We start from the raw sequence: 72,089 nt of genomic DNA, 5'->3' as shown, positions 1-72,089 counted from the left end.
AATTTCATAAACTTTTTTTTCCTGATTGGTACGGTCAATACCTATCTAATAAATCAAAATCTATCTAAATCCGTTCAAATTTGACTAACCTACAAGCAAAAACGGATTGCCGCCCTGTACCTAGTTCACACCAAGGGGTCTAACTCACGAGTCGGTCATCTAATTTCCATAAACTTTTTTTTTGTGGATAGGTATTGTAAATACCTTTCATTTGATGTATCACTTACAAGTGTAGCCTTTAAATGGCCAGAGAAATCTTTGGAAAACGTTAAAGCACTTATGGGGCCCCAGCTCTGGAGGGGTCGACCCAAAATCGCCCATCTTCGAACTTAGCCTCACTATTTCAACTACCTTTCAGGGGAAAAAAAAATTTTTGAAATCGGATTTGATTTACTCAAGATATCGACGTGACAGACGGACAGACGGACAGACGGACAGACGGACAGACGGACAGACGGACAGACGGACAGAAGGACAGACGGACAGACGGACAGACAAAATTTTTATTGCGGATTCGTTATCTATGAACATAGGCAAACACTTTGCCCTTACCGTCTGCTTCGAATTCCATCAATTACACACGGCATCGTAATCCTATAAGCCCCTTCGTACTTCGTACGGGGCTAAAAATGTTATAAGTGCGTCTCAGGTACCTCTGAAACCTGCAAATTTTACCAAATATGACGGAAAAACTTTGAGCTACTGTCGGCCTTTATGTAGTTGGTCTCCAAAAATATTTTTTTGGTCATTGGTAGAGGAAATGTTGCTCTACTGCTAGAACTATTTATTAGCTTCATCCCTCATGTATCCACGCCTCTATGACTGTTTGAAAATCACGTTTTTTCAACTTCAGCATGTCTCTGTCGGCTTCACTTGCACTTAGGGTACCACATTTTTGTACAAATGTTATTAGAATTTCAGGCACTATCGATTGAAACCACAACCAGTTTTCCTCCACTCTCTCTGTAGACAGGATGGACGATGCACCACTGTCACCGAAAATACGGATGAAAATCAAAAATTTTTGTGGAACCTTGTTCAGGGCTCCGAGCTGACTAATAATATCGAAAAATATCAAAAGTGCATCGAAATGCTCAGTTAAAATTAATTCAACCGCACCGTGACTAGGGAAAAGCCTTTTCCTCGCTCGCAAAGTAAAACTCCGTACTATTCTCGTGAAATAATTTGATATCGCGTATCCAGATAAGTAAAAGTACATCGGGCTAAAGTCTTCGGATTCTTTTACTGATCTGGATACGAGATATCGAATTCATTCACTGGTATGAGTACTATTTTTTTTTGTATTCATATTTGATAGGTTCTACCTATTATTTCCCTAAACACAAACGAGCACCACAGCATCAATCATTTCGTGCCATGCTTCCAAAGTAACAATGTGTGACGTGGTTCGATATCAGTTTTGTAAAAAAATAAAGCTTTTATTTTATCAAAGTAAATTGTGATCATTTTACATGTGTTGGTTCAAATATTTATAACTTAAAAATTTCGTCAAACTTATTGCTTGTTGGGTGGGTACCTAAAATGCTGGCTGCGTTGCCTTGTTGAATAGCCAAAGATAAACGGTTGTATAAGAATTGTTTTGCTCAAATGTCACCCGTTTCTTCAATTAACATTTTGCCAATTGAATCTACGAATAATTTTGTTTCCTTGCACCACGGACCTAATGTTTCGAATGCTAAACGAGCCAACAGAAAACCTGACGCTTTGAGTTTCGTATAATGACTGTGCTTCGAGGGGTAACCGACTGGCCAAAATGGTGGCAAATCAATTTCTAATTCCTTTCAATTCCGTTTAATTACCTCAATTACCGGACCAACTCGTCTAATTGCCGGATTCGCTCTATTTCCTTTCAATTCCTTTCAATTCCGTTCAATTCCATTCAATTCCCTTTCAATTCCCTTTCAATTTCCTTTCGATACCCTTTCAATTTCTAAAGGTACTTTCTGTCAATTCCTTTTAATTGCTCTTAATTCCTTTTATTTCTTTAATCGATCCTCCGCACAAAAGTCCATCGACTTTATACACAAAACGTTCCTCCGCGCAAAAGTCCATGCTTCATACGCAAAAAAAAACAATTCGTTCCTCCGCACAAAAGTCCATCGACTTTATACACAAAACGTTCCTCCGCGCAAAAGTCCATCCTTCATACGCAAAAAAAAAAAAACAATTCGTTCCTCCGCACAAAAGTCCATCGACTTTATACACAAAACGTTCCTCCGCACAAAAGTCCATGCTTCAAGCTTCATACACACAAAAAAGTAACATTCTCCGCACAAAAGTCCATGCTTCATACACAAAATGTTGCAAAAGCCCATCGTCCATAAAATGTTACACGCAATTATTGTGCGTTGTGTTCTTCCGTGCATATATTATGGTCGATGGAAATTTATGGTCGATGGGCTTTTGCAACATTTTGTGTATGAAGCATGGACTTTTGCGAGGAGAATGTTACTTTTTTGTGTGTATGAAGCTTGAAGCATGGACTTTTGTGCGGAGGAACGTTTTGTGTATAAAGTCGATGGACTTTTGTGCGGAGGAACGAATTGTTTTTTTTTGCGTATGAAGGATGGACTTTTGCGCGGAGGATACAATTGTGTGTGAGAAAAGTCTATATAAGCCGGTTGCAATATGAAAATGAAACATACTTCATTTGACAGTTTCGAAAATTTCGTCATGAAAAATGGGACCAAAACACGTTTTCAATGTCTCGTTTATTTTGAGCATTAGGCTTTTGAAAAGTTGATGGAATAGATGATATTGTCGGTGATGCATTTTTTTGTAAATTTGGTTTGAAACTGGAGCATTTCGCATCGGCAATGCCCCAGCCTAACATTCCCCCGACGAATATTCACTTGTTTGTTGCGGCTCAAACTCTTCCGTATCTGACTCACAAGAATCCTCTGAAGAAGAATCCTTCAGTGTGCATATTTTGAACATAAAAGGACGTTGGACCTGTTCTAAAATGGAACTGATCAACACTGTACACTGTTATTTATTGTGCGGGGGCTTTTAAAATTAAAACAAAAAGGAAATAAAGTGGTTTTGCATTCGCTGGTCCTTCTTTCCGATAATCACACTTATCAGCATTTACTCTCATTTACTTTCAATTCCACATATTTCCAGTCAATTCCTATCAATTCCGATCAATTCCTGCCAATTCAGATCAATTCCGGTCAGTTCCATCAATTCCAATTATTTACCGGATACTCCGGCAATTCCTTTGAGGGTGTGTAGTCAATTTCCCGAGTCGGTTACCCCTCGCTGTGCTTCTGTTGGCAGTTGTTGTTCAGTTTTTGGTCGTAAATGATACATAAAATGGAAATTTAATTTTTTTCGTGGTTTTTGCTTCGTATCTTCATCCATAAAAGAAAAGTTTGACCAAGAAATAGCAAACTGAATATTGTCCTCCGATTTATTTTTAAATCCACCGCGTTTTTTTTAACAAAACCGTCCGCTATAATCGCTACAATCTTTGGTTTGTCACTATACTTGCGAAACGTCAAAAATAAAATTTGTCAAAAGGAAAAACAAAAATATTTTGTGTTAATGTCATTTTATCATTTTATTTTTAATCTTTTACAATAAAAACGTATTTGTAAGAAGCGAAAAATTGGGTGTTGCAAATTATTGGCATAGGAAGTGATGAACAATAGCAACAGAATGTCAGAACCAGCAACGCCAGCATTACAGCCAAGTTATATGAAAATTTTCGTGCAAAGAGATTACAGTGATGGAACATCAGTTAAATTCCAGACCAGATTTCCATCGGAATTGGAAGGACGTGTAAGTCGCAAACTCACATTCAATTCAGTTCAATTACTTCGGGTCGCTCACTCTAATTGATTCGATCAATTTCATTACCGTAGATTGAACGACACATTTTCGAATCAACAATAAATCGATTAAACGAATACTTTGCTGAGGCTGAAAAGGGGTCATGCAGTACATACTGCGAGGGTTGTTTGGCCTGCATTACCGCTTATTTGGTGTATATGTGTTCCGAAACACATTACGAAAAGGTAGGCTGAATTAAATAGCAAAATTATTTGGTAGAATCCGAGAGTTCCGGATTCGAGCAGCACGTTCAATTATGAACTGATTTGTTGATTTGTTTGCTTTCAGTGTCTTCGTAAAATATCTAAATACATTGCTTCCCAAAATGAACGCATTTACAATCCTAAAGGACTTCAATTAACAGATCCAACATATCGAGGGCTTCGCGTCATAGAAATATCTATTTTAGACCGGCCAATGCGTACTTGACTGTCGCTATCCCATTCGACAGAAGAGTTTTTTATGTAATAATCCCGTGTATTGATAGTGTCTCAACAACAACAACAACAAAAAACTGTTACATTGAATATGGAAATTATTTTTTATCATTTAGCTTAAGTTATACTTTACTACAAACAAGAAACAGTTTCATTTTTTTCAACAGTAATTATAAACATAATGGCTATAAACGTTAAAAATGGCAAATTTTATTTACTCACAAGACACTTTGTCGTCTGATGATTCAGCCAGTAAGACTACTGAGGAATTAAGACTCTTGAAACCCTGAGTTGTCGATCACGGATCATCTACATAAGGTATCGCAGCACAAAATTGAATTTCGGCTTATACCAACAAAAAAGGCCATCATGGCAGAGCCACCGCAAAGTGACTGGACGAATTGCGGTGGCACAAAGTATGGTGCTAATACAGAAAACGTGAAAATTTTCAGAATAAATATCTGGCCGCTTTAAAGTGAATGTATTGCCATCCGCTTATAATTTTAGAATTTTTTACATTTTGGTTAACACTCGGAATAGATCGACTGAAATTTCATATCCGATCAGGTACCTGTATTTTTGGAATCTCTCAGTTCTAGAGTGAAAAACATCACTTCGAAAGTATGATGATTTTATACTAAAATGGGTGAACTTTGGAGCTCTGCTAAAACAACTTTCGATAAAAAAAAGTCTGCTGATACTGTACTCTGTGAGTGCTTGCCAATGCATGAGTAATGGTAACAGATGACAGATAATAAGATTGACAATCCACATAGCCTAGGCTGGCCTGTAACTACATGACCTCAGCTATCCAATGATACCATGGTCGGCCATGGTCACCTGTGCGAGAAAAATCGGTAAGAAATTGAACTTTTTAGATTTTGGTCTGACGACACAGGGGCCGGATTTTTTTTTTTAAATGGCTTTGGATTATAGGGTTCAATTCGTATCTATGCGCCTAGATTCCACGAAAAGATTGATCCGATTTCGGTAGGCTGTTTTCCCTCTTAACACTTTTCTGGTGTAAATGCCAGTACAAAGATTTTCTAAATAGATAGACTTGACATATTAGGTGAGCCCTTTTCCCCTTTTCAGGAAGAGTCCACTGGAATATTTTTGGTTCGAAATCGCATTTAGGAAAAGGCTCGTGAAAGTGCTTCTAAGTCGGAAGGCAAATTGAAAACGGCTCAACGCATAGTTGTTAAATGGCTTCAGGCCGACATCAGGCTATTCTGTCAACCATTGTTCTGTCTTAATATTCATATCATGAAATTCTGGAAACTAGATTACGTTTGTGAAACAAATTTCAAATCAAAACCCTTTAGGAAGTAGGGTTTCGTGTGAGTATAATACGCACTGACGAGTTTCACGGAATAAAATCGCGTCTTGCATAGGCACAAGTATCATTGTAAACTTTAAAGTGGATGTAACTAAGAAATCACTGAAATGTTTTAAATTTGATACGGAATTTAACGGATCCAACATTCTCTCTGCTTCACATGCTACGCACATAAAAAATTTACACACTCGGCTTATGTTACATTCTTCCGAAATTGATATACCAATTTTATGTTGTCAATTTCGTACTTTGCAACTTTGTTTCTCTGTACCGTCTATAATACCAATACCCACAATGTATGGGTTGTTTAAACGTTTTATTTGATTTCTACTGTTCAACAACAGAAAACTTTCGGCCTCACTTTCAACGATTGGAATCAGATTTCGTATGATAGGCTTATTTGCATAAATGTTTTTGTTTAGGTGGTTTTGTAGTTTGGCAAATTTTGCAGCGAGTTGTCCAATTTTTCTTATCTTAAATTACTATGTTATCGCAAGCGTAAATAGTTAACAAATTTTTAGTGACGTTGGTATAAAGGTGAGTCGAAAAAAATAATAGATTTTTGATAAAAAATTAGCTGAACCTAGGGTTTGTGCACAATCCTCCGATGATCATTTGTGTAAATAGTGAACACGTCTCTAAGAGTGCGCTTTTCAAAATTGTTTAGGACTGATTCGGATGTACTAAAGTCTTATAAGGTAGTGCCTAAACGTGAAGATTTCTAAAACTATTCAAAAGATTTTTGTCACAATTCTTCTTTTTTTGATCCATCCTAAGTAAACCTTTTCATACTTTTCATAAAGATAACGATGACCAAAATAACCATGATAATAAATACAGTGACAAACGTTTTATACAAATAAAAGGTAAACATAATATGAGTAAAAATGGTATCTAGCACGATTCGTGACGCAAATCTTTCAATATATTCGAGATGTCCATGTTTAACAGATGACACCACTTTCTATGTTGACAAAATCTGAATATCGCACATAAGTATGTTCGATTTATTCCCGGTACGCGTCGCACCCTTCGTTGCAAGTCGCCCATAGTATTTTAAATTGAAGAGTTCGAAAAACCCAAAGTATATAAACACTGAAGGTAATGCAGGCCTTCAGCGGATCAGAGAAATTACGGATCCAAACTTTCAGGTGAATTCATTTTCGTATGTTATCTAACTTAGACTTGTGCAACATTACGGCCCTAAATCCTTCCAATTCACCACTAAATACAACTTGACGCAAACGAATTTTATATGTGTGCAACATAACGTCGCTAAATCGTTCCAAATTCACCACTAGATGCAACTTGACGCAAACGAATTCAATACGTGTGCAACATAACGTCGCTAAAATTCACCTGAAAGTTTGGATCCGTGTGTAACTGTGGATTTGCATTACCTTCAGTGTTTATATACACCTTGGAAAAACCCAAGGGACATTTTCAAACTACAAGAATTTTTGCTCGTGGCAAAATGTTGCGCCTATTAAAGAATGCATTCACTACGTAAACAGAAATAAAAATTTGCGCGTCAAATAACGCATGAAAGTTTAAAAATCGCTATGCCAAGTTTCGAGACTCTCGGACTTTTCATCTGGACTCCTGTAGAGAGACAAACTATCGAACCAACGAACAAACGCTAAATGTTATATGGTATTGGTATACGAAGGTAAACAATTTAAGGTCTCATCACTGCAGACGTTTTTGAGCCTTAATGAGATAAACCTACTGCAATAGTGCCCAATGACGTATGCTAAGATTTGCGTTGGTGTATGTATACATACCACACAAATGTACTTTTTCTAATGTAGATTACGTCCAGCGAATTTTTTGTTGTTTTAAATATGCAATCTACCACGAATGAGGGCTAACATTATTTTGCGATGTTACGGTGCAATGATATGTTCCAATAGTAGTACACCGACGACGGTTCACATAATATGTGCTATAATATCACATATTAATTACAGATATTAGTCGATACTGAATATAATGGCCCTTTCATGCGTTACCGACTTACCAGAAAATATGATGACTACGAGACATTGAATGATATATCTGTTGAATACAATAAATTAATGAGTTAATAGTACATTTTCTACCTTGGTGTATATTTCGAGAATAACTTCGTATGTACAATTGTATATAACGAGCGCCAGCGAGTGTATATACAATTGTACATAAGAAGTGATTCGAGAAATATACACCAAGGTAGAACAATGTTTTATCTCCTGCAAGCTGATATTTCATACATTAGCGAAATAACCACAAAAATTTGGATTTAAAATTAATTAATTAAGCATGTTGTTTTAAAACGCATTCACAACAAAAAAAACATCATACAGAGAATCCTTTATTTACTTACTCACACACATATACTATCCACCTCAACATTTCGTTCAAATCACATCATTCCGACTACTCTGATTATTTGATCGATGTAGAAGTGACTAACGAACCACTACCGACACCAATTGCATCGCGTTATGTGATTTGTTGGCGTAGTGGTCAGCATGTTTGGTTGATATGCTGCTGGTCCCGTGTTCGCTTCCGCCGTTCGGCGATTTTTTTTTTTTTTCAAATATGTAGATGGAAAGTAAATTTACCCTAGGTGGGTTATGTGTGAATTATCCAATCGTATAGGCTGTGGTTATGTATGTGTTTGTGTTTATATGCAGAAACGCGTAATGTATGAAATATCAGCTTGCAGGAGATAAATAAATTTAAATTTAATAAACCTCATGCGTAAATACACGGAAAAAATAATATCATCCGTAGTGAATTATAATGGGATGAATAATTATACTTTGTTACGTTAATGCAAAAGATCATTTATAGCCATTACTTTAATATACAGACATGTAGTATTCACAGTCAAAATTAACATTATTGATTGGCAATAATTTCGTCTACTACCGAGAGTAGTGGTGCTACTTGTACTGTTTTGTACTACATGTAATACGCATTCACTGAAAATATTGCAATCTTTATCTGAGAAAAGTCTTCATGTTTGCTGTGAGGGACATGTACATCATTTGTCACAAATGATTTACTTAATTGAGAAAACCACTATCACATTAAGAACAGGAGTAGTCTATTGTAAAATTGTAATTTAAGTAAGCTATGAAATTCGGTTTGTATGTATAACAAGGCATTTTATGTGCTAGATCTTTCTTTTCACAAATTACTGCCGGTGAACAATCACGTAAATCTAATTTTAAAAAAATTGTGAAAATTTTCGATTTTTCTTGGTTAATTTGTGCTCTGTAATTGTGCGAACAATGGATTTTACATCAGTTTTTGGAAACTTTCTGCAGTATTTTCCAGGTAAGCTAAAAAAATGATTTTTTTTTCTCTATAAAAAAATATCGCAACAAAACCTTGTGTTAGGGTTTCATTTTTTCGATTTTTTTTCCCAACTGCCGAAATGCGGTAAAAAGCAAATAATTGTTATCGGTTTGGTAGCATCATATTTGTTTTATTAAAAAAAAAAAAAGGAAATCGCTAATTATATATCAGCCTAATCCTTCTTTGGGTCTACCCAGCATTGAACTGGGGACCTCCTAGTCATCGACGTTAAACGTTTGTACTGGCCCACCGAGGTGACTTATCAGTGTTGCTTATTAAATGATTTCTAGATATGTTCATTTGTTGGTTTTGTATATACCGATCACATTGCTTCAGAGAAATGATAAGTTGGTATGCCTGTGGCGAGATGGAAGGAATCTGAGGTTAAAAATTGTGTACGGTATGGGAGAGAATTACATACGAATTCTCTCAAGAGAGGTGCAAATTTTTTCGACATGCTCCTTCATGTTGTTTCTATCTCGCCACAGGCGTACCAACTTAACATTTCTCTGATTGCGTCGTATTGGTCGTATTGTCATTTTTTCAGAAAAGAGAGCAAAGAGAAAACGAAAACAGTCGAAACGTTTTTGACATAAGCATGTATAGATAAATTGTTTTTGTTTACAACTGAACAACATCGCAAAGATCTTTTTGTTTTCTTTGCCTATGATCAATTTAATGTTGCGTTTTTAGGTATTGAATACGCAGACTTCATCACACTAAAACCAGCTCACATAAAAGAGGCGATTCCGGAATTGGTTCCGCGCATTAAATTTGAAAATTTGTACAACAATTTTTTGGAATCTGTTCGTGAAAAAGGCCATGTTCTCGAAGCTAATGACATCTCTAAAATCGTTGAACATGTTTGCGCGGACTTGAACGAACAGAAATCAATGTTAAACTATGAAAGTGGCATAGTTAACATTTTTGATGACGAGTCTTTTCATGTTGGCAAACAGTCTGAGTCCGTTGACAATTTTAAAATGATATCGTGCTCTGATATTGCCATTGATACCACGAAAAATGTTCAGTCTACAATCAAGACGGTGCAGGTAGAACCTTGTCAGCATCCATTATTATGCAATTTAAAATTATCACTCAAATCACTTTTAGGATATCGTTGATATTCCCAACATCAAGCTGAAAATTATAATAACAAAACACATAAACCACAACAAGCCGCTTGACGACTTTGAGCGAACCGTTATAAGTAAGGCTGTGATACATCATTTGCTTGTTAAAGAGTTTTATCGCGTGTAAGGATTTCTTTATTTTTTTACTTTTTTGAAATTGAAATAGATATATATTAGAAGAGATTTAGATTAGAATCATATTCATAGAGCTTAGTATAGTTATCCGGACAGGCTGAAAAAGAAGAAGTATAGTTATCTGCAAGTTAAATAGTTTTGAATGGTTGACATGTAGCGCTGCCGCGCTTCTAGGACAAAATTGTGTTGGAATGAATTAAATGCGCTAAAAAACTAAATTCAAGAAGTATCGCATCGCTCGCATGCTCCTTAAATTCTCTAAAAATAATTTATTTTTCCTTGCTCTGACAAGCGTTCTCGTAATCTTATTTTTTAGTATAAAGAAAGACGAATTCATCTATCTCGCCAAACTCATTGTGCAGTTGTTTGCCAGCGAATTACCAGGAACGTACTACATACCTGCTGTAAAAAGTCAACCTGCGCAAGGAAAGCTATTTAGTGCATACCAGAATTACAAGGCGGAGCTCCGAGAAGCCGCACTAATTACGAAGCGATCAAAAGCGTTGACCCAACCCGGTAAATTTAAAGAAATGATTGTCTTAAGGAACGCTTTAACACGAAAATTATGTTTAGACGAAAAGCCCAATCAATTGACCGAGAAATCCGAGGCGTTCAAAGTGCTTTTGGAGGAAACCGAAGATTTCGAAGTGATCGTTCAATCATGGAAGATTTGCTATGAAGAGAGGCAACAATTGCTAGCTGAACTATCGGTATTCGAGTACATCAGAAAATTTCCGGCGTTCCGGTTGGACCAGGGTTATGAACTGGTTAGTATTTGTTTTTAGAATGACAATCCAAGCCTTCGCATTTTTGGAAAGTTGCACTGAGGTTTTTAAATTTCAAATTTGGGAAGCTTGGGGTTATTGAAAGTGCCTATTTATAAGTAAACCCGAAATGCAATGATACAAAACGTATAAGTCTAACTCAAACGTTTTGTTTGTTTACGCAATATTCTTAAAAAGCACTGAATGAAAAAATCTAGGCGTTACTGCACAGCACTTTATAATTATGAAAACAGTGAATCCATTCAAGATACTTCGCTTCACAAACACTGCATCAATTCCATCAATAAAAAGGCGAAATTTAGTCTTTAGTTTTTCAGCAAAGCGAAATTATAAAATTAAAAAAACATAAAGAAGGCTCAGGTTGATATATATCAACCGAATCCTCCTTTGGGTCTACCTAGTATTGAACTGGGGACCTCCTTGCCGTCGATCTTCGACGTTTGTACTGGGCCACCGAGGCGGCTTGTCAGTGTAACCTTTTAAATGATGAAGTTAAAATAAAAACTGCGTACCGAAGATTAGCCTATCCTTATGTTCTGTGAGGTTGGGAGTAGTTGATGGTCTAATAATATTGGACATTCGGATCTCTAATAATTTCTAATTTTAGTATTTATCCCACAATCTGATTTGCGTATCACAAATAATACAAATGAAAGAAAAACGTAAACACAAACAACAAAAACACCTGATTAAAAGACTGCCACAGCTGTACACTGTACATACAGAGTACAGTCTACTTTACGGAGTATTTTAAATTTTATGCATCACTGTTTGACCGACTATTCCCTTTTACAATTTAAAACTATCGTGACCAACTCCTCTCCAGACTATTCTTTACCGTAATATAAAATTTGCAATTTGAGAGAAATGAATTAAAATAGCTTTTATAACGTCAGATTCAAATTTATTGAATCACTGAATTTGCTAGTGCAATTTTTTGAATTTTCATTTTACTTTCTTAGTTTCTGATTGCTATAAATTCTTGTGTATTTAATTTTTCTTTAAGCTTATTATTGACGCCGATAAAGTACTCAATACTAAAACATCCCAACTAGCTGGTATTGCCGCAAAGCTAATATTGTATGCTTCACGTAAGAAGAGAAACTGCTCCGAAATTAAAGATTGTCTTGCTGCATACAATGAAATATCGTCAGCAAATTCGAATATATCAAATAGTAAGTAAAGCATGTCTCATACACAGGACTTTTCGTAACTTATTTACGTTTTTAGCGATTCAGCAAGTAACAGCGCTAAGATTACTGCCACTTCTCATGCCACTTGGAAAAAAAAAGTTGAATCGGGTAACAGTGGGCCAACTATTTTGTCCTTTTTTCAAGGTATACACCATCCGCACCACCTTTAACTTTTAGTTACACGCATACAATTTCAGACTGAATCTGCTGCGGATAAATACAACGTCGAGTTTAAGGAGTGCCATAAGGAAAGCACCCTCGTTCTCAAACCTCGATTATATATTTTTGGTGAATTGTCGAGTCCGAGCGCCCATATTTATTTGGCTGAACAAAAATATTACATCAAAGATTGTTTGCTTGGGTTCGACATTCTTTTCAAGTGCTTCCTAGCTTTGAATTGTTCGTATCCAGACGAAACGTTGCACGTTTGGCAATTTATCCACAGTGAAGTTTACGGTATTGAGGCGATAAATAATAAGCAGACGGCAACCGTTCTGACCTTCATACAAGATATAAGAAATATTGTAACCGATGAGCCTAGTTTGTAATTTTTAATTTAATTTTTTCACTACATTCCTATTTTCTATATTTTCCACTTCGCTGGCATCAAAAATAAAAATGTTATTTTGTAAATCTTGTAAGAAAAAGGTCAGTTCCATAGACTCATTTTTCTTACATTTTCAATATTCACATCCACAAACCGAAAAAATATGGTGTCCATATGAAAAATGCATTTGCGTTCATACTAGCAAATCATCATTGAAGAAGCATTTAAAATCTCATTCTGTCCAAGACTCAGTCGGATCGGTTTGTGCTGACGAATTTGAATTGCCTAAAGGTACCACCAACGTTGTTGCTCAAAATGTTGCACAAAGTCAATGCAACGAAGCAGTCAGTCGTACGATATTAAATTTGAAAAATGACATGCTTAAACAAGCCTTGGAATTGCTATCAGATGAGCAAATTGCGAATAAAAAATGTTTCGAAATATCGCGAAAAAGTTTTGAGTGTTATTCTAAGGCTTTCCTAAGCCTCAAACATTTGGAGACACAATTAGGCGTTGAAGCCACAATATTGAGTGAATTTTATGATTTTTTTCGAACCCATCGTCTGTGCAATCTGAATTCAAATTAAAAAATGCTTTAATCAACGCTGGCGTATATATTTCCTCGACAGACTATACTGTATCATCAACTAACGTACTAACATTCGTAAACGGTAATCCTAAGCTTCGAGAGGAAAAAAGAATCGTGAAAATTTTTAACATTCCTCGTATTTTGCAAAAATTTTTCAATTTGCCTAATGTTATGTCTGATATTTATAATTTTGTTACTGGCCTGCAATCTTGTACAGATGGATCAATTTCGAACATAGTGCAATCGCCTTTATGGCGAAAACTCTTATCGTTAGAAAAAAATGTCGATCAATCAGTTTTGTATTTACCTATAAATATTTTTTTTGACGATTTTGAACCGTTGAACGTAGTTGGATCCCATTCTGGAGCATACAAAATTGGTGGAACTTACATGGGTCTACCATTTCTACCTGATCATATAGTATCTAAACTAGAATATATATTTCCGGTTGCTCTATTCTTCTCAGAAGACCGAACTCTTTATGGAAATGAAAATATATTTGATCCTATTGTAAACTTGCTAAATGATCTTTATTATAACGGCATAAAGGTTAATTGCGGAAAAATCCAAACTGTTAAATTTATTGTCGCTCTGGTTTTGGGGGACAACTTGGGCCTTAACGGCATTTTATCTTTCTCTGATAGTTTCAACCATAATTATTATTGTAGATTTTGTAAGTTAAGAAAAGACTTGTGTCAACACGCTTTGACTGAAGACACGGCATCACTTCGAAACTATCGTAACTACTGTTCAGATTTACTTAAAGATTTCTCTCTAACCGGTATCAAAACGAATTCTGTGTTTAATAACATTTGCCGTTTCCATGTGACAAGAAATTTTTCTGTCGATGTCCTGCATGATTTTCTAGAAGGTGTTTGCCACTATGACTTATGTAACATAATTATGAATTTTTTGACAAAGAGCTTCTTCACCTTAGATGAGTTAAATGCAAATATTCGATTTCACAACTACGGTCCACTGGTAAAAAATAAAAAAGTCGATCCGATAACCTTCGAAATGTTGAAAAATAAAAAACTAAGAACTACTGGTGAAGAAATGTACGTACTCGTTGTAAATTTCGCGTTTATAATCGGCCATCGCGTTAATAAACACAGTCCCGAGTGGAAGTTATATTTGGTTTTACGACAGATTCTCTCAATTGTAACTGCAAAAACTGTTCACGTACTAACATATCAGTTATTGTCAAGTTTGGTTTCTGAACATCATTCCTTATATCTAAAATGCTTTCCAGAAGATAATTTGAAGCCAAAGCACCACTTCATGGTCCATTATCCTCGAATAATGCAAGCTATAGGTCCTCTTAGCTCCGTTTCATGCATGAGATATGAATCGTTTCACAAAAAATTTAAAAATATTTCAAAAGTTGTGAGCTGTCGAATAAATTTATTGACGACTTTTGCTAAGAAGATTGAATTTCAGTTATCTCACTTCTTCTTGTATTTTACTGGAACTGTTAAAGAAGTCAAACTTGGAAATGTTGGCAATGAGGACAATATATCGCTACGTCATAAATACAGACTTAAAACAGATTCAACAAAAATTGGATTAGCTACTTTTATTGATATTGGTGGTATTTTAGTCAAACGTAATTCTGTGATACAGACTGGAATGGAAATTGATGATACACCGATTTTTGGATTAGTTACTGATGTGATTATTGAAAATGAGAATCTTATTTTTTTCGGCTGTCAAAAACTTACTAACTTGGGATTTCATGAACATTTTCATGCTTATGCTGTTCTTATAGAAAACGATTTTTTTGTACATAAGCTTTCAAAAGACTTCATTCGAAAAGTCTCTTATATTTTTGATGCTGGCGAAAATAAATATATTTCATTTTAAGATTTATTTTAAGATCTTGTAAATTAATTGCAACTCAAATGTTATGAATTTCTATGTTGATTGTTCAGTATTATTAAAATTTTGGTTTAAAAAATATAATAAAACAGTGGTTTTTGAATGAGATTACAAAAATTGTGGCAAAGTCTTGGAATATATAGCAGAATCGGATGAATCGAAAGTAGTTCTGCGCAATTTGGTTGTGATTTTCTTGCAATAGAGTAAATCATTCGTTGTGAATGATGTTATGAAATATCTTATTTCTAGCAAATGTTTTACGAAAATGATAACTTGTGGTAATACGTTGCAATATTTTTGACGAATGTATATTATATGTAGTATAAAACAGTACCTGTAGCACTATTACTCTTCGTGGTAAATGAAATTATTGTCAATTGATAATCTTATTGTTGACCTTGAGTACTACATGTCTGTATATTAAAGTATAGGCAATAAATGATCTTTTGTATTAAAGGAACAAAGTATAATTATTCATCCCATTATAATTCACTACGGATGATATTATTTTTTCCGTGTATTATACACATCTTGAAAAGTATAGGTATACCTTTCAATTGGGAGGAAACGTTCCAGAACAATTGAAATCGCTTATAGGTAGAATATAAGAAACAAAAATTTCTTGTGATGCATAGTATCTGAGCTACTTATCATTCAGTGTTCCGCTACTTTCAGCTCCGAGTTTCCTTTTCGTAGAGTTTCAGGTAAAAGTGAAATGAATTTGCTTGTTTATTAAGTGAATGAACCTAGGACATTTTTTTTGAAAGGCTTATTGTAACTGGATATTACAGAAATAGCTTTACCGTTTTTAGTTAGTTGCATTGACCATTATTTTTTTCGAAATTCATATCAAATGTAGAGGGTTGGAGTCGGAGAAGTAGCAATGTAGAAGAGTGTTCGGTTTTTTACATTCTCAAGCGTTAGGGACAGCAATTTGGAAGTAATTAATTGATTTCTTTAACCTGTTACATACGGCAAACATATGACCAGCATTATTATCGGGTCTATTAATTCCATCGATCAAAGTATTTTTAATCGGTTGATTTCAAATCTTGTACTTCAATTTTTTTTAACATGCATTTTACTATATAAAGGACCAAATTACACAGAGCCTGTCATTATTTTTGTCGTCCATATCGGTAACAGATGAATATGTGACAGGTTAAATTTGAATTACTAAAACTTGTTAATTAATAAAATGTTTTCGGTGAGCCTTTTTAAATAAAGATCTGTGGAGCCGATCGGCTGCGCTGGTTCGAAACGGCTGAACGTGTTTCTTAAATTTTATACTGAGAAATGAAGTATATAAAGTAGAGTCCGCTAGGCGCTAGGTGCAGATTTTGAAATCGAAATTCTTCGACAACATCCGATTAGCAATTTAGATTTCCAGTCTAGGAAGGTGTAGTGCTAGAAAATACCGGAAATTTCACTGTTGACCGAATAAAGTGTGTTAAACTTGTAATGAAAGTTGTTCAGATTAATAATCTGAGCAAAAAATTGTTCTTTATTATACATCGAAAATGCGCAAAAGCAACAGCAGCAACAAAACCATCCCAAAAACCAAACTGTATGAAAAGAACTTGGTGCAAACAAACAACAAATATTTTACACATATGCTTAATATCGATCTATAAATCTATAAAATTTCGCGAGAGTGAACAATTGAAAACAACTGAATAATTCAATCGTTAATACGACAAAATTGGTGAATTTTTAAGAGTTTCATCTCGGCGAAAATATACACGATGTCTTGCAAACGTATCAGCAGTTGAAATATAACGCATTACCTCTTACGCTCCCATAGAAATCAAATTAATTTACGTGTTACGGCATGTTTCATTTTCATTTACATTGTCTAATCACGTAAAGCATTGTACTTACGAGGTTCCAAGTTGTTATTTGACACCCCACTTATCAAATACACAACTTGGAACCTCGGAAATAATATACTATTACAGCTCTGCATCCCACTTACGTGCATATCATTAATTCAAATACCCAGCAGATCCCCCGGAAGATTGTTTACCTGTTTGTGTGTGTTGGAATGTAAATTCTAAAATGATTTGCAAACAAATTTAGGAGACTTTAATCGGCTATGTAAATAAATATTTTGAATAAATTATAATTTCCAATTTTCTATTTTTTAACAATAAATCTAAATATTTATTGTGCTTGAAATGTGTACTATAGAAGAATGACTTGACTCTTCCGGTTTCTTTTATATAAGATTACCGTATTATACTACAATCATCATTATCATCAGAAATGTTTTTAATATTCCAAGTTTAAATGTTATTAAATGGGAGAATTCTTACCCAAGACGAAATGCATTCGAAATGTAAGTCAGAAAGGAGAGTAAAAAAAAACGAAGAGAAGAAACGAACCCGCCAAGCTAAATCAACGTATAAAATGTAACAAAACCAAAATCATTGAAAGTTTCCATTGTTTAGAATTTCAAATGAAAGTGTTTCGAGTTATTGAAGAAAAATTAATTATATCCGCCGATGATAATTGTCGCCTTTTATCCAAACAGCTCTCTGCTGAGATAGACGTGTGTATAATACAAAAACTGAATCATAACAGAAGAGGAAGAGACATCAATGACCTGATAACCTGAATAAAAATATCTTGATCGTAATTGCATATATGTATGGTTGGGTATGTACGATATTAATGTTTATACATTTAATTTGTTCTATAGGTATCCATACATTCATTTTATACCCGTCCAAAACGCAACGTGTATTAATACATGGAGAGCTATTCAATTTTGTTTTAGCTTTTTTTGTATTCTTCACATTTTTTCACTTTATTATTTTCAAATCTTCGACGGAATGGATACCTCAACATTTTCTCTTCTTCTTCTTCTGGTGTACGCTTAACAAGATACTACAGATATTTTTTTTTAAATAATAAACATATACACGACGACGACGAGAAAAGAAGAACTATCAATGGTATACATTGGATTTGTGAGTGTTGTTTTGTTTATATTACCATTTTTTGTTGTTGTGTATACGAGAGCCCATTAATACCATACGATTATCAACGGCCATAGTTGACATGAAGCTTTGTATCGTACCCGCGTTCAGTTGAAATTAATTTTAATAATTCATCCACGTTAAAGAATACTTGCAGCAAGCAGTTGTTACTCGGTGAATATTTTTCATTTTGGATATTTTGTGCATTTGAACGACATTTTTGATCAGTTAATTTGGATTTGGTTCAGTGGTAGTATCGTTGAGAATTGAAGAGAAGAGAAATAACAATTAAAAAGAACCACCTCATCCATACCAACCATATACACACAACTTCTGAGTGAAAGAATTCGTTTAAATATTTGAACTTGGTGGAAAATTCAATTCGTTCTGGTAAATTTATTGTGTGTTGTTTATTCACCAGTTGTAAAAAAGAACCGAGTGTGTCGCACGTAAAAGATAAAATGTGATAAAACTAGTTTATAGAATTGGTTTTGTTTTTTTTTTAGAAAAATAATTTCGTTTTTATTCTTGTTTCTTTATAAAACTGGCTACTAAAGAAGAGTGCATTTTAGTAAAAGGAAACTTATTTACTAGTGCGATGGTGGTGCTTCCGAGCAAGGTTTTATAATTATTTATTTTGCTAATTATAATTTCGTTTTAATTGCTAATTATATTGGTGACAATTCTATGACTACTAAAAGGATGAAGTTCCATGATTTTTTTTTCCTCAACCTTACCTTTGAGTCATTGTCCGTTAATGCGATCATCCATTAAATTTCCAACCGCAATTCATCACATTCCGATTCGATCCGGAATGTTGACTCACATTATTTATTCATATGACGATCTGAAAAGCGGAGAATGTGCTAAAAAATTTTGTAAATTGAATGGCTGTGGTTCCGCAAGAGAGAAATATGAAAGTGAAGTTCTTTGAATCAATAAAATAAATATTTGACTTTCTCAGCTCAACTTATACTTTTACCGCAATGCTCTTTATTTATACAAATTGGTTTCAATTTTGTTTTTTTTTTGGCCATTCCATGCTGGTTTGTTTAAAAAAAATTATAATTACAATTAATTGCAACAACCTCGAAATGTCCGCAGAATACATTCCAGTTTTGCTGGAACGGCAATATCAATAAATTATTCGATTGTTAAATGACATAAAAATAATGTACTACTTTTACCTCGTAAAATCATCAGTTTATCATGGATTAAGCAAAAGAAAAAAGAAAAAGAAAAAAAAACAAGCAGAGCCATACGTTAGATTAATAAAGTGTGTTAATGTGGGACGACATTTAATTGAATTTATGTAAAATTGATTATTTGATTCAATTTTCTTTTCAAGGTTACAACTTGACATTCTTTCACGTGCCACAGGCGGTTTTATTATGAAAGCCAGCCTTGACTTGTGGAAATTATAGTTGAACGATCTTAGGTGTGTGTTCGATTTATGATCAGCAGGTTGACCGACTGATTTAAATATTTCAAATTGGGTCTTTTATTAGCTGTATGTTATTCTATTCTGTTTGGTTGCTTTAAGTTCTTCTTACAGTTTGTTCATTTCATTTTTACACAGTTTCTGAAGATATGTCGATATGTCAGAGTTTTTAATGTACCCAGTCAATTAAGTTCTTCCCAAATTGCGCAATATTTGAATTCGCGATAGAAATTTTAAATTTTGCGCCAAAAATTCATAATTTGGGAAGAACTTAATTGACTGGGTACATTTAAAACTCTGACATATCTAAAACTGTGTAAAAATGACATGAACAAACTGTACTTAAGAACCCGATCGAGAGGCTTCTATTTGCGTCAAGCTAATATGAGCTGCGCGATATCATTTCTTTTAATGATTTTATAATTGCAATTCATTCAAAACACTTCCAACGACGAGATTTGTCGCCGACGAGAAGCCCTAGAAGTTGTAGAACAGACCCGCTCGTCTAACATTCAAAAAAGGCGTTTCTGCGATCCAATTAACATTTTATTTAAGATAATTGAATAGAACCCTATCACTCGACACTTTAAGTATCTCATAAGGTCGCGGGCGGTTTGTCTTACGACTTAAAAAATGAAGTTTTAAAACAGATTTTGTATTGGCTGTTGTGTCAGACAACTTACATTTTCAGATTTTTGTCTTGTTCCTTTAATTCAAAATCTGTTTCCTGATTTAATTTTTCATTTGACACCACTTTTTTCACTTTGAAATCAAACTGGATTTTCTACATTGTGTGACGACCACTAAGCCACTAGGCCAACCCTCCTCGTTAGGGCCTTTCTGGGGCTCAGAAGTTAAAGTCGTAGAACAAATGTTTTTCCTGAAGAGTAATGTAATAGCAACAATATTGCTTAGATTTTAAGGCCTCCTTACTAAAAGTACCGTGTGACACCGGTCTTCATGTTATTATGTTGAGTTGATACTTACAGTACGGAAGTCATCCAGACGTACCTAAATATGACTACGGCTTGTCATTCACAAAATTTTATAATTTTAATTATGGTTATACAAGGTTTCAAAACTCCTTAATCATAATTTTCTTTCTTTTTATCCCAGTATTGTCGACATAAAAATGTAGAATCTATTACTTCACAATTTTATCATGTGTTTTGCTAAAGACATCGATCAGAGTTCGTTCTTTTCTTTGTCATTACCACAACGTAGGACTTTACGCATCTGTGAAAAAATTTACGCGGGGAACGTTGCATCCCGCTAGAAACGCACTTCGTTTAGTAAAACAGCATTGTTCGAAACCTGATAGTTTCATGTTTCACTTACCTATTCCCAGTACTACTATTCAAACAAAAACTCGTTTTAAAGTCGGTTGATTTGTCACCAAAAACGTTGCAGCTGAGAAAACTTGTGGTACAGAATCTTTTCGGCCAAAATTATGTAATTTAACTGACACTGACCCCGTCTCGTCGACAAGCGTTGCGCACTCTTACAACCATTAATTAATTTCTACTGACCGAATTACACATTTCTGCATTTGTTAATTAATATGTCTTCGCCTCTTGTAAATTGTGATCTTACAACTGCACAGTGTAAATGATTAAATTCAGGCGTTGCTGTTAACTAATTAACATTTAATTCAGCTGTCATTTGAAAGATATAATTGAATACGAGAAACAATGGCCAGCAAACTGATAGCCATTTCGAGACAAAAGAGGATGGAAGAAAAATCTCTGCGAAGCGGTTATAGTGCCATTAATATCACGCATCAGCTTTATCGAAAGTAAAGAATTATCATAATAAACGTTTGGTCGTAAATACCTCTCGGTGTTAGTAGGACCGACAAATTAAATTAAAAACATTTTTTGGTGAAATTTTCGTAAATTTATGGTGTGATAAAAATTGTAAATTATTTAGATTAGCCGCTGAAAGAGCACATCTAACAAATGTTAGTCATCGATTGTTCCACTTTCGAGTAGAAAATCTGAGCGAATAATTTACATACAAACAATGTGGATAGTTTTGTAGTCTAGGTAGATCGACACTCAGCGTTTCAATATAATTAACATACGCCAAACATTTACACTCACTTTCATATTGCATTAGGATGAGGATGTTCTGAGATTAAATTTGTTTACTATGCTGGTGCATGTAACAAGGCTATTACATGTATAGGCAATAACCTTTACATCACTCGCATAGTAAAACGTCGTACTACACACGGAAAATAAAGTGATATCTCGTATCACGATGAGTAAAAGTACCTCGGGCTGCCGCCCTCGGATACTTTTTCTCATCTGGATACGAGATATCACTTTACTTCCCTTTCATAGTAATGTACTATTTTTCAATCAATTGAAATAGTGACGCGAAATTGAATCAACACGAGATAAATTTACCAGTCACTGAAACTACAGAAAACAGCCAATATTCAAATAGATCAAAATCCCTCACGCAACATGAATAAATTAACATGACTCCATTCGAATCTCCATTCAATAAAACCTGTGAACTACTTTCGAACAATAAACAAGAAAATATCGAAAAATTTGAGTTGAACTACAAAGTACTGCGTTGAGTTTTCCGCGTTTAAGTTTTTAAGTGAAATTACAAATGTGTCGAAGAAAACTATTCGGGCTAAAATGAAACTTACAGTCAACAAATTCCACTCCACGTGCAAGAATTCTAATAATTCTACCAAAATGACCGGTTACTTCGAATTCGGCTATTTGGCAATTTTTTTTTTTCGTTTTGAACAGTCATTGCGGCCCTACAAACTCATAAATCCAATGTTTGTTGTTGTTGTTGTTGTTTGCTGCAATTAATGATTTCGTTCCATTTAACCATTCTGTTAATTTAATTCGCTTGAAAAAAATTCTTTTAAACCTTTTTTTTGTGATCGAGCATTAATGACAATCATGTCATCACATCTTGATATTATAACAGTGGTATACATATGATGAGCATATGAATACAATACAATTCATTTGGTGGATTAACATGAAACATAATAATTGTGTATCTTACTTGTTGGTATGTCTTACCACAAGCAAGGTGTGTCAGCGCAGATCAATTAACTATTTTATGATCAATCAACAAAAAAAAGTTTTAACCTTTCGTGTCAGAAAGAAGTTGGTCAGAATATGGACATTCGTATATGGCATGTTCTTTTGTAACATTTTCGTGCATGGTGTTTTTTCAATACAAAATAAAGATATTGCAAACATTGGAAATGATTTGAAAACTGTTTCTTAATGATAAATGAGGATGAATCTTCATATTAAGACAAAAAAAATCTAAATTTTTATGCAAAATCTGCCAAGTACAACAAAATCAATCGTCGTTCCGAACGTTTCTAAAGTGAGAAAAATTGTATGCAGTCATCGACGGCAAAGGTGTTTTCTTATAGTTTCATAATTAAATTTGAACCATTACTTAATTTAAAAATAAGAAGAAGGGCAAAACTTCATTTTAATCACAGATTAAGTTAAATTTGATTGAAAAATTAATGTAAAATAATTAAAAATATCACCGTTCCGAACGTTTCCTTAGTAAAAAAATCCAAAACATCATACCGATAGGCAAACATTTTTCGAACAAACCGCTACTAAAGTGCATTAAATTGGTATACAAATAGCGCTTTGCGCGCTATTTTACATTGAAAACAAAAGATTAATGACGCCAAATACCGGTAGCAACCAAAAATCCGCTACAAATTTCTGTAAAATACCGGTAAATGTATATTTTTAACAGTAGTACGACAGTCCCTGTGTGTTAGTACAAATTGTGAATTCTCACTGAGCGTGGAAACTGCCATATATATGGACGTTCTGAAATAAAAACATTTTTCATTTTTGATGTCAGTTCTTTTTTGATTATATTGCCAAATTTTATAAATTTAATATTTTTGCTGACCTAATAGCCCGAAGATTTCTGTCTGTCCGATTCCAATGATGTGATAGGTGGGCGATGAATTCACACACAAGATGTAGAAGATAGAAGATGTATCTTACTGAGATTAGTATAGTCGTCGGGATAAACCCGAACGGATGGTATGTAAAATTCATGTTAAAACACGGCATAACATTAAATTACATTGCAAATTATTCAACAACATGATTTAGTGAGTTCGATTTGTTTTACCGTTAGTGAAATAATATATGTAATGTAATCCATACTTCCATCAAGAGTATGTTTTATTGTCTCGGTTGGATACATTACAAGATCTTAGAATTTATTTACCATCAATTGCAATTTGTTGTATTTATATGGCCACACCCCCTTCGACTTGGTAGCTAGAAAATTATACATTCTCGCTTGCAATTACCTTTCTTAATTGAAACAATTTCATTTCCAACAAAAAGTTTTTTTTGTTTTGTTTTTAACCAATTTTATATTTTCAGTTGACTGGCACGAAACGCTGAACAAAATGCTAAACGATTTCACGAAAAAATCAGCTTCATATTGAGGAAAGGCACCGCAATCATACAATTAAATGATGTTAATCATCATATAGGTTCTCGCAATAACAAAACGACACCAACAACAAAAAATAAGTAGAGAAAAAAGAGCATCAAAATGTTTCAGAGAAAACGCAAATCTGGTGTCTATTTGCATAATTGCGCCAGATTTAAGACAATTACGAAAATAATTTTCATTTTGATAATTTCGTCGGTAATTGCGGCAGACAGTAAATGCAAGCTTACATCAAAGGAAACAAACAGCTGTGATCAGCCTAGATTAGCGGACGACGATGGCGATAATACAAAGAAATTACCTCACAAAAGTAGTAGTAGCAGTCATCATGAACATGATCATGACCATCATCACGGTCATCATCATCACAGTTTACTGCAACTGAACGATATGAAAAATAGCATTTACAAATACGTAAACGACATGATAAACACACGAACGAGTGCCATTTTGGCGAATTCACTGAACCAAATGCAAGCGCAAGAAGACAATCGGCCCGTTTCCGAGACGGATGTGAAAGAGGATATGGTGAGGATTGAAAAGTTTCTGGAATATTTAGACACGCCGTCAGATGGTAATGGAACAAGTGGAAGGCAACTTGATACGTCCGAAGGTCGACTATTCTTCTTTAAAGGTAACATTTGGGTGCCATGCCGGTAAATAATAATTACTCCAATCCTCCATACTCTAACGATCCTATAGATCTTCTTTAAAATTCCGAAATTGACACCCAGCCCCTAAAGAACCCCACATTTTTTATTAATTACGTTGTATTCGTTCATTGAATAATTTGCTTGCATAATAATGGTAAATTGGTTGTTAAAAACTAAGTGACGGAAAATTTCTTCTTTGTTGATCCACCCACACCTTATTCGCTTTTAATTGAAAAGGTGTCTGTGTGAAGGCTTACTTTATAAAATATCAGAAACTACGAGACACCCTCGAAGGTATACAGATCAGCTACTCATAATTCACTGAACGAACCAGATAATAAAAATCTTGATCAGAATTAACGTAAATCCACCAAGGAAGGTTTCACATAACTTATTCTTCTTTTTACGTTGGTGTGCTACTCGAAAACTTTAAAACATCAAATTTTGTAATTTTCATCAATTTTGGGTGTTTTGCCCCTGGGATCTACCTAAAAGGCTTTCGATTTTGTCGGTCCAATGGATAACATTTCAGTCTGGAGTGTCAGAATTTCTAACAAACTAAACTCAATTTTTTTGTCAAAACAAGAACTGAAATACAACCATAAATAACATGGTTATACCTAGTGCATGAAATGATGGAATCTTGAGGTCCTGTTAAAGGATCACGAAAAAGTTGTAATTTGCAGTTGTCTTAATTTGAGTCCTGGCCCGCGTGGTGTTTCATGGCTAAATACCCCTCATTGGAGGCCTTCATCCAGTAGTGGATAATAAAAGCTACAAATATATTAATTTGAGTCAATTACACTGAGTGTAAGCAATCTTTTTACATCAAAGTGGTGGTAGCTAGGTACGTTAATTCCAACTTTCAGTTAGGAACCATATTTTATGTACAGGAAAGTGATTGTAATTTTTACGCACTTAGTGCGTAAATATGTATCACCAACGCACTTCAAGCAAAGTGCTTCGAGTGACAGCTGTCAAATGGAGTACTGTTTTTTTGTAAATTTTTTCATATGTTTTTACAGTGCTAAAATTTGTCTGATACACTGTCCAGTTTCTGTATTCTATTCAGAAATTCTTTTGTTGCCTGCCCCCTGCGAAAATTGAACCGTACATGTCAATCTGCCTCCTGCGAAAATTTTTCAGTACATGGTGGGAGATTTGGGCATATTTTTTTCGTTTGTGTCCCCTGCGAAAGTTTTATTTTACATTAATGGCCAATGGTGTTTCAACTTCTTGTTGCACATGGAAATGCAAATTATTTTTGTTGATTTATTGTTGATGACCATAAATTGTACAAAGATTATAGCTTGAATTTAATGTATAATAACATGAGCAAATGCATTCAAAGTTTAAGAAAACTAATTTTAAAACACAAAACTGAAAGTGTCGGCCATTTTATTATTTTCGATATTTTTGATGAGCACTTCAAGTCAAACAATTTTATAAAACACTAGATGATTTTGCTTACATTAAAAGTATTCACTTCATATCACGGCAAAATTTATGGCCAAAACAAAAAAAAAACAATTTTGTTGCATCCAAATTTACGAAAAACAATTCAATGTCAACACGACACCAACACAATAGCAATTATTGTGGTCGACGTGTGAGCAGATTTAAGTGTCCATTCCACTCAACAAAAAATACTCCGTGAGAGAGCAAGCTGTCAAATAAACAAAGGAAAAATTGAAAAAATTAAATTTTGTCTCTCACACTAAGCATTAGGCGGTATGCCAGATCGTTTTTCAATGTTTTATCGCGACAACAAATTCATTAAATTTTTGTTTGCGTGAAACGGGTTATGAATTTTAGCAGGGGGCATGCAACAAAGCAGTTATACATTGGGTCCTGATTAGTAATTCATTAACCCGGGATCAATTTCTGAACTCACGGGTAGTTGCATACCTCGCCTTCGGCTCGGATATACAAACTCTACCCTTGTCAAAATAATAGTTTTCGAACATAGGAGCTTAAACACACACTTGTGAGTTCTGCTCGTATCACAAATTGATCCCTGTAATGAATGACTTTCGCAGGGCCCAATGTAATCTACTATTGTTCTATCCTAAAATTTTGTAGAATTTAGTGAAATCCTGAGAATGTAATGAATGTTACGCTGGAATGAGCCCTATAAGAAAATCCATTTACTTCTTTGATCGCACTGCTATAAATTAATTAAGTACTGAAAACTAGATGGGCCGCAGGCCGAGTGTGACAATGCACATAGTGTGCCGAAAAAGTAACTTATAACCGAGTTGCATACAATATTTTTCTCAATAATGGCAACATTACAATCACTTTTATCGTAAAATTATTATTTTTAGGTTTCAAAAAGCTTATGTGGCCTGTTATCATTGGCGTTCAAGTAGTGAAAACCGTTCTACTCGCTATGTTCCTGCCAAGTATTCTCGGTTCACTTGGTAAAATTGTGGGGAAAGGTTAGATAGATTTAAGCAATTAAAATTCAATCAAAAGTCGATGATAAAAATTTCATTCCAGGATTGTCGACAGTATCAGGATTTACACACCAAGCTGAAACTGTGGATGATTTGGAATTCAAAGACAATACGTATACATCCGACAAGGAACAGTTTAACGGATACACCTATCCACAAACTGGTTGGTTAATTTTACACAATTCATACGACAAGCAAATTTAACCGATTTCCCACCGACAGATACGTCAGCGAAAAATAATTTCGCTTCACAAATGTACGATGCTGCCACCGCTAATAACAATGCAATATCCCGGTTCGGAATGAACGAACAGCAAATGTATATGCATCCCGATCCGAGCCCGACCACTGTGAATAAACCTGATGAGACAATGATGGCTAGCAGCAAGAAAGATGACTTCAAAACATTCCACGATATTCCATTGTCATCGATGTTGCTAACGAACTACGATCCATTCTATAGTCCACTGTTATCTCGGCTAGATGCTGTGTTTCAGCAACTCGGACTGTCCATGGGTAATGAACAGTGTAGGGAGAAGCTTGTTTGCTTAATGTACTCAAGTCCAGCAAAATTTGCACCATATAGTAATTTAGTGTCAGCGCAGCTGAGCAGGTATTTTTTTCGATCAATGTAATTTTACCCAAAAGTTTGTGTTAAACGAAAATTATTTTTTCCATTTCTAATGGTCACGTAGAGAACTGAACGAACTCAGAAAACCAACATCTGATAATCCAGATATTTTAAGATTTTTCAAATACATGCGAGCCGCCAAACTGGGTCAAGATCAAGCCAATTGTGATGAAAATTTCAAATTATGTGTCGATCTCAACGAAAATAATCCAGCAATGGTAACAACGTACAACGATATCAACAAACTAGTCCAAGCCAGAAAATTGTAAACATTTTGGAATTCATCGGAAAGCACACAATGTTGTTTCCATCCGAAGTTCCAGTCCATAATTTTTTATTATTAACATTTAGTTGCAGTCCATAGTTTCACATTACACAGTTCCAGTCCATAGTGTTGTTGCAGCAATAGCTGTTTTGATTGATCGAGTGGTTGTTGTTGTTATTTCAAAATTTTGGTAGCATTTATACATTTTAAGATATTACTACACATACGGGGGAGAAAATCATAATTATTTTTTTGAAGTTTCATTGCACAATTTCAGTCAATTTCAACCCTGTTTGTTTATGTAACTAAAAACTAGCGTGGTCGGTCAGCTTATTAATAGGAAGGCACTTGCCATTTTTCTGTCTTTAGTCAATGCATTGGTTGCAGTATGTTAATGAAAAACGAAAGCCACTAAAGTTCAGGCTTCATAACTTTTGAGAATATCTTGTTCCGCATTGATTCCAGCCAAAAATGGAACAGATAGTGGAATGTACGTGGAAGTGAGAAAAACGGCAGAAGTGGCGTCCATTTTATAAGTAGACTATACGATTAGATTACATGGTGTGCCTGTGTGTACTTAATTTATTTGTTATTTATTTTCATTTATTTATTTAATTTATTTTTAAACTTAAGAAAAGTATAATTGTAAGGCTTGTAAAATTGATCAATAATACACGTTTTGGGTTTTAGAATGAAGCAACAGTTATTTGAGTTAGGAAAAAGCGACGAAATGACTATTTGTCGCCGGGTGCAAATATCCTCTAGATATCATTTGCCGACGGATGGCTATTTGCACCCTTGTAACAATTAGACATAAGTTCATTTTTCCTTATTCAAATTGGCATGGTAATTAGAGGGAAACTGATTTTTTCTTCTACAAATTAGGTGTTTCATCAATAAATTCTACAAATTGGCCTTACAGTCAAGTGCCTCATCAGATTCAAGTTTGCTTGCATAGTGTATTGGAGATTACTTCCACTATAATATCTATAAAGGCTAAGGAGCGAAAGACATGTCTCATGTTGTTACTTATGATTCAAGTCATTGTGTCGGAAAAAAATGGTACCTTCCGCTATAAGTTCTTTAAGATTTTTCTTTGTTCTATGTTGTTTGCCCGGAAAATGGAAAATTCATTTTTCAGCCAGAAAAGTCATTTAAACCTTTAAAGAAAATCTCTGAAACTACCATATCTCTTTGAAAATTTCTTCTGATTTAAAAATTACCGATATTTGATGGTTTTTTGGTGTCCCTGAGAAAACTCATCAATTTTTAAGACATTTTCCCTGGTCCTTTCCAATCCAATTTTTATAAATAAGGTTCCATTCTAAAGCTATATTTAAGTACTTCTGCGATTTGCGATACCACTTCTAGTGTTTCTTGCACAGAAGTCATCACCACTTTTCATCTCCGTCGTTTCTGTACAAGGATTATGTAGCGCGCTATAGCGTTCCAATTTTGGGAAGTTATTAACGATTTTCGCTTTTTCGTGTGACAAGAAGTTCTGGTCCTGTTCCGAGATGATTTTTTTTTGTGACTGTTTTAAGGGTAACTCATTTAAGGCAAGTACTAACATCATCATTAGAGTGTAGTGATTTTTCGAAAATGTTAATCTGAGCTTCGAGACTTCACCGGTCTTTAGTAAGCTCTTGAGAATTTGAAGCAAACAAAAATTATTGCCAAGATTTTTTTATTATTTCGAGTAGCCGGAGGTGGCCTCGATCTGACAGTTCTCCTGACTTTACAAATAATCGCTTTATTCGGACGATTTTATAGTAGATTATAGTAGATTACAGCAGATCGCCTAATGTAATAGTATGTTACGTCACTGTTTGTAAATATTTGTTTAGGCAAGTGTGAGGTTTGCGGAACGAGCCGAAGGCGAGTGGTTTAATCATACGTGCCTAAACAAGCATTTACAAGCAGTGACGTAACACATTTTACATGTTTGTGGACGGTAAGTGCATTTGACCTGTCACAAACAGTGTTGTAAAGTGAATTTTACCGTGCATAAGCATGTACTTACTTACTTAACATCGGATAAGGCCTTAATAATGTTCATATATTTTCAGTAATACCAATTTTAGATGGAATCTGCTAAGCTCCGGAGTAGATCGATTTAGGAGTTGATATAATTTGACCATTCAGATCTCATGACAAAACAAAAATTTCAAGTACTCGAAGCGAACACTTTTAAGTCGATAGAGGAGCCATTTGAAAATTTTCCCTTTCTTCGTGATTAACTCATAGGAGTTATAATCCTTTTAGAACGTATTATCATTGGTAGTGGACAAAGTGCCAATAGCCACACTATGATGAAGAGACTATTGGCACTGAGTGCCAATAGTCTTAACCTATTACTTTATGAGCTGGACATTTTCAGGTTGACTTACCATCGTAGAACATTGCAAAATACACTTACCTCAAAAAAGTTAGCAAGAAATTCGTATGATCTTTGGTTGTTTTTAGCTTATAAGATTAATATGCCGTTTGTAACATGTTGAATTGTAAGCAGACGGTAAGGGCAAAGCAATTGCCTATGTTCATTGAGGTGATTCGTATACGTTCGATATCGATAATGTTCCAGTCCGTATAACCGATGTTACAAAATAAACAGCGACATCAATCAATTGGATACCCTTCGATACGATTAAGCTGTACATTGAATTATAACTAATTTATTGACGAATAATCGTTTTTCAATTGTTTAATCAAAATGATATCAACAACAACGAAAAATTGTGTTCATCTCAATCCATGTAAGGTCCCTGACCGTGATGTGCGGATGCGAAAACCTGATCGTGATTTGCTTATGCAAATTTACATGTAAAATAAAATATACCGCAAATCATGGTTGGATCTTGATTTGCGGTATAATTTGTATGACGCTTTAGATACCTCCAAATATCGGTCTCTATTGAATTTCATATAAAATACCACAAATCACGGACACCATAACGCAAATCTCGATCCAATTAAAAAATTAAACTTAGTTAAAGAATTTCTCAAATGTTCAATCTTCATAATAAAGTTTACCATTACTCCTGGATGTCAAAGGATTTCAAGAAAACGACGTACAAAGTTAAAAATTGGCACAATACCACAAATCACGGTCAGGGACCTTATATTTGTTTAATCCTACGGATATGTTATTTTATTAAATTTCGCTACCCGAGAAACACAGTACTGTGATGTGATGAAACGTAATTGTACAGCCACATTTGTGGAAACAATGCACACCGATAGTGCGCTTTCCAATTCATTGCGAATAACGCATAGGAAGTGGAAGAAGGAAAACTTCGCGGAACTGTCAACTTGTGGGACAATTGGATTTGTACAAGAAAGTTCAACGAGATGAAAATGTAGAAAAGACGGACTTTTCGTAAAAAATTATCAAGTGTCCAGAAGTTTACAGTATCGTGACGTGATATCAGCTTTATAATTATTGTCAATTGTCGGTCAAAAATATTTAAATTTTAGTGAATACACTGCGTCAGTACATTGTTAACTTAGAGATTAAACATACATTCCAATATTTCACGGCAAAGTAGAATAACAGACAGATTGCAGAAACGTAGAAATCAAATCTATTTTTCTAACTGTCAAGCAAAAGCAAAAGTGCTTCGAGTGACAGCTGCCAAATGTAGTAGTATTTTGTTTGAAAATTTTTTCCAGATTTTTTCACATTGCTAAATTTTGTTTGATACATAGTCCCGTTTCATAACTCTATTAAGAGTACTACTCATGCTTGAAGTGCGTTGCGTCTAACTGTTTAAATCGTTTCGGTTTTCAACAGTAGGTCTATATCAAGTGATACGACTACGACAACAATGTTCTTGAGTTCGGTTCAATTTTATCAATCTGTTACATCCTTTCCAGAGAAATGATAAGTGGCACATACGAGCCGCCGCCGCTTATTTTTTCTCTGATCCATTCACACCATAATTGAATTGAACGAGTTGTTACAATTTCCATCCCTTGCCGATACTTTTTATTCGGTAAACAATTGATGGTGCCTTGTTTTCCGTGCCTTTTTCAATTAAAAATTATGAAACATCTACGATGGCCAATCTAAACGAGTGTACCAATATAATATATAATCATAAATGCATTGTTTGGAGTGCCAATATTGACGTTGAAGCCGTCAAATTTCGTAGTCGAGTGGACAGAGCTCGGTGAAGTGGATTATGAGTTTCCAGGGATTGATATCAATAGTAGATTACATTGGATGCTGTTTTATTGCCTATCCACCCGGTATTCTTGTTACGAGTACATTTTCCCACCCAAGGACCTGACAGTTCAAAACCAAAAGTGTTCCAGAAGACAACTTTGAAATTCTTGAATATCAAAAGATTATTCTAAATTAATGTATAATTTCACAACATTTCTGTCGCCTTATTTCATTCACTGTTAGATTAATAATAACCATAAAAAATACTGATACAACAAAACCAACAAAAATATCTGTTGTTGCATTATAGTGAGCCGAAGGCGAGGTCGTCGAGGTCTGGAATATAATACGCTAAAAAAGACTTTTAGTACGTGGTACGAATAGTAGATATTTTTCATATTGGACGGATAAAAAGTGCGACGAAGTATGAAAATAGCTATTTTGTTAACTAGTTAGTAAATGGGCTTGTTTTGCCCACTAGATGTGAGTTTACCGATACGAGCGGAGCGAGTTCGGCAACACATCGTGTGCGCAAAACCCCATTTACTAACGTGTTAGCAACAAGATTTTATCTACTGTTTGTTGAAATGTTCATAATTTTCAAGCAAAACACATCAACACAAAATCCTGCTACACATGATCGTTGTAGGATTCTGTCAATTGCGTGCGCATAAGTTGCTATATTGGTTATATGCATAAAGCATATAACTAAATATATAAACTGATGCGCACGGAAATTTTAGTGCGCAAATTGACTGTCTTTGCTAACTAGATTCATGCTGAAAATTATGAATTTTTTCAACTTACAGTAGATAAAACATTTTATCTCCTGTAATGTCATAATATTCACAATTTGAGTGTCACTTTTAGGATCAAAATGGGCTAGATTTAAAGACGTCATTCACAGAACGTACCTTTATTAACTGAAAATTTTGATAAATGGTCATTTGCGCACGGCTAACTTCGATAATTTCACATTTATTCACGGAAAACTTCGATAATTTCTCATTTATTCACTGAATATTGACAAATTCTTGACAGTATACTAGATGTGTGTTTTATTTGTGGGGAATATGAATGAGTGACGGCGTCATGGCGTGTTTATGTTTCAGTTTGATTTTTGAAATTTGTTTTTTATGGTGATTATGACATTACAGGAGATAAAACCTTGTTCCTAACACGGTAGTAAATGGGGGTTTTGCGCACACGATGTGTTGCCGAACTTGCTTCGCTCGTATCGGCAATCTCACATCTAGTGCGCAAAACTATCCCATTTACTACCTTATTATGAAAATAGCTACACTCACGGAATTTTGAAAACCGACACATTGGCTGTTATGTGGTTTACTGTTTTTTTTTGTGAATTTTGAATGTATTTTTATACGGAGAAATCAAAACCTCAAGCAAAACACAGAAACAGAAAACGTGTCGGTTTTCAAAATTCCGTGCGTGTATATAAACGAGTCTAGTCTGCTGATGAAATCGGCTCACACTGGCAACACTACTGCTTTGGTGACATGTTGACAAACTTCTTCGACTGTTTTATTTTTGTGAAGTGCTAGATTCATATTTTGCGTAATATTTGTCGATTTTTGTGGTGTTTCAATAAATTTTGCTCTGAAGTGAAGTGAGTACAAAGTACATGATAATAATAATATAGACAAAATGGCCGTCACTTTTAATTTTGTGTTTTCAAGTCACAAAGTTTGTGGTATCAAAACTGAAACAACATCGTGAGTCATTGTTTCGATTTTAGTGCTATAAATACCTAACGAATAGTAAATTTAAATAGTAGATAAATTTTTGCTGATGAGTAATGAAAATTTCCTGGTAAGTAATGAATTTTCATATGAATATTCCTTCACTTGTGATGTAATTAAAAAAGTTCCCACATGTAACGACCACTTTCCTTAGGTGGGAAATGTACGTGTAACAACAATATTCCGGTTGGATAGGCAATAAAATTAGTATTTGCTGTCCTGGTATGTTTGACTTTTCCGAGTAAATGATTGTTCGGAAATGGGGGAAAGAACGGGATGTAATGTTTATGTTTTATAATGCATGAATTGCGTTCGGATGTACTTGGGTCATTTATTCATTTAGCGATTTTATAAGCGCCCAATAGTAGGACTAATTGCACAAAATAAATATTTTTTTTAAATTATTGGTATAATTTTTCGGAGCATTCGGTCAAATGAAATTTTATAATAGTGTTGTTACCCCAGCACAAAAATCGTTGTTCATTTTAGTGTGTAACATAACTGAAAGAGAGTTTAATTTTCGTTTTGGTACTGACAAGATACATTCCAATGAATACAACAACAAAAATCCAACCATTTTCGTGGCAAAATAAACTTTGGACTTCTACCTTTCATTTGGTATTCTACGTGCCATACAGCCGGAGAAACAACTCGACAAAGACACCTCTGCACTTGAACTTTGAAGAGGCGAGGCGGAGCCGAGAGCGGCCGAAAACTTTGTCTCTTCTTCTAGAACCTATTTTTTCGATGCCCCCAACAATCTCCAATCATTCGATTTGCACAACCGGCTCGGTAAACGTTCTGACCTTATCGACTACACTCGCTTGACGTAATCGAAAATAAACTACGACTGTCGAGAAAAATATACGAATTTTCAAATGTTATGTGCTCGAGCTTATTTTGAAGCCTGGAGATTTTGTTCAAATCCCGTGGAGGCGAAAGGAAAATCAAATATTTTGTTAAGTTCAAAGGATTTAGTAGTGGTGTAGTTAGTAGGGTCGATCTCATGAGACCACGAAATACGTATTCTCAACTGTCTAATTCCAGTCTCAAAGCTGGAATTCTCAATTCGGTCTCAAAATATATTTCTTTTTGCTAAAACAATTTCGGATGAACAAATGAGAATACCGTAGGACGGACGAGTAGGCTGTTTTCGAATATTATTTCGCTAGACTGTGCGAGACTGGATGAGTCGTCTCGTTGCAGTAATATACTCAGATCGCTTGAGACGAAACAAGTAGTCTCTTTGCTAACATTTATTGGTGAACTGTGCGAGACTGGATGAGTGGTCTCGTTGCAGTTATATGTCCAGATCGCTTGAGACGAAACAAGTAGTCTCTTTGCTAACATTTATTGGTGAACTGTGCGAGACTGGATGAGTGGTCTCGTTGCAGTTATATGTCCAGATCGCTTGAGACGAAACAAGTAGTCTCTTTGCTAACATTTATTGGTGAACTGTGCGAAACTGGATGAGTGGTCTCGTTTGAAGAAAATATTTTCTTCGATATCTGAGATCGGTTGAGTGGTCTCGTTTGAAGAAAATATTTTCTTCGATATCTGAGACCGGTTGAGTGGTCTCATTTGAAGAAATTAGTTTTTCGATTTCTGAGACCGGTTGAGTAAGATTGTTGTCATGCTTTTCTGTTGCTTTGAAGAAAAAAATATCTTTTTATAAAAACCTGAACTGCACCGGAGCTATACTCACTTTGATTTGTTACAAGTTACAAATTAACTTCCCTAGACCAAATTAGACCATCTTAAAATCATAATGGGGTAAGAAACTTCACTCACGCTGTAAAAACGAGTGTAGACCGAATCGTCGACAATCTAGTGGGTAGTCACTAAGGGAGAATAGCAGGGTGGGTAATTTACAATTGACTTCCCGATAAAAAAAAGAATAACTCATGTGGAACTCGACTTTGCGTCTAGTTGCTTCGCCCTCGGGTAAATACGGACCAAAACATCTAACGAGTACATTCTCTTTCAAATACAGAATAGCCGAAAAATATTAGCACAAGTCACGCTAATCAAAAACATGCCTCGAAAACGTTTTATGAACTATTAATTGGATATTCATTTCAGCTATGAAAACAGAAACCACTTGGCAATGACTTTAATTACCCTTTCATGTCTTAGTTTAATAACAGAGGGAAATATATTACGATTTTGTCGTTGATCATATATACTGTTATTGCAGAAGACCAAATCAAAATCAAAAATTTCGTTTGCCGTGGTTCTGGATGAATAGATTAGGGTAACTCTTGTTAAGAATAGAAGCCACTCCATGGGTGGAATTTGTTTCATATTCTGATACAAATTTAGGTTTATAAAAATGAATAAAAAGTTTGCCGAATTAAGATTTTCTTAAATAAACATCACCTTGGATTTTATATTATCCGCCAACATTTCACTGATAGACGAGACATTGCTATTATTTTTCTATTAACGAAAATTTAGTTCTTCTTATGACTCTGACGAAATGTTAATGCTGAATCGAATGAACTGGATCTACTCAAAAACTGCCACCCGATGATTATAATGTCAATCGATTTTTTTTCTTGTTATTTCCGATTCCGTTGAGATCAATTTCAAACAGTTCATGGAAGAAATTGAAAGCGAAGAAATTGTTATGAAATGTTATGATACCAGCAAAGTGTACATAAAACGGAAAATCCAATATGAAATCATTATTTCCATCTGAAATATGATGAAAACAGTGAAACATTTTCTCACTTTGACCACGTGACCACGTTTTTGGACCACCCTATGTGATTCAAAAAATTCGAAGAAACATTTTTTTGCTGTAGGAAATAACGATATCTTCAACACTCTCCCTAGTAAACAAACTCTCATCTCTCTGTGTCAAATTCACACCTTACTTCTTTGATGCTACAAACACTATTCTACATTTTGACTGACTATACTCTGTAATTTACATGTAAGAAACTCTGACCACCTAAATAAAAGTAGTTTGTTTGCTAGAGAGAGTATATATCATCAATTAAAAGTTTTTATTTAAAGTGATCGAATGCTTTTTAACCGGTTCACCATTCGGTATGACTTTAGAATCAGATGATCTTTCATTCCAACCGTTGCCTTTGAATAGAAATATGAATTGAGTGTTGTTCATTTTCTGCTCAGGAGGTCCTTCATGGCTAGCGGCTGCAAAGGAAAATAATTTTGGATACTGAAACCGAACGAAGAAGTAAGATCAGTCGAGATGTGTAATATAGATCAAATCAACTGCAAACGTACCGTTAGCAATAATTGTATGCCGAATGCGAATCTAGTCAGTAGTGCGAACAGTCCTGCTGTTATGAATAACACTAGAACTTCCAAAAAAGATCTGAAGAAAAAAATATAAAAAATTCGAAATCAAACTTTCGATCAAACCAAATGCAGTACACGTACTTTACGGTGAAGTAGTTTCGTATTTGAACTGGAGCCTTTTTTTTCCTCTTCGAACATCAATCGCTGAGACCTCATCACGACTGACCTGTCCGCACCGGAAAATGGTAAGCAATATGTATTCTTACCACCAACCGGATAACTGGTGTAGGGTGATCGATAAATGATAAATTCAAGCTCCTTTTTCCGGACCGATGTATTTAAACCACATAAATGATTCGATGGCATTGGTGACTTGTCCATCAAATGTTTTTTCGAAGAACACCGTTCCTAGGTCCGCCGGAATGGAATCGAAACCACAAGCTGATACAATGTACACTTCAATTTCGCGAGCCAATTCATTGTACTCGAGTTGCATTCGTTTCACAAGCTCTCCGCAAACTTTCATTCTTGGTGAAATTTTTTTCTTTCTCCACCTGGTTAACAAATAACTTTTTCTACACTCAGAAGTCCATGAGAAAATGACGTCTTTTTTGATGACAGTTTATGGAAGAAAACGCTTATCCCTCTTGTTTCGAAAAATTGTGTAGCAAAGAAACGTTTTTGTTTTGGAGAAAAACAGTTAATCACACCACGCATTTATGAAAAACGTTGTGTTCACCTCTGGAATTATCTATTTCCCTCCCTCGATAAACAAATAATTCAACGTTTTTCCTAACTAGTAATAAGGTATCGCGACTTCGTCGCGTATTTCTCTCGTCGTTTAGGAAAAACATTGTTCCCAACTTAAGCTGAAAGACTTTTTAGCGAATTTGATTCCAGAACTCGCCTCCGGCTCGTGCTTTCATTCACTAAAAAAGCCTTTCAACCTGCTTTAGGAAAATAACTAATCTCAATAAATTGGCAACGTAACAGTTACTTTTCGTCACTGAGTTAAAGAAACTCTATTTCTTTTCTCACTGTCATATTGAATTATTTGTTCTTCACCACCCGGACAGACTATCGACATAAAACGCATGTTATGCTCTAATAAAATTAGTTTATTTTTAGTATGAAGTGAAGAAAAAAGTATTATTAATTGTTATAGGGGCCAATGAAAATTTTTAGAAATTTTCCGCACGAAAAGTTCGAAATTTTGTGATGAAAGAAAAACTTTTATTTTGTTTATTTTTCCACTATTCGAACTTTAATTCTCTCATAGACCGACATGAAATTCCGACTACGCGTTTCCTTATTATAAAACAGTACATGCCGCGTTCGGAAATCGCTTTTCCCAAGATTTTCAAATACTTCTTTATCACCGATTATTCTTTCGTACTGCTGTTTGTGTAAGATTCTTAGCAGTGAACATGGAAAAATTGATCGACACATTTTAGCGTAATAGTGCTGAAAAGCAGCCCAAAATAGAACAACATTTACAGATGGATTTACACAAAATTTCACCCGAAAAAGAACTTTCCACACAAAAATATTTCTCCACTGTTTCGATCGACGACGAGTGCTACAGTTTTCTTTTGTTCAGACAAAAAAAGAGTAATTTCTTCAATGAAACTCCACTCAACAATATTTTCATCACACTGCCATTAATAATAATTGCATATGATAAATTATGAAGTCTTTCAGCTCTTGGTTGATTGAGTTTTTCTAGTACAAATTTTCCAGTTTATCGCAAGACCAATAAAAGTAATAATCCAATTTTGAAATTATTGCATAGAATGCATATAGAAGCCGGATTCATTAAAAGTTTTCTTTTGATCTGTTATTTATTGCGCGTAGAGGTGCTTTCTGATCAACGGATTAAAAAAAACCACGACAAACAAACAAGCTTTTCAATGAATTTGAAATCACCTGTCTTTGGGCGAGTTTTTGAAGTCTAATATCACTGCACATAAAAGTAACGTAAACAAATTCTTTGAACGGCTATTGAAATCATTTTTTTCAGAAATTTTCTTTTAAAAAGTAAGACTTGATACCACCAGCAGAGCCTGTAGCAAATTCCGATAAATGCACGTATGTTCCGTTCATAGAATAGCAATTGAAATGAAAACTCGTTTTTGAGCGCTAAAATAATTGGACAACAACAAGAAAGTAGTTGATGTCGTTTTGAAAGACAAGTCTATATACCCTTTTTCAAGTGTAACCGAATGCGCGTAAGAAAATCAACTCGTCACCATTTAAACCGACAAAAAAGTTGAAACAAAACCAGGGGATCTTACTTTATTCAATCTATTCAATACATACTGGTCTATCGAGTCGTGGTTTGAGTAAACCATATTATCACTGTGAGAGCAATACTTTAACCTATATTTAATGCAGAAACGAAGAAAATGCAATTGAGTGTAAAAAAAGCGACAACAAAATTGCATATATAACCTTAATCAATTAATGCAGCATACATTAGTCTGTCCATTACCAACATGGCATCATCATAGACCACAGTATTGCTGAGCGACATAGAAGTGCGTGTTGTGAATTTTATTTTTATTGTCTGTTGGAAAAGTGCTTAAAGAACATCGCGATATGAGACCTCTTGTAGTTATAAGTTGTGTTTTGGTTTTTATAACCTTTGCCAACGGAACATTGGAACAAAATGACAATACGGTAAGACCAAAAGGATTTTATTTATTTGTTTATTTGTTCTATGATCATTTGTGTGATTTTTTTTTAAGTTTTGAATTTTTTATTGGTCGATAATGGTGCGTTCTTGTGGATGTTTAGTTTAATTTAAAAATTTAAAAAAATGAAAAGAACTTCAGAGAAATGGTGACTGCGATTGCAGCACTGAGTTTGATTTTTTTTTTGGAAGAATTGCAATTTTTTTTTAGTTTGAAAATGAGAATGCAATTTGACTTGATCCCAATGTGATAAGTTCGATAAAAATAAATTTTTAGTTGCACACCGCATTCAGGGTCTGCTTTTGGTAGATTTCCTTTAAAAAAATCACCTCCTAAATTGAAAAATGTTTAAAAAGAACTTCTTACGCTTCATAATTTATTAAAATTGGAAAACGTGTACCAGCAGAAACGGGTAGGAAACTTAAAAAATATAAACAGCGACGCTTCTAACAAATTTAATAGATTTCATAAATTTTCTTTATTTGAATGCAACACTATACCAATATTTGAAAGATTAGAACGACTAAATCTAGAATTTGTTCGACGATCTGAATGATCTGAACATTATGCTAAATTTAGTACTTCACATTGGATGTATTCAACGCATTTCAAACATGAGTGATCATAGTGGTCAGCTGCAGAAAGTACTCTATTTAACGTGAAAATGTTTTTACAGGATTTTACGTTTGTATAATACACTGTCCAGTTTCAGTACTCTATTTAGAAAGAACAGAAAAAACATGGAACTGTGTGCCTATTCTTATTACTTTAAAGTTTAATAAGGAGTGTATAGGATGTGCTAGTCAATAAAAATGAATCAATTTGTGCGGATAATAAGACTCGAATGTCTCATTTCAGTGATTTGTTTATGGAGACGTAGACTAGCGATAATGTTAATAAATAAAGAAGAGCTACTCAAGGGCCGAACCGATGACACTGAATTCCATTGACATTATTATTTTGTGTTAGCTTAAACGTTTATGTTCAGAATGATACGAGTAAGACTTTGAAGAAATTTCGACTATTTTCAACCTGTGCATAGAACAAAATATAGATTATCAAAGCGTGACTTGATCATAATTTTCACAGTTCTCATTTGGTTGATTTCTTTTTCGTCGTTATTAGCCTTTCATAACCAAAATTTTTCAACACCTGAGAATTATGCAAATCGAATGTAATTTTTGTAAATACCTTAGGTTTTTCAAACAAACACTGACTGAAAATGTAGATGATTGAAAGGATTGATGAAACCTGCTTTTGAAAATAGCTTAGATCGTTCATAATTTTTGTCCTTGAAATTTAATTGAAACTGTTCTCATAAAATTACAAAAAAAAAACATTTTGCGGAATTTTTAGTTTGTTGTACATATTTGACAACACTAGATACTTACTGATAAATCAAGAGCTGTAGGGTCTTTGAAATGATAGTTGCATGTGAAGAAGGAAATACGAATAGGCAATTGACTTTTGTAGGCAATTGTTGTTTTGCTTTCTGGACCAAATCATTGCTTTCTATTTTCTTCAGGTTCAGGCAAATTGTAGCGAGCGGTTCATATAATATGGACAGATTCAAAGCATAATTATTTAGGAAATTCTCTCAACTTTTTCCAGGAAAGGAGCTTTGATTACTTGCTGAATGGAAGGGAAAAAAATGCAAACAAAATCTATCGAGACTGAGAACCTTTATCTTGATTATTTAATAAATACATCATAGCGAGTATTCAAAACATTCGTCTAACTTTATGAGTTGTACCAAATGGTTCAAATGCAAGCTATGAATATCTGTTTTGGTTTTCTGAAAATCAATCTGCAATAACTTTATAATCATGCTTTTAATCTTTAGATTATCTTTATTTAGATTTAATATCTAGATTATCTTTTCCAAATATTCAAGAAAAGCGTTTTTTTCGGAAAATGTTTTCCCAAATTTTCCAGAATTTTTCCATATTTTCCCAGGTTTCCCTAATTTTCACGAAAAAATATTTTTGGTATTTATGTGAAGTCTTGCATCTTTGGTAAAATTCGAAAAAATGTGGGAAAATTTGTGAAATTTTAGGAAATATGAATTCAGGTCATAGAAAATTAGCTCAATCCTCTTCTGTAAACGATATTCGTCAACTGCAAACTTTAAAAAATTCACAAGAAGAGGCACAAAAAGGAAATGAAAACTTAACAATACACAGAAAAGTTCTTGGAATGAAATGAATTTAATAAAAAAAATCTTCACGTTGTATGCATGTTTATTCAATAAAAACACAAACTGATGTGCCGGTCGAGGCCTTTAAAATTTTGTAATGAGCAATTTTGGACTGCTATGAAAACGTTTCTTATATTTTATTTTCCGAAAACACCCGTCACTATCCCATCACACATCCGATATTAAAATTTGCAGTAATTTTCTGGCATGTTACAAAAGGAATCGTTTTGGTGCGTGCTTTGCCAGAAATATTTCCAATTTTCCCATTCTGTTTTTGTGTCATTCTTCACATTTTATGTTAAGTTTCTCTAAGATTTCTCGGAAAAGTGGGTGTCCTACAGACTCATCCCACAACTGAATTTCAAAAGTAGACATTTAATGTACTCGAATACATTATATTAATAACAGTTTCACTAAGCTATATTCACGAAAGAAATTATGGCAACGTTTAAGTATGTGACGGATAAATTTGTAGTTCATCGAACATACCATTCAATATCGATGCACATCAATCATTACCAATAATTTCTATTCTAAAATAAAATGTGTGTATGTAGCACACACATGCGACAAGGTAATCCAAATAATTGCTCCATTTGCTCCACACTGCCTGTCAATTATTTTTTTACTCTATTGAACATAAATCACACCCACAAAGAAGACAATATTTTCCAATTGGAAATCGCAATTATCAACTTCATAATCATTTACCATAAAAAACCGTATCATCAGCTTATTAGTTATTGTGATGATCTTTATAATTTTATTGGCGAATATGTAGGAATTATGCTGACAGTGTAGAGGTATCAGGTATAATTAAGTCATCAATGTACGCACAGCTAACGGCTGTAGAGATGTAATTATATTGAGATTTCTGTTCAGCATTCAGAATAAAACCAGAGAAAAAACATTCGAATTCTATTTCATTCTGCAACTTTCTAATTAAAATTATATTACGCGGAGTGTGCCACCAAATGATATACTTAAAAAATAATAATCAGATGCACACACAGCACTCGGAGTACACGAGCGCAGAGCCAATTAATTAATTGATTACAATTTATATATTTTCTGAATTAATTATTTTCTATTTAAACTTCGGTTTTTATTGAACGAAAAAAATGAATGAATCAATGAATGAAGTGTAGAAAATGTAAATCATATACTTACTGTATGGACGATCTCGCTATTAATATACGTGATATGTGTAATGTTTATGATTATTTTCGTTTATACACTTTTTCGACCGCATGCGAATTTCTTTTTACAGAAAAAAGAAAATTTTATATTTTCTATCATAAATTATAAACTTGCGATACAAATCGTACATTAGAGTTTTTACGAAGCAAATAGTTTTTAGAACCGGGCATTAGGCCGATAAAAAGTTTATAAAATATATATATCTCGTGTGTGTGCAGCTTACATACCAAACAAATAATGTGGTGTGTATGAAATATACACCAGGTATAAATGCGCATAGTATAAAAAAGAACAAGATCACCGGCGACATGCTCAATGTGTACTACTAAAAATTAGCGGTATATTTGAGCAGTAAACGATAGGAGGAAGGTAATAAGTTTGTGTGTACCTCAGAATTTATAGTTTTTCTGCGATAATTGCTATTTTATGTTGAACATTTGGCGTTCGGTGTATGATTATGGTGTAATATGTTCGTTACATATATTATGAATGTGTGCTGTGGTCTCTGATCAAATTTATTGAAGTCCATTATCAATTATGTCTTGTTCTCTTTTACCACCATTTGTGACCTCAAAAATTCAATGTCAATTTATGGCATTATCTTGGAACATGATTCAAGTTGTAGTTTTCATCGTTTTTAACATTTTTATTTTTTTGAAGCAAGACCATCATGTCTTGGATGGTGTTTCCATTCACAGCGACAAGATTATTGTGTTTCCATTTCGATTTCCGTTTTAAAACGATTTCAGTTGAAGTGGATGTGGAAACATTCAATTGTGTTTAAAAAAATGATTAAATGGATTCGAAGAATAAAGAAAGAAACCGGCGCGGCGTCCGTCTAACTAGCACAGCAACATTCCTACAATTGACTTTCGAATTTAATGTTTAAAAAAAATTCTTTCCAGGTTCAATCCCTAACGAAACATCAATTTGAAGAGAGTTTTGTGAAAAAGCTAAACTGGAAATGCACACAACGGGACAACAGTTCTTGTGTCATGCTGAAATGGTTGGCTTACATGAATCGTTTGTTTAAGAAATCCTCTCTGGAATTCGGCCAAATCGAAATAACCCAGTCGAGGTAATTGGTCTTAGCAAACAAATAATCCGAAAATGTTTTAATTTAATGCACTTTGCATGCAGCGATGTGCCCGCTAAAGATGACCAATTCGATGACATGTCATTGGCAAGAGCAGCACGTACCGACGACGAAGCATTGAGTTACATCATTGCCGATAAACTGTGGAGCTTCGCGCGCAGTCGAACGCTTCGCTACAAAATGTTTGACGATGCCGATGTGGTTGTGGCCAGTGAACCTCGTGGCAATCTCAACATTGGCCTGTCCATTAATCCTCAGACTGCCTACGAATCGGGTCGAGGTAGAATGAGAAACATTGGACCTTTGATGGCAGCGCTGATTACCAAAATCGGTATTATTGGCTTGCTGGTATTCAAAGGCCTAGTGCTGCTGGTCGGTAAAGCTTTGATTGTGTCAAAGGTTGCACTGATTTTGGCACTAATCATTGGCTTCAAGAAGTTGTTGAGTAAGAAGCATGTTACGTATGAGGTAGTCTCACATCCGCATCATGTGGAATCGCATGCGGGACATCACGATAGCTACAGTTCAGGTTGGGGTCGAGCATTGGATGGCTTCTTCGAAGGACTGGAGGCTACAAATCTTCCGTTGCCGGACGCTCAAAGCCAAGCTTATTCCGCTCAACAAAACACTGCCAGCTAATTGGGATTTTCTTTTTGTTTTTGTTATTTATTCACTGGAACTTAATATATTTAACTCGATTTTATTTATTCAATTTTAATCTAATTGTTGACTTTTTTCCATATGCTAATTTACATTATTTTCATTTTTTTTTCTTTTTCATTATTATTTTATGATTTTTAATTTATTGTAAATATATGTGTGATATGTCGTCCAGATAATTGGATTAAAATTTTCATTTTATCTTTAAGTTTCCTTTTCTTTGCACGAACATCGAAGTCTAAAAAGTAGTAACAAGCCCTGGGCCCGTGTATAGAGATGTGTTGAATCATAGCACTACTACTAGCAATAATATCAACCTCCAATATTTTATATATCAATGCTGGGAGCAGTGCTATGGTTGAATCTTTTGAAATTAAAAATTTAGTGAATTGCGCCTCATATGTTAAAGCTATACTATCATGTGCCAACGTATTGTGGTATTCTAATTGTATCCAGTGAGTTTCTTTAAATTAAAATTTATTCCTGAACAGGATCAAAAATTATGTGATGAATCGACAACGGTTATAAAGAACACAGAACACTGTGAATTTTGACACCAGTGACGAAAACATGAAAAATCGTCTAAAATTTAGGTCTGAGGAATCTGAAAACCGATTGGCATCTGTAATAGGCTACCTGCAGGAGTTGTCAATATTATTTTATTCTGATTATTCAGGTCCTAAAACCCATGAATAGAAATTTTGTTCTCTCAATTACCTTAATTAGTATTTTAAATCAGCAGTAATTTTTGTAATTGTCGTCGTCATAATTTTCATTCACTAGTAGTTTACATCAGAATATGTATTTGTTAAAATTTTCGTTTTTTTATGTTGGTACGTAAATAATCGAACAACTAGTGACGTCACAGATGTTTTACCACAGTATAAGTGTATGTATTCCTCTTAAAATAATTTTCTTAATTAATTTAAAAAAACCGAAGGGATATTTTGAGTGTAATGGTAAATGTTGTCTACTTTTACATAAAATTTCATTCAAAAATGGTTTCAAGTGATTTCATGATTGTGCAGGTAGTCTATTGTTTTTATCTGTCGAGAACGGATATATCGAGATAAGTAAAAAGTCGCTAGAGAGATAAGCTCGAGATTATGGTTCTAGACAGATAATAAATATTATGAACCAGTGCCCAGATTGTGATCCTAAGCCGAAGCCGCGGATCATCATCCAACTCGTCAAAATAAAAATGTGGGCATAGGTGCATATCATTTTTTATGTGTCGATGCAAATATAAACACAAACTCCCTCTCCGAGCTGGTGCATAATGTTACTCATACCACATACAGGCACACAATGTTGTTCTCAATAAAGCCAACGAAAGTTTTACTTTTCGTCACTGAATTGGGAAAATGACTACTTCGTAATTTATCAGGGCCTCCCATTACTCGAGAGTAAATTCTTTAAAATTATCTTAAATTTCCCTGTAATATCTACTTGAACTGAGCTCTACAGATATTGTCTTAGCGAATATTTGGCGACTCAAATTCTCTGAAATTTTAAAGCTTCCGAATTATGTTACATTACAGCGAAAGCTTGTTAGTGTAGTGTATGAGTAAAAGCCATCAGTTTATCAAATATTTCTGTTTAATCGATCTTTGCATTCATTTACATGAGGTTATTAGAATAAATATAAATTAAATAAATAAATTCAATAAATAAATTAAAGTCAACCGATATACGTGTATGCCCTTACTACTTACATTTCTATTGCATTTGATTAATTTGCCGGTACATTTGAACAGGACTTCTTGCTAAATAAAAAGCCGGTTTGCGTCTAAGTCCTAAGCCAAAACATTCAATCTATGAATATTCCAGTGGAAATTCACTACCAAAACTTACCTGCCCACATATCCTTGTCCTGTCGTTTCACTTTTGCAACGGTTTGTAGCCCAACCAAGCCTTCCGGTTGCGTTGCATTATGCAAATTGACAATATGACTAAGCGAACTTTCAGCGGCCAGACCTTCCAGTCCATGGGAGCCAACATGATCGTGTCCACCTGACATTTGCAACGAATAAATATCGCTTGCACCTAAATCAGTACTATGGTACGAATGACTGGGTAGAGTGTATTCCATGTTGTATGGCATCATAATTGGCTCGGGATGCTCAAAATGATGGGATGCAATCATTCTGTAATATCTGAAATTATTATAAATCATCCTGTCTGAATCATGCCAATGCCTTACCTTTCGGTTGCGGTATCCATAAATTTTTTGACAATAATCGACAGGATAACAACAAACGCCAATTTGGATACAACTAAAGCTTTAAATGTTAGGATTGATACAGCTTTCATGGCCAAACCCATCCAGCCAATAGCATTCATAGCAAGGAATAAGGGAATGTACAGTTGAAGATGTTTTCTATCTTTTCCAATTCCACCTCCAATACCTCCACCACCACCACCACCGCCGCCACCTCCACCACCACCTCCAAGACCACCACCGAATCCGCCAGTACGACCGCGACCTACGTAAACAAAAAAAAATTGTTATACATTGTGATCGCAACAAGTTTTCATTGACTGTAATACAATCCTCTACATTTATTGCACATTTACATAAAAAAACCGATTACCCATCGTTCATAAAAATGATTTTATGAGCCGTTTCAGACACTTTCTAAAACAACTCAATCATCAGGTGTATACTTGGTTCTAACAAAACATTTTTGATTTTATCTTCCACCATTCTTCTAATTGGGCTATTAAATCACACAATTTAATCATAATTTTTTTTTTATTGCTTGTATATTTTAATTATATTGCGAATTACACGTGTAATCATTGATATCGTTTAATCATTGGCAGTACTAAGCATAAGATCATAAATTCGTTAATTGATGTTGTCAGAGGAATAGTAGATAACTATACCAGGGAAGTAAATCATCCTACTCAATACGAGATATCAAATTACTTCCCGTGTGCATTATGTCATTTTACTTTACGATCGACTTAAAGGGTTTTGACCTGTGAGGCAAAAGCATCATTATCTCTCTAGTAAAGTTAGTATATTACTTCCAAGGTTCCAAATTGTGTATTTGATAAGTGGGTTGTTACAGCCCGATCCGAAGGGGAGGGCTGTATTACCCACTTGTCAAATCACAACTTGGAACCTCGTAAGTACAATGCTTTACGTGATTTGACAATGTAAATGAAAATGAAACATGCCGTAACACGTAAAAAGATTTACTTTGATGAAATACAGCAGCTGAATTACTTCCTATTATCATATTATTTTCCTATCCCATTTTGATTTAGTTTGAACCTCAGGTAGAGGCACTCATAAAATTCATAGTCTATTCGCTCTACCTCTACAGCTATTAGAAGGAGAAATTTGGGATGTTTTATGTTTTAGGAGTTGTTGTGGTTTGTAAATGATTCCACACAAAATTTGTTCAACAAATGCCTAGACTTTTTATTTTAATAAATCATTCTTGTTGCGATGGCGTCACTGACAAAAATCTAGATTTTCAATTTGTTCAACCAAAACAACACCGACTCCCAAATTAGAAACATGTCGAATTTCGCTCTTCCCACCAGGGACTATTTTTGAGAAATTTTTTGAGAATTTTGAGAATTCTTTGAGAAATTTGAGAAATATTTCTTTAAATTTCTCAAAATTGTACAAAATATTTTTCTTGTTCTTCTGAATAAAATTTAGGCAAATTAAATTTGTTACGTGTCTAACGATGTTGACAATATATTAATCGTTTTTGGAACTGATTTAGACAGCTAGTTTTGATAAATACTTGAAAACTGAATATCAAAGGTGTTAATTACTTATTTCTTTTTCGACTGTACGAGCTCTCTGGTTACTTTTATGTCTGTCTACACATACAATTTCATTGTTAAACCATGTTTTATACCTTTAAAAAATTTGAGAAATTGTTGAGTAATTTGAGAATTTGCTAAGAATTTTGAGAAATCCGATTTCTCAAAAATAGTCCCTGCTTCCCACCCTGTAGCTTTCAGAATATCAGCGAGGTAAAAATGTTGTCAAATCCCTCATATGAAAAAAGTGTCTTAAGAGTTGACGATGCATTCCATGCATAAAAAAAAGGAAACCAAACGGAAGAAAATGTTGCAGAAAAGCCGAATCGTTCATTCACCAAAATTACACGACGTTATTTTCACGAACCGAACTATCAAATGCTTTAGATTGTTGGCCATTCATATCCTCATGACCATGGCAAAAACACACATTCCGCACAAAATTAAAAAAAGAAAAGAAAAATAATATTCTGGCGTTAGATCTTCCTTATTGATCAAAACTTGAATTTCTCGAAAGCTTAAACATATATCGCTTCATTGTTCGATCAAATATCGTACCTTCATTGGATTTCTTCAACAAAGCTACTTCAATGTAATCGCTGTAATCTTTCGATCTCTGCACACTCATCAACACAGGACCAAGTGGCACTTTCAGCCGATTGCCATTCAGGAGTCCCGTAAATGAAAACGATCTACCGCTAAATTGAGTCGTATCGATCGGATCAACTGACATACCGCCGAAATTAATCGATTCGTTTTGTTTCAATTTTTCCAAAATTGTACTGGACACTTTACTCAAACATGTTGCATTGTTAGCACATTCCCAGTTCAAGTGATCACTTAACGTGTAGGCGGTACATTCCATCACCGAACTGAACACATTCAATGCGAACAAGAACACTAGGCACTTCGGGAACATTGTTTCTATGATTTTATTTACAAAAATTGTTCAGCAATAATTTGATTTCCTTTGATTCACTTGTGGATTTGTTAACTTAGGTTTTTGTGTGTTTTATTTCTTTTCTTCTAAATATCAGCCACTTTAGTACATCTCCTTATCCTATAATACCGTTCCAACCTTTTCGGATTAAGATACAAATCTCGACTGATAATTGTTGATGAACATCTTCTACTTTTATTGTTTTCACACTTACTGCACATTCTATGCTTGCAAATATCCAATTACGATTTGATGATATGATGCACGCAATTAATTTATAATTCGAAAATCTTTCTTTTAATTTCGTGATAGGTGCAATATCATTTGCAATATTTAGATTCCACATATACGTTTTTTGGTCAAAGAACTATAACTAGACTGAAGAGGGAAATTTTGAGCTACATGAAAAAACGCTAAATGGAAAATCGATACGAAATTAGACGGATATTGCTATTCATTGACAGAGCCCATTAATAGCATGTGAGTTTATTGTTTCGTTTCAACCGATTTGCTCTTTTCTTCTTATCGTGTTATTTTCATTATAATAATGTTGGTGGATTGAATTATTGTTAGCGGATCAAGCACATCAGATAGACTTTATCAAAAATGTCAACTCACTGAACTTTTCTGACAGAAAGATTTCAGAAGGGTGTTTGAAATTTCATCAAAAACATTTTTTTTTTGAATGGGGAAGGAACGTTCGACTTTATGGAATGTTTTTCTGAGCACCCAATACGACTGTTTGTTTTAGTTTAATTCGCTCTTGCGTTTTTACGCGGTTTTGACTGTACTTGGACTTAGAATATGGCCCTCCTGTCGTGGTTTTTATTGTCTTTATTGTTCTGTTTAGCTCGGTCGAAGTCTTGAATATGGTGAAAAACTGACGCTGAGACTCTGAGTGAACGGTGGATCAATGGACGAAATTTCTTTTCTTACACAGATAATCCGTAGACCCTCTAAACACCTGTGCGTCTTTCTTAAGACGACAGGTAAAAAAGTAAAAAAAGAGCGAAAAACACTGTATTGGATAAAATAAAAATTGGGACAGCGGTACACTCTCTACTATTACTGCACTTATTGTGTAAGAATCGTATTAGTCTAATTCTCTAGGACGTCTCTTTAATATAACTGTAAATTGTAGTAAAACTTTATTTGACGTAGACGTAGACACAGCAACTCACACCTCTCTAATCACCTTATAAATAGATAGAAACTTTTCAAAATATCAGTTCAGTTGTTATTTCATTTTATGTGCCATGACTGACGCATAAATATATCAAAATGTTGTAAGTTTAAATGCCCAGACAGATCATTGAACAATAAATCGAAAAGTCTTTAAACACAAACTCCGATTGTAATCTGACAAGTTGCTGAATAACGTTTATATTCTCAATTGAAAGCATTTTAATTCAAACCAAAAAAATTTAATCTCGATCGTCCACATTATACTGGAAAATCCGTTCCACAAAGTTGATCTGTCGAATTGGACATGTTAACTTCTCGTTCCTATCGTTACCATCGTTTTAATAGAGCCGTTTTACGTGAAAATATATATTGAAATTGTACGAATTGTGTCAGGTGCTGACCTTAACTTTTCGATTTTTAATTTTTAATCGAAGTGAATTTGAAGTGAAGACGAATTTTTCTATTTAAACGAAGTAATAAATTCAAATAGAAAACCGAGATAAAACCAACCAAATCCATTCAAAAAATAATTTCACCAATAAAATTCATGTCGATCATTAGTTAACACTGAACAAAAGCCAAATAATTCGAAATTTAGTTGATTTAATAGATATTCTCTTCTTATTTAAACTGTGTGCGTATAATGCGTTAAATTAATAATTTGTTTTCGTATTACGGTATCCCTATTACAATGCGACGATAATATTGAAAATTTGCATATGAAAAGCACCGTGTTACCTACATGTGACTTATGTGGGAAAGTGAATATTGAGACTCATGTGTAGACGTCTTTTCGATTTGTTTCATTCATTCATTCATTCCCTTTTGTAGTGGCTGCTTTGCAAACACGAGCCTGAGAAAATAGGAATATATTCTCTAGCAGCCGAATTTCTGTCAGAGCAATTGCGATTTATGATTTATGATTTAAAAAATGATTACAAAAAATGTTTAATTTAAGGCATTGATAAAAGCAATAACCCGAGCACTTCTGTGATATCCAAAAGTGTACCTGCACTGGATTCTACATAACATTACCTATTCAGGCATACCTCACACGACAGTCTTGATCCGCAAATAAAGTTGGTTTGGTCGAAAAATCTTGGTAGGGAAAGTTAACAGAACCACACGAATCGAGTTTTAATCTCCGACATGTTATTGCCAATTAATTCTTAAGACAATTCTGCGTACAACCTCGGGTCATGCATTTAAAAAAATCAAAGTTTAAATACTACCCACCCTAATTGGTTAATTTGGTATAATTGGCAAGTGTTACGTCAACTTCTAAGTAACTCAAAGATGGTTCTCCGTACTGTCACATAAGCAATGAATCAAATTCATCATATTTTTAATCAAACATGAGTTTCTCAGCCTTTTAGTTTGGAAGTTCTTGAGTGTCTCGAAGAAAAACGAAAAACCTGTCACATTAGCCAGGAATAGAAGTAACTCACACATTCGGATCAAAACCTGTTATCAAACTTGTTAGAAACCTGTTTGATAAAACATCTTTTACTTCATTTGTTTTGAGATTCATTTCGATATATAATACCACGTTAATCGGCGGTCATCGCTCATTTTTATCGTTGCTTTCGATATCAGAAATGTTAAGTGCTTTTCACTAGTTGTTAAGTTCCTCTAGCTACCAGCTAGTTTTATGATTGTGTAGTTTTGGAGGATTTTTTTGGAGGAATAAAAGCCGAAAATTTCTTTCCCTGCGACTTACTTTTTATTACAAAGAATTATAGCTTTTCATGGACTTCTTGATTGTATAAATTATTCAAAGCCAAACTTGGATAGATACGATTTGGACACTAGTCCTGCGAGGCATGTGAACCGGAACCAGAAACAGCAACCGATATTAGTTATTTGAAAAGTTCTACTTAACTCCTGAGATGCATTTAACACGTGGTCTGCCTTTTATTGCAAGACGGAAATAGGAAATAGGTACATACTTGGACCCGGAAGTGATAAGTAAATTCAGCGTTAAAATGGAGTGTAGAAGATGTCACACCGTTTTTCTTTTCAATATTCTTGCTTAGCTTACAGCACAACCAAATCAGTTGATTCGGCTCAAATTTAATTTTAATTTTTTCGTAAAAAATTTTTTTCTGCCGAGTAACGAAAATCCCATCAACCATATCAAAATTTGCGTGATAATAGTCAAATGAAATGATGTTAGAAGAATAATACTTTTTTCTTGCCAGTTCCTATTCACTAAACGCAGAATCGAAAGTTAGAGATGTTTCTGTATTTCTAATGTTGGTTAGTCATGTTGGATGCTTTAATGAAATGTAAGCAATGGATGAAATTAAAAGAAAAAATTTGGGTGAAAACTAGAGTAAATGCAATCGAATTGGCGAGCTGAATCTGATATCTTATCGCTTTCTTCTTAGTTCTTCGCATTCGTACAGAGAGTGTTATTAATTTTCCATAGTCTCATAGTTTTGAATTCTTTAATTGAGCGTTAATTAGTGAATATTATACATTTTTGCACACGAGTTGTAATTTCATTTTCATAAAAAAAACACATTGGGTTTTTCGGCTATTAACATAAACGGTTTTCTTTTTGAAATAAGCCAGTTCATTCAGTTAGAACATGAATTCGATGTACATCAATAATTTTGCTTTTTGTTTGAAGTGTAGTCCAGGCATGAGCGCCGCCGAAAATAAGCCGCCGATCAAGCCACCGCCGGCCATTTTTGAGCAAGCCGCGCCGCAGCCGAGCCGGTGCCAAAAACACGGCTCAAGCCGGCTTGAAACGGCTGGAAAATGAAATAAAGATTTCGAAAGGTGAATGGGTGAAATAATTTTGAAAACCGAGATTTCTGTTGATCCTAAGCAGCTCAAGTACTTTTTGAATTTTTTTTTCAAAATTAAGAAAATTAAGAAAATTTTCTTGAATTTTCATGAATTTTCCAGAATGGTATATTACGTCCTCGCTTCTAAGCTTGTTGTTTTGGCAAGTATGACCTTTGCGGAACGAGCCGACGGCGCACAATCAGTTAATTCACAAATTTGAGAAAACTTTATCGATCTTTGCGAATTTTCTCGATTTTTTTTCTTTTCAATTTTTACTTGATTTTCGTGAGCTTTCGATTTCTTCTCGAAAACCATTTTCTTAATGAGTTAAATGAGTGTACTGGAGCATGATTTTTCATTTAGTTCAAGTTTTGAGGCAATAAAACTTGACGTGTTAGTGAACCTTAGACTTAGAGACTTGCTTGTAACAAGACCAGTTCCACTTGCACTTTGAACAACCTAATCTACCTACATTTTCGCTTTCCGTACAATTTCATTTTCATGCTTACTAGTTCATTTTCCATGAATTTATCTAAACGTTTTTATTTAAAAAAAAAGTTAAAAGGAACCTCCAGCCGAGCCGTTTTAAGCCGGCTCAAGCCGACTTTTTCGCCGCCGCCGAGAAAATTTTTTCGGCTAGCCGCCGCCGAAGTTTCTCCGTCAGCGCTCATGCCTGGTGTAGTCTTCTTACCGAAGAATTTCGGTAGATTAATTTGCGTTTCATGTGTCTTTATTCAGCGTAACAAAAATATGCATTAAAAGTTAAATGTGGTCGCGGGTGACGTTCAACGCAATAAAAAAAAATCTCATCTCAGTGACGAAAAGTAAAACTTTAGTTACCTTTATCCGAAAAAAAGTTGGATGCAACTCGGTGACCCTCTTGAAATTTTGTTTTGGCAAATGTATGAAGCACTTACTTTTGTCAGACCTCTTCTCGCTGAAAAACGCGCGTAATTTTTGAATGTCTCCCCCCAATAAAATAACCTTGGAATTGAAGTTCACAGCGGCCGTTTCGATCTCTCATCATTGCTGTGAATCTACGATAAACATTGAAACTGATTATTCCATTCGACACATTATTGTCATTTCGACTATAATCAATTATTTCGGTGAATCATTCAGAAATTATAGAAATGGAACGTGTATCAGTTATGACCGTAACTAGATCATATACAGTATGAACTGCAATTGGTATTTTATTAAAATAATGAACAGGCGTTTGTGGGAGTAAAGAAATTGTACCTCATTTGCGAAAGTACTTTCTGGGCTGACCATAACTTGTACAGAAATTTTTAGAAAATGAATATTATATGTGAATATGAGAATCGGTTTTGCAGATACTCTCCAAAGTAAATAAACAATGACAAGGTTAATGAAATCATTCGACAGCGCTGACAAATCAAAAACTTTGTAAGTATTAGTACAATTAGGGAAATTAGGGAATGTAAAAGTGGTAAGTAGATACATTAAATGGTAGTGAAATATAGATATGAATTTGCTTCAACTGTTTTTCAGCTGGTCCACTCATACAAAAGCCGTCTACTCATAAGTCTTTAAACGGTTTTATCCGAGGGGTCACCGACTTCAAAATAATCCCAAATAATCCCTGGAAGTCAGTGTTTTCATAATAGTACCACGCCCGTTGTACTATTTCACCCGTAGAGACGTTTGTGTGAGTGAACCAGCTGAAAATATATCTCAAACAAATCAATGTCTAAATTGTAGTGACCTTGACTGTAAGTTGATTTCAGCTTGAACTTTATAAGGAACATAATTAGAATTGATTTTAAGAAATGGTTAAATAGGATAACGAAGGAATATCCAATTAAAATGATCTGAGGATTTTGAGTGATTCCAAAACAAGTTTATGCTTGCATATCGAACATTTAAACTGTTTATAAATATTACATTCACAATGTTAGCTTTATACTACCATCCGCAAGAAAACCCTAAAAGGTAAAATTGTGACGCAAGTCCCTGTTTCTACTTACAAAATAACTGATATCGCTGAGGGTGACGCTTTCTGTGGCGAAAATTTATCAACAAAAAATTGACCCTAAAAATTTAAGAAAGAAAATTTTAGAAAAAATTGCGTCACAAGTGGCAGATGTTGAGGAAATGTTGAGGAACGTCACAATGTTAGCTTTTATGATGATGAGGAAATTTAACGTTTTTTTTATACATATCGGTCGTATATCAACTACTAACACAAATATTCCTTGTTTGGTTACATAAACTGCAATAAGAAACGACCAAAATATGAGATATTTTCAGAAGCTTTCTCCGTTTCCGAAAAATCCCTTTATAACGTATCACATCCCTAGGTTCCACCTCTGTTGGGTACGTCAGATCGCTTAACTGGCTGAACTTCTCAATAGTATTTGTATTGCTAATGATTTATTGGTTTATTTCAATGAAACGTAATTTTGATGACCACAAAGGCATATTTGGAAGAAGTAACTACTAGAAAGGTCTAAATATCTCATTAACAATTTAATTCTGTTTAGTTTCACTGAAAATCTTCGAAACGTTGTTTATAAAATGACCCGGTAAAAAATGGCGTATGTTTTCAATAAAGCTTAAGCTCGCTTCGCTCTGGCCGCAAACTTCACACTCGTTAATTTTTGTTCTATTTATTCGTTTACAAGGCAAAATCACAAGAAATATTATACTATTGAAATAGATACGAAAATTCGGTTAGCAACAACAGCTAGATCGTTAGACCAACATAATCTATCTCGGAACCTAATCTCGGGAATTCCATTCTCCACCAAACTATTTTTAGACCCGTACGAAGTACTGGGGTCTTATGCGTTTACGCATACGTCCGTAACACGTCGAATTGGACTCCCTGAGTAAGGGGAAACCTATTGTGGTTGTCTAGAGATGCCAAATCAGTGAAAAAAAATGTCCGTCTGTCCGTCTGTCCGTCTGCACGATAACTTGAGTAAAACGCATCCGATTTTGAAAATTCTTTTTTTTCCCGTTTGGTAATGTCAAAAGACAGGCTAAGTTCGAAGATGAGTGATTTTGGATCGACCCTTCCCGAGCTGTGGCCCAATAAGTGCTTTACGGTTTTTCGAAGATATCTCCGGACATTCAAACGTTACACTTGTAAGTGATACGTCAAATAAAAGGTAACAGGCACAGGGCGGCAAGCAGTTTTTGCTTGTAGGTAAGCCAAATTTCAACATATTTCGTCTGTATTAGCTTTATTAGATAGGTATTGATCGTACCAATCAGGGAAAAAAAAGTTTTTGAAATTATGTTCTCCGGAGCGTGAGCTAGGTCTCTTGGAGTGAGCTCTTATCTGGCTACTCGGCCGTACAGTGAACGTGGAGTATTTTGTCAATATCGCGAGTAAATTTTGACCGAATTTCATGATTTTTTTTTGTTTGAAATATATTAACGAATGTAAAGCGTCGGTAAAATTTCCGGTCTTCTAACAAAATGGCTGCTGGCGGCCATATTGGATTTTATTAAAAGTGATATATCTTGGGAAAAATGGTACTTAGAGAGTTTCTGTTAGCATGGAAATAATTTGTTATGTGTGTGGGGTGTTTCAGGCATTCCATGTATGGACATCTATATATACCCATATACAGCTATATTGAGCTATATACAGGCATATAGAGCTATATTACAGCATATTCATCTGTGAAATGTTTATTTATATGTAAATATAGCGGTATATAGCTGTTTAAATAGGAATTCATGAAAGTTGGCTTCGTACGGGGCTGTCTATATTGCCTCCGGCAATTTATTTGTATATGCTAACAAGGCAAAGAAAGAAAATGTAAGTGATTTTAAAGGGCGAATAGCTTTTCAGTAGAGAATGAAGTAAAAGAAATGAAGAGTTTCACAGTAAAGGCTTTTGATACGAATAGGTGTTTCGTACGGGTCGGCGTTAGCTATGTTTTTTAATTGGTTCAGAATTACCCAAGCTATCGTGTTAACAAAGACTAGAAAAGGCTTCTTTTGAGAACTACTCCCAAATGGATGAACCGATACCACCCATTTTAAAACTTAACCTGAGAATTTCAATACTTCAACAGATAAAAAAAACATTTGAGATTTACAAGTTATCGTGTAAAAAATTGTTACATTTAACGTTTTTTAATCACATTTCCACACATTTTTAATCATGGTAAACTTGTTACGTACGGCGGTGTAGGGTGAAAGTACTAAGCGTACAGAAAAACGAGAGTTGTAATTTGTAATTTGTAAAAAAAAAATGATAGCTGGTCTTTGGTATTGGACGATTTAACAAAATCTTATATTGGATTGTCCACTTGCAGAAACATAGGCGAAGTAGGACGGATTGAAAATGGGACTTCTGCAATTTATCGATTAAATTTTTATTCATGAAACATAAGGTGATCGCTGTTTTATATCCCTGCCGTTCAGCTCAGATGATCTGTAATTTGTAGTGTTTGATTAACGTTCTTTTACAAATGTATATTCCACGATGATTTCGTTGAATCTTCTACTTCTTTTGTTGGTGTCTCCTAGTACAAAATCTTTTACTTCATTTGTTTTCACATACCTTTTACCATATAAAAATACCAGCCGGAGCTTTTGCCTAATTTCTGTCGCGGATGTAGTTAACAAATGATGATCAGCTCCGCTTTGGTAGGCATGGGCGATAATGAAAATGATTATCGATAATTATCAATTATCGATAATCGATAATTATCGACTTTTTTTATCGAAAATTATCAAAAAAATATCGATAATCGATAATTATTGATATTTTGATAATTATCAAGATATCGATAATTCGATATATCGATATTTCGGTCCGAAAATCCGATATTTATCGATATATTCCGATATATCGGTATATTATCATGAATTTTCAGATAAATATCAAAATATCGATATTTTGATAATTATCGAATTTCGATATTTTGATAATTATCGATAATTATTAAATTATCGATAACGATATGATTAATCAATTATCGATAATTTCTTTCGATTGATATTATCGATAATTTTGAACGCCTCCCATCCCTACGCTTTGGTCTTCATTCATGTCATTAGGCTTCCAGTCTTATCTAAACACTTTGTATAAAATCACTCGAAAATGTTCGTCACAAAAGTACCACTACTATGACGATTAACTTTAAATGTATGAAAACGTTTGTCACAATTTGTGGATTCATTGATAATACCATAGCTAGAGTAATTCTAAAAGGATTCCGAAAAACGACGTACAATGATATTTCTTAGGTTAAGATCGCTGATAGGCTATATTGGTCTAACAATCCGAAGTTATTGTCGAAAGAACGTTTGTCTTGACAACTCGAGCAAATCTCAACGGACTTCCAAAAGCTTTTTTTATTCGATTAGATTAGTGCAACTCCAATGTTATAAAGTGAAAGAAAAACGTGGAATAGTACCATCTGGCATGGGAGCAGATTAACTCTGAAAAATTAGAAAAACGTTCAATTCTGAGTGAATCAAAATCGCGATAATATGTCCTTTTTTGGTCTTGGGGTTCCTAAAGATCTTCTGACAAGTAGTTCACTAAACAAACAAGATCCAAGAGTTATCAAAGAATTCTTCTTCCGGTAAAATATTTAAATTAGATTAGCGTAAAAAAAATTCCAAAAGTGGAGCTAAGACACAAAACAATCAATCAAATTGGACAGTAAAATTGAATTTATTAAATTTAAATTTTCGTTTTTTTTTATTATTTCTAATCTAAACTACCTCATGGTACAGTAAGTATATTTATAAAAGAACGTCGTTTTTATTCATGAATTTTTTTGTTGGTTGGTTTTAACTTAACGGAGTCAATTAGACGAAAATTCAATTCAATTTATCGCTAAAAATTCACTAGCCTCTCCGAGTCCAAAAGTAATTAAATAATCCTCTCTATATAACGTGAAACGCCTTCTTGTCGTCTATCTTTATTAGATCTCATACATGATTACGGTGAAATTAATTTTTTTTCTCCTGTGTTCATCACTTGCTGATATGGGTGTAATATATTAATAATAATAACAACAAATTCAATTTTTTTCTTACCTCAATTGCGAATATACGTGTGCGATAATGTAGAGGTATATATATGCTACACACATGCCATGTGATGTTTGAAATAAAAAACGTTTATGGGACAATTTTCATATAATGTAATTCTATGGTGTTTCGATGCTACTTGAACGTGAATTTTTTTTTCGACAACTAATGAAGGAGTGGCAGTATATTCTTGGGAATTTTCATAGTTTTTTTTTGTGAGTGGAAATATAATCTAGAGCAGTTTTTTTTGTCTCAAAACAAAAATGTGAAATAACGTCACTTTTTACATGAACCATCTCAGTACACATTAATTTGTTTGGAATCACAATATACTTTTACTATATGGTCATGGTGATATAGATGTGTATCGGAGGAATTATAAGAGATATGAAAAATCCATTCGATTAAAATTTAAATAATTAACTATATTCCGAGCAATTGCTCAAAAGAGAAATGCGAATTAAATTTAAGAAGAAAAAGAAAAAACCGAAAAGAAAAAATTCTATCACTTGCCATTGCCTAATTTAAATCTTCAAAATATATATTCACAAATAAAAATGATGAAGTGCAGTTTTAAATTGTCACGGTTAATTTGCTATGGCATGCCGCTCCAATAATTTGTTATTGTTGGTCACTATTAATGATATACATTTGGAGATGAAGAAAAAAAAAAACTTTTTTTTGTTGGTCATATAATAAGAACAATGTGATACAAATTCACTTTTTATCGAAGTCTATTTTATATATAAGCAGAGAGTCGTTTGAGAAATTTGTTATTCTTGTTTGATTTGTATCACTGCCAAGTTCAATTCAACAGATTTGTCAAAAAGTATACAAAAATTTATAAAAAGAAAATTTAAATTTTATTTAATCGAACCAACGAAAGAAAACAAAAATGATTTGCTTACGGGAACTCAGTTTTATTGTCGCCATTGTGTTGACGGTATTGTGTTGTGTGGAAAGTGGATATGTTACCGATGGATTAGCACCTGTTGTTGCCGATGGATTTAATGGTGACAGTGTCGTTGCATTGGAGGACCATCATCGGGAAAAGCGTAGTGATAACACCGGATATTTAGATCGAGTGGCAAAATATTTGACGGAAAATTTGAACGTTGAATTCGATCGACTTGTTAATAAAACAATGACCGAAGTTTATGGTGGAAATGATAAATTCGGTGAGTTTCAATTTTTTTTCCGGAAAATAAAATGCACAGTGCCGAGAGGTGTGATCTGGAATCTAATGTGTGAACTGTTTAGAAACGGCGCATTGCATACGAATCAATAAATCTATTACTTCATTTGTGTAATTTATCTCCTAGTTAGTGTTTGATGACAAATCTATCATGTCGACAATTTTATCATAAAATATGTTCTGTAGGAGAACAATAGCTGGATCTCAACTGATAATGTTGTCGTCGCTTTCTATATCAGCCGATGAGCTGTTTCTGTTATATAAGTTAAATGATTGAAAAGAAATTTAAATCAATTAAAGTGTCACAGATGCTATTTGTGTAGATACTATAGTTGACCAGCACCTGCTCTTTCCTTCAATATTTAAGTAGCTTTTGTAAGTAGCTTTTGTAAGTAGCTTTCGTTCGAAATCTTTTTTTACAATAGAAAATCTCCGTGTTTCTCTATATCAAATCTTCAATTTATTCAAACCGTTATTAATGCCGACCGTTAAAATCATGAAAATTCAAAAATAAAAATAATAATTTTAAAGCGCCGTAAATTATACCATTGGTTGGTGTGATAAAATAGCCGACTTCATAAATTTTTTTAAAATTGCGAAAGTCTGCATACAGGTGAAAAATATATGTTAGCACCTGATGGTTACGAAGAATTTGAAAATTTTGTTTAAACTGTCCAAGCACCAATACCAAAATCAAAAGATGTTTCGAAGAAGTGTGTGGAACTACAGAAATTTGTCTATAAAAAGGCTAGTTATATGTTGAAGATTTTATTCTTAAAAATGTTATTGACGAGAAATGGATTGTGTTGCATAGTCATGGATGAACTGGTGCGCTTACGGAACTATATCAATTTTTTCTGTACAATTACATTGAGTAGTTCGCGTTTCAACGCTCTTTTGATCAATTGAGTTTTTTTTAACCTTCGTTCACACAGAAATGTTCCGTTGGAATAATGTAAACAAAAATCGGTTCAATGTAAGGTTTTTGCCGAATTTTATTTGCTTTTGTAATTTATACTTTGAACCTCTCAATCCTTTGGATAATTTGATTGTACTTTCGGTCATCACAAAATAAGAATAAATTCTGGCGTCGTCAGTCGTCAAATTTCAATCTCATTTCGATTCGAACAAAAGCGATTCCAGGCGAAGAATTTCATGTAACGGCATTTGTTAGTTTGAACCGATCTCTACATAACATCCCCAGACAATTCGCCTTGATTGATCGATCCATAATTAGATTTTGTTTTGAAATTGGCATTTTTCTCTTTCTTGCGGTTGTACTTTCTATGTGAAACAGACCCAACACTACACTACGACCTAACAAATAGATCTGTAAACGACTTCAGTCTTGTAGAGCATACAGTCCTTCTTCGTCGATTAATTGCGATTTTATTAAAGCTGCAGTTCAAGTTCGAGTCAAATTGCTTGAAATTTATCTCAAATATCCGGGATGTCAGTCATTCTCTGGCTATCGGATAGACTCATCATTTTGTTGAATTTTTTTTCTACTGTCCAAACCAACAACTTTCAACAAATCTTTTTTTCCGTTAAATTTCAGAGGCCCGTAAGAAAGACAAAGGTGGACTCAGCGCCGTTTTACTTGCCGCCATCATGATGAAGAAAATGTTGGCCGCAATTGGTATCGGTGCTGTGGGTGTCCTGGCTGCCAAAGCATTGGGTGTAGCTACCATGGCTCTGGTGTTAACAGCAATTATCGGTTTGAAAAAACTTACCGAATCTGATCACAAAAGTGAGCCAGAAGTGCATTACGTAAAAGCGCACCAAAGCGATTACCATCACCGAAGAAGGCGAGATGTTGACGAGAATGCATATCTGAAGAATCATGATATTGTTTACCAAAGATATCAGAAAATGTTTGCTTGATGGGGTGTGGAGGGAAAAGAAAATGAAAACAGAAAAAAGCGATTAGGGTGACCAAACGAGAGAAAAAAATCGTTTCGGTTCTTTAGTTTGTAGATTCCTAATAATTTATTTAATTTATTCTATTTATTTAGCTGCTTAGAATCGAATGAAATTGTAATGGTGCAATGATGATGCGCTGAATTGAAATTTTAATTCAAAATCATTTTTTTTAATAAAAGAAACCGAACAGAAAAACGAGAAGAAAACATTATCCCAAAAAAGGATAGATAAATTGGATCGGAGCACATTGCATTTTCCAATTCAATTTATTTATTATTTTTATGAATTTGACCCAAAAACCTACATGCATGCTTTATACTCTACCTAAAATATGTTAATACCTATATCTATATGCATTCTCATTCTCAAGATTTGAAGAAAGAAGAAAAAAAAATGTAAAAATATTTCTTCAATTAACGCACATTATAACACACATGACTGAGCTTATTCAGACATTATATCTATATATTTATACTTACATATACCATATTTATTGTATACCCGTTCGACTTGTTTGACGAAAAGAAAAAAAAAATATTTAAAAAAATTCATTCAATGATCTTGATAATGAACGATCATGATCGTGAACCAAAAGCGAATAGCCATCAAGCACACATATCAAAAGGAGTTTGGTTACCCAGCGATAATTTATTTTTATCGAAACATTGTCGTAATGTAACTCAACAATTTCCTACATTTTTACTGTGTTATTATTCGTTCAGTTATACACATTGCTTAAAGAGAGGCTGTCCATATATTTATATATGTATGGATACAATATACAATATACTTACAATACACACCTTTTTCTCAACTGACAATAATATTTATGATCAGCGTATTGATTTTGAATAAATTGCGAACACACACGCCATTGCCACGTATATTTAATTTTGTAATAACAATTTTTTTTCCTCAAAAGAAAGAAGAAATGAACAAGAAATATGTTTTTATTTTAGTTATTTTTTTTAGACATTTTATTATACTTTTTTCGTCGTCTTCTTCTACTTCTTCTCATATTTTTTTTGGTCGAAAATCTTTTAATTTTTATGTGGAACAGTAGGTCAGTGACCAAGCAAGGTCCATCGTTAAGTTTGGTCTTTCTCTTTTTTGGGAAACCAGAATAATTGTTCGTTGGCGAACAGACAGGTGAAATTTTTTTATTGTACTCGTTCCTCGATATATCAATGTTTTTATGAGATGTTTGTTGGTGTTGGTGCGTAGATCGTTCTGATTTTTTTGAACGAATGTGTTCAACGATATCTGACTGATATCATTGGGGACAAAAATATCGAGTTGTTTCGGCCGCTCACTGTTTCAATCTGATAGATCATTAGATACATCTTTCGATGTGCTTTTTGAAATAGTTCAATAAAGCATCACTTCGAGATCTTCAAGCGCCAAGTGGCAAAGAAATTCCTTTTTAAGCTTTAAACTTGAAGATTTGTTCGGGTAATTATTTGTTAAAATCTAATTGGTCGGTAACACAAACATAGAGCAATCACCAATGATAATTTAAAGTTTTGAAAACTGCTCTATAAAAGATATCTAACAATCGAAAGCTTTTCTGCGAGATACGTCAGAAGTTCAAGAGCACTAAATGTGCGAATTCATGAGCTTATCACAGCGCCATCTAGTTTGTTCTCAATAAACGACCAATTATGTACCTGTTTAAGGAAAAGCTCGAAATGCTTAAATCGGAATGCAAACGGTATTTACAAGAAATCGTTGTTTTTATTAAATGAAAAGGACTATGTTAGGATCTTTGCCCACCTATTTCGTTTAGTACTCCATTTACGATCAAACAATAAAAGCTCATTTTGTTTTCCATCATTGTGCAGTAAATGGAAGCCTAAACGGAGTAACTGCGTTTTCGAACTTTACTCAGAAATCTGGCTAGGTGATTAAGCTGTAAGCGCTAAAGCTTTTCAATAAGCTCAAGAATATCCACAATCTGTTCGGTGTTAGAGCTTTGATCAACACTAAATCAATTTGGCACAGTCCAAATCAAAAAGTGATTTGAACTCGATGATAAAGCTTTTTCATAAGCTCACAAATAAATTTTCGATGTAAGCTTTTCTCAACGCTGTCCGACATCATGTGCAGCTTAAACAAAAATATCTAAGTCAAATGTTTCATCACTGTTTCCCATAATAATTTGTTTGACCATGACTTTGTATATAATTAATTCTGTTCGCTTAGATATATTCACTTACGATGAGTTCAATTCGTTTTCACTTTGTTGTTTGAAGACGACTTAATACATAGTATATGAGTGTAGGATGGACGATGGATTTTTTTTTCTTCTTATATATGTGAGTCCAATGTATTCTTTTATATACTCACTCTACCTTTCACATATTTTTTTTTTTAATTCACTTCCTGTTTCATTTTTCGATTAATTGAAGAATAACGCACAAGATGAAACAAATTAAATCTCATGGATTCAAAAAAAAGTAATGTAAAACCGAAGTTGTTTTGTTGTTGGTGTAAGTTTATTTTTTTTTGTCTTCATCACTTCTTTCTCGGATTTGTATGGCCCCGGCTATATAAACCCATAATTGTTCATTCATACAAAACATTATTGATGAGGCGAAATATTTTTACTTTTTCTTCGGTCGTGTTTGGGCAATTATATGAAATTATGCCCCAAAAAGTGAAAATGTACGATGCACAAAATCTCACGATCAACTTTTTCGGTTGTTGCTTCTTATTATTATTTCTTTTTGGTTAAATACAAAAAAATGTTTTTTTTTTTTCATTTATGAAAGAAGTTTTTTTTTCGTCTTCTCGTAAACGATCAGAACAGGTACTGGTGTGTAACTTGAAGAACATATGTAGGACATGTGTTGTACGAATATTTTTTCGGATGAAAATGATTTTAATTATTTTTGATTAATAAAGAGAAATTTAAATTAACGTTTTGAACCGGATTCATTTAAGGATATCCGGAACTACACAAAACGTTTCTTACGAATCAAATGTATGAGAAAGTGAAACGAGTACTGACGTCGTAAATATGTTTTATAAAAATTCCCCAAGGAGACACTCACATCAAAATGCTTTTGTCAAGTAAAACATGAAAAGAGAAAATGAAATTTAACACATAACTCCGATCAATGGAATGGAAATGCATTTTCCACTGCTGTGGAAAGGTTTTAGTTATATAACCAATCGTATCATTGAAATTCTTTTGTCTTTTACAAAAAATAGATAATGGATATCTCGTGCATCGTTCAGCGGATATAAATTTAACATATTTTTTCTGGTCGAGTGACAAACGAACAGGTTGCAAGAAACACACGACACATATATGACGCCTTTTTATGTTTGCATGACTAACCGAGGTAGTCGCGATTTAAACAGACTTCTATATCGTGATATAGCGTTGTATAAATACCACAGTGAACTCTTACTGGAAGCAAAAACATAATGAAGCCATTAAACACACAAATTACCTTTCGGAATTTTTATATCAATAGGAAGTTGTGAACTGATTTTGAAATTGCTGTGCGACGAAAACTAGCTGTTTGTTTGTTTTCTTTTCGGTAAATTAATGACTGATGCCAGTTTCAACGAAACTCCGACCAGACCAATTGGGTTATTTAAAATTCATCATCTTGGCTATTTGCTGATGAATCAATTCGGTTTATATAAAAGTTAGACTGAAAGACGTCACCAGTGTAACAAGATCAATACAGCAGCTGAAGCACTCAAGAGTGTGGGGTAATTTATTTTAGATTGTAAAATTATTTTCAATGTTTTGTCAATGTGTCGTCTCGTGGTAAGTATGGAATTCGTAATAAAATCTATAGAAAACGAGTGTGGTAAAGATGAAGCGAAAAATGTGGTGGTTGGAATTATGCAAACGGTGGAATGAAACGTTGTACAAAAAACTCATTTCTGTCTATGTTTATTCGATCTCCTCCGATTGTCTTTTTTTCACCTGCAGCACACACGTGTTTTCCTCTTGATAATTTTATAATTAAAATAATTTGCAATTTCTAAATCAATTCTTTCACTTTCTCTGACATTACCAAACAATTTCTTTCAATTATCGTTTACAACGGGGAAAACAAAATTCAATTTCATTTTTTCTTCTCTTCATAATACAATTGTTGGTCGTTAAACTATCGCTTCATATAGATTATTAATTAATAAATCACGTTTTCCTGCGCTACCAATATCTAATCTAATTCACGTCAATTTTAACATCTTCGTGATAATGAATTTAACTTGAACAAAATGAATCGCTGCGTATCTGTTTTAAGTAGCCCAACGAAATTGTTGTGGACCTGCAATGAAGATGAAATTGGAACGGAATAACATATGAACGAATTCCAGACAGAGCCAATTCTTATCTGAGCAGATCATTTTTTTATTACTTAGAATGAGAAATTAGTAACAGATAGTAAAGTAAGTCATCCAGTCAGAATCGCAAAGTGTTCCTGACCAAACTACTATCAAATTCTCTGTCAACTAATGCCTTATTATATGAGCAAATAACAAAACAAGATGATGTCCCCGTCGGCTGCTAGGAATTTCGCGCCGCGTCATTCACAATAATCGACAAACTGACACATTTTGTATAAGGAAAATGTCACTTTGTGGATTATTGTGAATTACACGGCGCGAAATTCCTCAACACCGTCCCCGTCTCACACATAAATTGTCGAAGAGATTTCAAGAGAATAATTTTTAGCAGAAACTGCATCGCATTTCGCGACGAAGATAAAAAAAACAATTTTTGCGTGATACACATCGAGCTTATATAATTTATTACTTCAGCAAGATGGCACTACAGGACTAAGGACAGAAAGTTATTAGGATTTGAAAGCGTACAAAGTAAATGGTCTTGGTCTTTCCGGAATCATTTTAATAAGATATTAACAAAACTGTTGCACCTTCCATTTTGTAGTTCATCTTCTTGTTCTGTGTCCACACCTGCCCTGAACAAAAATAAAGTTTTACCGAAAATGCACCCAAAAATTGATCGCTGTTCTGAATAGAGGGACCCTAGGGGAGTTCAAAACGATGGTCCGTTAAGCTGGACCAGATGCTTCCCCAGCCCATACAATTTTTTCCTTAGTTGTATGGGTGTGGGGAAGCATCTGGTCCAGCTTAACGGACCATCGTTTTGAACTCCCCTAGGGTCCCTCTATTCAGAACAGCGATCAATTTTTGGGTGCATTTTCGGTAAAACTTTATTTTTGTTCAGGGGGGGTGTGTGTCCTCACTATTTCCATACCATAAAAAAAAACGTTTGGTCACCCCAAATGCTGATTGTGCCCCTTCAGAGACAACATAGAAATAATTGCTCGTCTTCGAACAAATCAACAAATGCACTAACTGCTGTGTTTCAGTATAACGTACTTTTAGTCCGAAAAAGCTCTATTAAAAACGAAGCCGTTTTGCTTGAATGTTCCAAGTAATTCAACATTCAGTTCAAGATGAAGTTCAAATTTAAATCCTTCTCACGTGAAGCATTTTCGTACACGCACTCAATGAAACGTCTTACCACCTACCAAAAATTATTACAAAAAATAAAAACGACAACAGCGAAGAAGATATTAGCTCACAGTAGAGACAATATTTTGATGTTGGATGTGATAACATCTCGAACACGAAATTTGTTTAATAAATTGCCCAATGGTCAGGTGTAAGGTTATTGATTATTAGTTTCTGCTGATTTTTATATTGTCAACGTTCTTGAATAAATTGACAATACCAATAAAAGTAGTGCGTTGGTGATACGAACCTTAAGTATGCAGAATTGGGTGTGTGTGTAGCAGATATTTTGAACTTATCATTTTAATCGGTTTTGATCTGGCGTCTTTTTTTCCGTAAACTAATGACCTAAAGAGCCCACTCACTCACTCACTTCTAATACTGCGTGACCGTGCGGCACTGCTTGGGTGTTCCAAGCGAAATAGATATTCAAAACTAATGAAGTAAAAGATTCTCAATCACACAATTGATGGTACTTTAAACAGACACAATTGATGGTACTGTAAACAGAAGAAGTGACAGATTTTAATGATTGCTCTTATCGAAATGTTTCGAAAAAGAAAGTGTGTAATAAGACAATAAAGCTGGACATTATGCGTGCAGATGTATTGAAATATTTTTCAATGAAAATTCAGTGAACTGAAAATAATTAAACTTCTAAAGAAAAGAGATTCAGCGAAAGTCTTTCCGATATTAAAATACAGTGAAATTGGTTAGATATGCAGTTTTGAAGCTTCCAAAGATCAGATAAGACTTCTCTATTTTTTGGATATAACAAAACTTACGAGTCAGTTCTGTCGGACAAAGTAACGGGACGAATCTGTCTGTAGTCAATAAATCTAAAAAACGGATAAATCTGTTACTTCGTTTGTGTAAGATACTCAAAGGTTTCAATAGAAAATCTAGCACCTCAATATTTCGTTGTGTTAGCGTGCAACACCCACAGCTCATCACTTAAATAACAGTATATATAAGATCATCTCCCATAATGGCGTATTATACGCATGCATCTCGTTAAACGCGAATTATTTCTTGATACCATTATGTACATGTGACGCAATCCATACCACGACCTGCCCTGTGCCTAACGAAAATACAAACCGAAGTCACTCGAAATCTATTAGACCTTTTTTAGAACATCTTGGATTTTAATTTGATTCACTGACTGGTAGTTGAAATAAACTTCCATGAATGTTGTGCCCTATGAAAAGTTCCACAGTTTCGACCTATTTCAAAACGAAATCTCGTCTATCACAGGACACGTCATAAATTTCGCCATATGACAGTCTAGTTCTTCATTATACTTAAAATTGTGTTTCTCTTTCATATATAAAAAATCTGACGAAATAAAATCGTTTTTTGCATGTAATAAATGTGGATATTGATGCTGTACAATGTAGACATACGGTGTCGTTTTCGAGCAGAACGTTTTACAAATTGCGCTACTTCATCTGTTGCACATAACCACATAAAATGAAATAAAATTTTACTTTCTTTCCACGGTATTACCTTTTATATACCGGCCACATCGAAGACATACCTTATACTCGTTCGGTATCATTGTAATCAAAAATCGCATAAGAAAGCTAATTTATTGACTTAAGCTGAAAAACTGTACAATAACACCTCTGCGTTGTTAATATGCACGGTAAAAACGCACGTCTCTATGACATTGGAGAAATTATATATCGCTCTTTACGAGCTCCGGTACAAGATACATATTTATTTTTAGCATCCGTGTTTATTTACGGGTTAAGTGCCATAAATTAAGAGTATTGTGAAGCATATTATTATTATTAATTTTACGAACCAATATCAGAACTGAAAGAAAGTAAATCGCAGCAACAATAAGTGAAAAAAAAAAATTAAATAAAAATATAAGACGAGGAAAAAATGTTATATCTTCCAAAGTAATCATCTACTATGATTAACAGTGAGAGTGGTTCTTTGCTCACGCTCGATGTAAATTCATTTACGTTGGTTATATGTGCGTAGTTTATTATTAAGTTTGCAGTTTATATATGTAATACAGAAATAGTACATTTTCTACCTTGGTGTATATTTCGAGAATAACTTCGTATGTACAATTGTATATAACGAGCGCCAGCGAGTGTATATACAATTGTACATAAGAAGTGATTCGAGAAATATACACCAAGGTAGAACAATGTTTTATCTCCTGCAAGCTGATATTTCATACATTAGCGAAATAACCACAAAAATTTGGATTTAAAATTAATTAATTAAGCATGTTGTTTTAAAACGCATTCACAACAAAAAAAACATCATACAGAGAATCCTTTATTTACTTACTCACACACATATACTATCCACCTCAACATTTCGTTCAAATCACATCATTCCGACTACTCTGATCATTTGATCGATGTAGAAGTGACTAACGAACCACTACCGACACCAATTGCATCGCGTTATGTGATTTGTTGGCGTAGTGGTCAGCATGTTTGGTTGATATGCTGCTGGTCCCGTGTTCGCTTCCGCCGTTCGGCGATTTTTTTTTTCAAATATGTAGATGGAAAGTAAATTTACCCTAGGTGGGTTATGTGTGAATTATCCAATCGTATAGGCTGTGGTTATGTATGTGTTTGTGTTTATATGCAGAAACGCGTAATGTATGAAATATCAGCTTGCAGGAGATAAAATGTATTTTGTATACGTACGAGAGAATTTTGTTTGCACTTCGGGCAAATTGGTTAGCAATATAATAATAAACTGGTAATGTCGTGTGAAGTCGTGGAAGAAATTCATTAATTCGAAATAATACAATTAAAAATGAAACTATTTAGTTAAACAGACGTGACACGACTCACTTGTTTAGTTTTTAACATCGGAATGACGGATGTATAATTTCTACCGCGCAGTTGCTTTCATTTAGCGAACCATTTTACTTTCGTTCACAATTCTAACACCCATTGGTCATACGGATTGTTTGATTATTTTAGATAGTTTGGTTTTATGACGAACTTTAACAACATATACATCTGCATGATAACCGATTTTGTTAGCCTGGTACAGACGGCAAGCATGTGACCAGTATTATTATCGGGTGTATTACTTCAATCGATCAAAGTATTTTTCATCTGTTGATTTCAAATCTTGTACTTCAATTATTTAAAATGCATCTTACTGTATATTAAGGACCATATTACCCAGAGCTTGTCATGATTTTTGTCGTCGTTATCGACAACAGATGAATATCCGCATGTGACAGGTTAAATATCTTTCGCCTGATAATTAGTTCTTGATTGGTATATAGTTGTCGGGATGCTTGCTATGTGTTGCCGGATACAGAGACTGTGAAATATTAAATCGAGGTGGAGTTGACGGTTCTAGACGATAACGATATTGCTTGTCACTTCATGCTTAAAATTTAATTTTATATTAGATTTGTACAAAAGAACTAAACTTTCTTGAATTTTTCCATATTTTCCACATTTTTTTTTATTTAGAAAACTTGAGAAAAATATGAAAAAGCTCTTTCCCTACTGCTGTGTCAACTGT

General features: G+C 34.2%; 5 protein-coding genes and 2 long non-coding RNA genes across 17 annotated transcripts; 4 read left to right on the top strand and 3 right to left on the bottom strand.

Moving 5' to 3' along the window:
* Nucleotides 1–3,509: 3,509 nt before the first annotated feature.
* Nucleotides 3,510–4,390, top strand: LOC119069286 (golgin subfamily A member 7). Its single transcript, XM_037173354.1, has 3 exons — nucleotides 3,510–3,804; nucleotides 3,888–4,040; nucleotides 4,144–4,390. Exons 1-3 carry the CDS (start codon nucleotides 3,664–3,666, stop codon nucleotides 4,282–4,284), a joined length of 435 nt encoding a protein of 144 aa, XP_037029249.1. The 5' UTR covers nucleotides 3,510–3,663; the 3' UTR covers nucleotides 4,285–4,390.
* Nucleotides 4,391–18,081: 13,691 nt separating this feature from the next.
* Nucleotides 18,082–28,853, top strand: LOC119069225. 9 transcript variants are annotated; one of them, XM_037173252.1, is made up of 6 exons: nucleotides 18,082–18,211; nucleotides 24,077–24,783; nucleotides 27,130–27,243; nucleotides 27,305–27,424; nucleotides 27,484–27,874; nucleotides 27,957–28,853. In XM_037173252.1, the coding sequence occupies exons 2-6, from the start codon at nucleotides 24,252–24,254 to the stop codon at nucleotides 28,159–28,161; spliced, it is 1,362 nt and encodes a 453-aa protein (XP_037029147.1). In that variant the 5' UTR covers nucleotides 18,082–18,211; nucleotides 24,077–24,251; the 3' UTR covers nucleotides 28,162–28,853. The 9 variants fall into 9 exon arrangements, with proteins under 9 accessions (XP_037029147.1, XP_037029146.1, XP_037029151.1 ...); XM_037173251.1 differs by having other exon boundaries at nucleotides 18,203–18,394; XM_037173256.1 differs by lacking the exon at nucleotides 18,082–18,211 and adding an exon at nucleotides 18,413–18,610.
* Nucleotides 28,854–34,117: 5,264 nt separating this feature from the next.
* On the bottom strand, nucleotides 34,118–36,702 carry LOC119069303. Its single transcript, XR_005086302.1, has 3 exons — nucleotides 36,533–36,702; nucleotides 34,906–34,908; nucleotides 34,118–34,131 (listed from the first exon to the last, which is right to left on the bottom strand). It is a non-coding gene; the product is annotated as an uncharacterized LOC119069303 (long non-coding RNA).
* Nucleotides 36,703–37,123: 421 nt separating this feature from the next.
* On the bottom strand, nucleotides 37,124–37,657 carry LOC119069289. Its single transcript, XR_005086286.1, has 3 exons — nucleotides 37,497–37,657; nucleotides 37,341–37,431; nucleotides 37,124–37,272 (listed from the first exon to the last, which is right to left on the bottom strand). It is a non-coding gene; the product is annotated as an uncharacterized LOC119069289 (long non-coding RNA).
* A 2,160-nt stretch (nucleotides 37,658–39,817) lies between these two features.
* LOC119069256 lies at nucleotides 39,818–45,402 on the top strand. Its single transcript, XM_037173310.1, has 3 exons — nucleotides 39,818–40,034; nucleotides 44,351–44,523; nucleotides 44,586–45,402. Exons 1-3 carry the CDS (start codon nucleotides 39,954–39,956, stop codon nucleotides 45,178–45,180), a joined length of 849 nt encoding a protein of 282 aa, XP_037029205.1. The 5' UTR covers nucleotides 39,818–39,953; the 3' UTR covers nucleotides 45,181–45,402.
* Nucleotides 45,403–46,771: 1,369 nt separating this feature from the next.
* LOC119069238 lies at nucleotides 46,772–50,085 on the bottom strand. 3 transcript variants are annotated; one of them, XM_037173281.1, is made up of 4 exons: nucleotides 49,549–50,085; nucleotides 47,405–47,687; nucleotides 47,046–47,357; nucleotides 46,772–46,997 (listed from the first exon to the last, which is right to left on the bottom strand). In XM_037173281.1, the coding sequence occupies exons 1-4, from the start codon at nucleotides 49,907–49,909 to the stop codon at nucleotides 46,991–46,993; spliced, it is 963 nt and encodes a 320-aa protein (XP_037029176.1). In that variant the 5' UTR covers nucleotides 49,910–50,085; the 3' UTR covers nucleotides 46,772–46,990. The 3 variants fall into 3 exon arrangements, with proteins under 3 accessions (XP_037029176.1, XP_037029174.1, XP_037029175.1); XM_037173279.1 differs by having other exon boundaries at nucleotides 46,776–46,997; nucleotides 47,056–47,357; XM_037173280.1 differs by having other exon boundaries at nucleotides 46,778–46,997; nucleotides 47,056–47,348.
* A 10,628-nt stretch (nucleotides 50,086–60,713) lies between these two features.
* LOC119069280 lies at nucleotides 60,714–63,237 on the top strand. Its single transcript, XM_037173342.1, has 2 exons — nucleotides 60,714–61,119; nucleotides 62,695–63,237. Exons 1-2 carry the CDS (start codon nucleotides 60,837–60,839, stop codon nucleotides 63,018–63,020), a joined length of 609 nt encoding a protein of 202 aa, XP_037029237.1. The 5' UTR covers nucleotides 60,714–60,836; the 3' UTR covers nucleotides 63,021–63,237.
* The last annotated feature ends 8,852 nt before the right edge of the window (nucleotides 63,238–72,089 follow it).

The sequence above is a fragment of the Bradysia coprophila genome (assembly GCF_014529535.1).
Source record: "Bradysia coprophila strain Holo2 chromosome X unlocalized genomic scaffold, BU_Bcop_v1 contig_26, whole genome shotgun sequence".
NCBI classification, from domain to species: Eukaryota; Metazoa; Arthropoda; class Insecta; order Diptera; family Sciaridae; genus Bradysia; species Bradysia coprophila.
The sequence above is the reverse complement of the archived record's forward strand: the minus strand, read 5'-3'. Positions and strand labels throughout refer to the sequence as shown.

Coding starts and splice junctions, on each gene's coding strand:
- LOC119069286 (XM_037173354.1), top strand. CDS start 3,664: ATGAACAATAGCAACAGAATGTCAGAACCAGCAACGCCAGCATTACAG. Junction 3,805..3,887: donor CATCGGAATTGGAAGGACGT/GTAAGTCGCAAA, acceptor TCATTACCGTAG/ATTGAACGACACATTTTCGA. Junction 4,041..4,143: donor CCGAAACACATTACGAAAAG/GTAGGCTGAATT, acceptor GTTTGCTTTCAG/TGTCTTCGTAAAATATCTAA.
- LOC119069225 (XM_037173252.1), top strand. CDS start 24,252: ATGTTTCAGAGAAAACGCAAATCTGGTGTCTATTTGCATAATTGCGCC. Junction 27,244..27,304: donor TGGTAAAATTGTGGGGAAAG/GTTAGATAGATT, acceptor ATTTCATTCCAG/GATTGTCGACAGTATCAGGA. Junction 27,425..27,483: donor ATACACCTATCCACAAACTG/GTTGGTTAATTT, acceptor TCCCACCGACAG/ATACGTCAGCGAAAAATAAT.
- LOC119069256 (XM_037173310.1), top strand. CDS start 39,954: ATGAGACCTCTTGTAGTTATAAGTTGTGTTTTGGTTTTTATAACCTTT. Junction 40,035..44,350: donor TGGAACAAAATGACAATACG/GTAAGACCAAAA, acceptor AATTCTTTCCAG/GTTCAATCCCTAACGAAACA. Junction 44,524..44,585: donor ATCGAAATAACCCAGTCGAG/GTAATTGGTCTT, acceptor CTTTGCATGCAG/CGATGTGCCCGCTAAAGATG.
- LOC119069238 (XM_037173279.1), bottom strand. CDS start 49,909: ATGTTCCCGAAGTGCCTAGTGTTCTTGTTCGCATTGAATGTGTTCAGT. Junction 47,688..49,548: donor GTTGAAGAAATCCAATGAAG/GTACGATATTTG, acceptor TTGTTTACGTAG/GTCGCGGTCGTACTGGCGGA. Junction 47,358..47,404: donor ATGGATACCGCAACCGAAAG/GTAAGGCATTGG, acceptor TAATAATTTCAG/ATATTACAGAATGATTGCAT.
- LOC119069280 (XM_037173342.1), top strand. CDS start 60,837: ATGATTTGCTTACGGGAACTCAGTTTTATTGTCGCCATTGTGTTGACG. Junction 61,120..62,694: donor TGGTGGAAATGATAAATTCG/GTGAGTTTCAAT, acceptor GTTAAATTTCAG/AGGCCCGTAAGAAAGACAAA.